General features: G+C 43.1%; 1 protein-coding gene across 1 annotated transcript; it reads left to right on the top strand.

Moving 5' to 3' along the window:
• The first annotated feature begins 16,269 nt into the window (after window positions 1–16,269).
• Il21 (interleukin 21) lies at window positions 16,270–23,695 on the top strand. The gene is made up of 4 exons (XM_055626222.1): window positions 16,270–16,416; window positions 16,523–16,558; window positions 20,962–21,117; window positions 23,408–23,695. The coding sequence occupies exons 1-4, from the start codon at window positions 16,270–16,272 to the stop codon at window positions 23,693–23,695; spliced, it is 627 nt and encodes a 208-aa protein (XP_055482197.1).
• The last annotated feature ends 48,394 nt before the right edge of the window (window positions 23,696–72,089 follow it).

Raw genomic sequence — 72,089 nt, 5'->3', positions numbered from 1 at the left:
CTTTGAGCCTCTGATTTTTTTCTTTCTTTCTCTCTTTTTCTCTTTCTCTCTTTCTTCTGTTTTTTTTCCTCTTCAAGGATTTTAAAATTATTATTATTACTTACATTTTTTTTTTACTTTGTATCCCAGTTGTAGTCCTCTCCCTCATCTCCTCCCACCCCCTCCCTTTTCCTCCCCTATTCCTCTTCCCTAGTCCCCTGATAGGAGAAGACCTCCTCCCCTACTGTCTGACCCTAGCCTATCAGGTCCCATCAGGACTGTCTGAATTCTCTTCCTCTGTGGGCTGGCATGGCTGCCCCACCAGGGAGAAGTGATCAAGGAGCAGGCAACAGAGTTCATGTCAGAGACAGCCTCTGCTCCCCTTACTAGGGAACTCCCATGGAGACTGAGCTGTCTATGGGCTACATCTGAGCAGGGGGTCTCGGTCCTCCCTATGCATGGTCTTTGGGTGATGCATCAGTTTCTGCAGTTGCCACTGAGCCTTTTTTTTTTTTTAGGCTCTGGTTTTTCATTGTATGAGGTGTGTGTGTGTGTGTAGGCTCAAGCTCACGAATAGAGGAATGTGCCTATAGAGTCCAGAGGTCAACATCTGGTGCTTTCCTTAGTTGTTATATATGTATGTATTTGACACAGTGTCTCTCACAGAAATTGTACTTCACCAATTAATTCAGCTTAACAGGCTGGCCAAAGGGTCCCAGACATCTACCTCTGTCTTCCTACCCAGCACTGAAGGTATATACCTCCGTGTCATTGGGCCTCACTCTTGTAGATGCTGGGGGTTGGAACTCAGGTCCTCTTGCTTGCCAGGCAAGGATTTTATCAACAGAGCCATCTCCCTAGCATCTTATTTTTAAAACAGATGTGCTTATGACTGTCATTCCCTCACCAATACCTGAACTGAATGGTTTATTGTATTTCATTGACCCAATAGGTACTGGGTACCAGAGGCAGCCTAGCTTCACAGAAATAGATAAATGTGGTTGGCGTCCAGAACTAGTGAAACACAGCAGTCGCCAAAACCTATTTGGGTACAAAGAACAACCTTTGCCATGCTGCATGTGACCGGTAAGTGTGAAAGTGTCTCTTCGTAACCCATGCTACGTGATGTAAAGGAGGCTTCGGGCCCTGGTGACACCACAGCTTGTCCTCGTGTGGTTAGTCAGAACAAGCAACTCTCCCGGTGGGCCTCTTGTAAGTGGGCAAAATGAGTCACTCTAAGACATTTTTTAAATAGCAAGGAAATCCTTCCTCCAAACTGAATCTCACACAGGCTTGGTGTTTTGCTGTGATCCAGGCTTGGGCGGGAGGCAGCAGGCAGCAGGCACAAGGCTCTGCTCACTGTCTCCTGAAGGGTGGCCTCCGGAGTCCACTCAGAACAGTGATTCACTGGCTGTTACGGTCAGATAAAGAGATTTGCAGACCCCTGCCAGTGCCAGTGAGGTAATGTCTCCAAACCTGAGGTGGAATTGCTTCTTGTCCGGTGTGTCTAGGACCCAGAACACACCGTGCACATTCTTCTCACCCCTCCCCCCCTTTTCTACGTCCAGCGTGAGACAGACCTTTCGAAGGTGACCATTCTTCCAACTCATCCGAGTGACCTCAGGATCTCCACGGTGCATGAAGGAAGTTCATGGTGTCCCCTCAGTGGGTTAGCAGCTCCAGGGCTTTTCAATCTAATGTCTTTTTGACCCTCTGTGAACTCTGGTGCTGGAAGTTACTATCCAGTAACAATTTCACCTGTGGTAACTATTTTTTATATTCCAACCATGATCTGGTGGGGGAGCATACACCTTTCACAAAGTGTCTCTATAGCAGATAAATCCACGGTTCTCAACCTTCCCAATGCTACGACCCTTTAATACAGTTCCTCATGTTGTTTGTGGTGACCTCAACCATAAAGTTATTTTCATTGTTACTTCATAACCATAATCTTGCTACTGTTATGAATCATAATGTAACAATTTTTGGAGATAGAGGTTTGCCAAAGGGGTCACAACCCACAAGTTGAGAAGCGTTGAAATAAATGAAAATAAAAACACCACCTTCTTTATCCTAAACAAAACTGGGAAAATATTTCCTCTCTGGTGGTCCCTGCTGGCTAGAGTGACAGACAGCTCTGTCTTGTGTCTGTGCAATGGTGACAGCATGTAGCCATACTCAAGCAGTCCTTGGGTATTGAGTTGCAGCGACTCAGGGGCTAAATTAGCAAAAGACAACAGAAGCTTTCTAAAGTGAAGGAGTGCTCCTTCACCCACTCAATAGCTGTGGTGCTCCCAAGCTGCTGTACTTCTAGAGGCTCAGCAGGTATCACTTTCTTAGAGTTCTCCCCAGACAAATGGTGTTTTCACCTTTCTGTTAGAAGATCATTAATTCAAGATGGGGAGAGGGCACCCCACACCTCAAATCAATACCTCTGTTCTCCGGAGAAGACAGCACTCAAGTGTTTTACTTTAAATAAACATTTAAGGTAGAGTTTAGGAAGAATTATCTAATCTAACAGCTGCAATTCAGTTGTGTCTTGGTTTCACACTGTGAGGGTCTGGAGAAACAAAGGAGTATGGAAAGACACAAGAGGGGGACAGTCATAGAGGAAGCCTGAGGCGAGGGCTGGGATGGGACACCAAAGCTGCCAGGATCAGGGTGTGTGTGTGTGTGTGTGTGTGTGTGAGAGAGAGAGAGAGAGAGAGAGAGACACAGAGACAGAGACAGACACAGAGAGACACAGAGAGACACAGAGAGACAGACAGACAGAGACAGACACAGAGACACAGAGAGATTGGAGTTGTTTGCTGCTGGCCATCACTTTCCTTGATTACAGCTGGCTTTCCTCAGCTGGTGGAATCATTATGTACTCATGCAGACAAATGCAGTTCGCATACAGGACCAATTCCTTCCATTCTTAGGAATGAGGATTCTTTTTTTTTTAAATCACTGTTTTTCAGCCATTAATTCACAAAGGCAAGATGTGCCACAAAGAGTTAATAGCCGTAGCTCCCTGTAAGACCCTGAGCTGACCTGGGGACTAGGCAGATGGCTTAGAAGGGCACTCCTCATGGCTAATTCTGAGTTGACATCACTTCTGAATTCACTGATGCTATAACCAGCTGTCACTCTAGGAAAGGAAATGAGCCATCCTTGAGGCCAGACAGAGCAGGACTGCTGCTAAGGAGGCAAGGAGAGGTCAAGACCCACCTTGGGGTGTGTGTGTGTGTGTGTGTGTGACCACGTCGATCTTTAAATTCCTTTTCTGCAGCGTCACTATGGAGTACAGACACCTGCCTCCCAGACACACTGACACTAGGCACATGTAACTAAGATTAATGAAAAAGATCCACATGGCAGCTGGGAACAGTCCTCTGCACCCAGATGTTCGGCATCAGGAAATGACCTCCAGAATACATGCCAATGAGGTGTCAGAGACGTGTCCCTCGAGAGCCCAGGCCTAGTGTACCACTGACTGCACTCCCGAGGCCACCTCCAGAAGAGAGGCTCCGCCCCAGGAATGCAACTGTGTTTCAACAGCTACCATGGGTGCCCTCTTCTGCCACACCAACCACCAGACCCTCAGCAATAAGAGCTAGAGAGTGTGGTGGCTAGAGAAGGCTTCTGCTCTCCACGGAGATAACAGTGAAGAGAACTGCTTCACTAGCCTGCTTGGGATGGTCCCAGGAGACCCTGGAATAGATAGGGATGTCCTGGGGTGACTATGTATGACAGTGTGCCAAACATTAGAGTTGAATTCAGGGTGAGCCGATCCCCTTAGATTCATGGCAATTGTAAGGGTGCAACACACTTTTCAGATGCTTTCTAAAAAAGTCATCAAATCCGCGATATGAGTAAATGCACAAAATTTGAGGTAAGGAGAGAAGACATTGTATAGGAAGGATAGGACATGAACAGAGTATATAGCTAGGACCTCAGCAAATCCTGGGAGACTCGTTCTAGACTTTTCTCCTTCCAGTCCAATAAGAATGTTTTAGGGGTTATTCAACTATGGTTGGGAAGTATAAAAATCATCTTGGATTATTCCAGTGAAAATGTTTCCAGGTGAACGTAGGCTTACAGACAACTTAGGCCACCCAGGAAAAAGTATCTGTGTGAATTTCTCGCTGTGCATAAGATCATCCAGGAAACGCTCAGGCACCTGTTTCTTGAGTCAGCAAAGCAGAATACATTATTCAACCCTGAGAGTCATCATGAATGAATGTGGAGTAATGAAGTCTTGGGCAGCTAACAGTCAGAGAAAGAGCTTGCAGACAGGGTGCGGGAGTGGGGGGCTAACGGCCCAGCAGAGTGCAGACCTGCCAGGCTTCCCTCATCAGCTCAGCTCACACTGTCCGTTTCTCTCACCTGGCCTGGACAGAAGCTAGCCTGGCACGTTCCCTTGGCTGTATTTCTGTCCTGTTCTATAAGCACAGGCTGTCACAGAAAGCTCTGGAAATATGGTCATGAATCTTTTTGTATAGATGACTAAAGTTTTCTTCTTTCTTTCAACCGTTCACAGTGACACCTGCAGAAGTTCATCACTTTACATCAAGGTACTGAACCGACACTGGCGAGAAGCCACCAGGCTGCCCCAGCTTCTTCTATGTAAAGTCTCTCGTATGTTCGAAGTTGGCACAGTAGGAAGTGCCATTGCTCTCATGGCCTTCACAGAAGGCTCTGGAGCCTGGGAGACAGAAACGTGCTTGCAGGATGTTTTCTCTGAGAAGCCAGTTGATGAAATTCAAGACCATTCTCTCCCCACAAATATGAACACCAAATTCTGCAAATGGGTTCAGGAGGCTTGTGAATGTTGGAGAATACCCCAGCCAAGCCTGCCAGTGAAGGTCTATAATTTCAGCTGCTTAGGAGTCTGAGGGAAAGGTAATGGCAAGTTCAAGGCCAGGTTGGGCTACCTGATGAGCTGGATATTAGCCTGGACAGTTCTGCAAGATTATATCTCAATTGAAAAAAACTTTAAAGGCCTGGATATGGCTCTATGGACTTCAAAGGGTTCATTCACAAGACCCTGAATTCAATATCTAGAACTGAAAAACAAAACAAAACCCTGCTTTTGACCTGGATTTAAATAGTTTCTGATAAGGTATAAGCATGATACTTACAAATAAAATACTGTCAATTCTATTATGCTATGACATGTAGGTATAAAAAAAAAATCACTGTACCATGCAAAAGTAAACAAGAAAAACCACAGGCTTAGAAAGAGAATGAGCTTACAGAGAACACTGAAAATTGAGACTGAAACAGCAGATAGGAACCTGATACATAAACATTGTAAGACAATAGAAAGGATTTAAGTGCATTAAACATTTATAAAACAGTAAATGCTACAACCACAATGTGTTTTTTTTTTCTTATTTAACTTGCTTTATTTTCATTGAAATAGGCCAAGACGTACAATATTTAAAGGGTGGCTAAATACAGAAAGCGATAACATTTCAAAAACACGAATGAATCAAATAACCTATGCACACAAATTAACATAAGGATTTTCATTATACTTAAAAATTACAGGTCCTCATGATAGTACACAAATCAGACTCAGTTCAGAAACAATCAGATGTAATTCATTATGAGACAGTTACTTCAATGTTCTGTTGATTTCTTCTTCTACATAAAGCACATTATGCTTCATCGGAGAGCATATGAGAGTCATCGTGAATGAATGTGGAATAATGAAGTCTTGGGCAGCTAACAGGCAGAGGAAGAGCTTGAAGACAGGGTGCAGGAGTGGGGGGTAATGGCCCAGCACAGTGCAGGCCTGCCAGGCTTCCCTCATCAGCTCAGCTCACACTGTCCATTTCTCTCACCCAGCCTGGATAGAAGCTAGCCTGACACGTTCTGACTTTCTGATGGAGCATAATGTGCTTTATGTAGAAGAAGAAGGACTTTTGCCTCCAGGTCAGGCATTGGAAAGGGAGACACTGTGGCTTCCTGTGGCTGTGTGGGAGTTTGTGAAATGGAAGCTCTTGGCAGCAAAGCCTCAGGCAAGGGTTCATAGTGCTGTTTTCTCTGCTGGGTTCCAGCAGAACACTCTGGCGTTTCTCCTCATAGACTGAAAAAAACAACAAAAAACAAAAAACAAAAAAACAAACCACAAACAAGACAACACAAAATTCTCACTGATATGTTCATCCCATTGAGATAAATTTTCACTTTTAAAGCAAGTGTTATATCAGGCCTGATGCCTCCACATTATGCAAATGACTATGAGTTAATGAGTGAAAGTCACTGAGATGTGAAGAGAAGCAATGGGCTTCATTTTAAGCAAAAAAATAATCTTTTTTGCCTCTGTACTTAGGATAAATCTGGTCTTATTACTCAACATGAAGGTAAATTCAAGTATAAGGCAAGATTAGCTTTGCGGCTCTGTAGCATACTGTTGGTTCTGACTGAAGGCTTCCCAGGGCTGAGAATGCTGCTCATCTTTCCTCTCTCATCATCACACTTCCTTGGTCCTCTCTGTACACTGCAAAAGCCCAATGCGGTCACAACCTATGGTGTTTCTCCTCCCTCCCACCTCACTAAGAGTGAAAATTCTAGGAATGGAACTATAACTCAGTTGTTAGAGTATGCAAAAAGCCCTGAATTTCATCCCTGGGGTGTCTTAAGCCAGGTGTGGTAGCTACACACCTGTTAATCCTACTAGTTGGCAGGTGGAATATAAAGGGTCAGAAGTTCAAGGTTATTTCTGAGGCCAATCTGAGATATGTGAGACCCTGCCTAAAATGAAACAAAATCTATGCCTGGGCATTTAACTTTCCTACTGTTTCTGTAACAAATTCGTACATAGACAATGATTTAAAACAATCTAGTAAAAAGACACAGACTAACAGAATGGATGTGAAAACAGGAACCATCCTTTTGTTGCATCCAAGAAACACACCTCAACATCAAAGATAGACATCACCTCAGGGCAAAGGGTTGGAAAAGGATATGCCAAGCAAATGGATCTAAGAAGCAAGCTGGTATAACCATTTTAATATCTGAAAAAAATAGACTTCAAACAGAAACTGATTAGAAGAGACAAGGAAGAATATTATGTACTCATCAAAGGCAATATCCACCAACAGGACATTGTAATTCTTAACATCTATGCCCCAAACACAAGCACTCAAATTCATTAAAAAAAAAAAAAAACAAACAGCTTAAATCACATTTAAGCTGGTAGTAGGAGACTTTAATAATCCCACCCTCACTAATAGGTCACCCAGACAAATGCTGAACAGAGATACTGGAGCTAACAGACATTATACACCAAATGGACCTAACAGATATTTACAGAACTTTCATCAAACACAGAAGAATATGTCTTCTCAGCATTCATGGAACTTTCTTCAAAACTGACCATGTACTAAGGTTAGGGTTAGGACACAAAGCAAGTCTCATCCGATACAAGGACATTGAAATAGCTTTCCTATCTAAACATCAATAAGAACACCAATTAGATTGACAAACCATTATCCAAATTAACTGAAAGCCAGAGAGAGAGAGAGAGTATCTGAATTGACAAAATTAAAAATGAAAAGGGGAAACATAACAACAGACACCAAGAAAATCCAGAGAATCGTAAGGACACACCATAAAAACCTGAGTGGGCATAAGATTAATGTATAATTCAAATGCTGGTTTCTGTACCCCCTCCCCATAATCTGGTTGTAATCCTTTTTCTGAGAATCTCCTGTCTCAATGTTGTATAAATTCTGTTCCCCAATTGTCCTCTGTTATGTCAATAAAGCAGCTTAAAGCCAGTTGCTGAGCAAGGAAGAACTGGAAGGGCTGAATATCCTGCCAGCAGGTGAAAGAGGAGTTAGAGGAGAAAGCAAATGATTCAGTTATGGGCAGAGGTACAGAAGACATGAGGAGTGAGGAATTGAAGCAGAAAAGCTACAAATCCAAGTATCTCTGGGAAGTATGCTACAAGGAAGCCAGATTAGCTTAGAGGGTTAAGAATAGAGTAATAACTGCTCAGGTATTATGCTGTGAAGCTTGTTAAAATAATATAATGGAGTTTCAATTATTTGAGAGGAACTGAGAAACAGACACAATTTTATAAAAACAATTTTAACAAACATGTACTCCATCAATTGGAAAATATAAAAGAAATGGATAATTTTCTTGATGAACCACTTAAACAAACCTACAATGCCTAAGGAAATAGAAGCCTCATTAAAAGTCTCTCAACCAAAAAATAAAAAGAAAAGAAAAGAAAAAAAGCTCAGGCTAGGCCAGATGGTGTTAGCATAAAATTCTACCATACTTTCAAAGAAGAGTTAATGCCAATAGTCCTCAAATTATCCCACAAAATAGAGAACAAACATTGCCCAATTCATTTTATGAGGCCACAGTTACAGTGATACTCAAACCACACATAAGGCCCAACAAAGAAAATATCAGACCAATTTCTTTTCTGAACATAGATGCAAAAATTCTCAATAAAATATTTACAAACTAAATCCAAGAACATTAAAAAAGATCATTCACAATGATTAAGTAGGCTTCCTTCCAGACATGCAGGGATAGTTCAACATATTTAAATCAATAAATGAAATTCACCATATAAACAAACTGAAAGACAAAAACCACATGATCATCTCATTAGATGAAGAAAAGGCCTTTGACAAAATCTAACACTCTTTCATGATAAAAGTCTTGGAGAGATTAGGATACAACTGACACACCTAAACATAATAAAGACAGTTTACAGCAAGTGCATAGCCGACATGAAATTCAATGGAGAGAAACTCAAAGCAATGTCCCTAAAACAAGGAAAAAGAAAAAGTTTTCTACTCTTTCCATACCAATTCAATGTAGTACTTGAAGTCTTAGCTAGAGCAATAAAACAACTGAGGGAGATCAGGGGGATATAAATTGGATGGAAGCAGTCAAAGTATTGTTTTTTGTAGTTGATATGATAGTGTTTGTGTGTGTGACTCTAAAAATCCCACTGGGAAACTCTTACAGCTGATAAACACTTTCAGCCAGTAGATGATACAAAACTAACTCATAAAAATTAGTAGCCTTCTTATATATAAATGACAAATGGATTGAGAAAGAAATCAGAAAAACATGCCTTTCAAAATAGCCTCAACTAACATAAAACATTTTAGGCTAATTCTAACCAAGCAAGTGAAAGGCTTATATGATTTAAAAACAAAAACAAAAAACCAAATCTTTAAGACTTTGAAGAAAATACCAGACAATAGAAAGACTGTCCATGTTTATTGAGCAGTAAGAATCAACATAGTGAAAGTGGCTGTCCTAACAAAAGCAATCTACAGATTCAATATAATCCCCATCAGATTTCCAACACAATTCTTTAAAGACTTTAACAAAACAACTCTCAACTTGCTTATGAAAAAAACAAAACAAAACAAACAAACAAACAAACAAAAAACAAAAAAACCTCCAAAAAACCCTCCTAAGATAATCCTGAAGAATAAAAGAACTGATGGAGGCATCGCCATCCTTGATTTCAAGCTGTACTACAGAGCTATAGTAATAATAATAATAAAAACATGGCAATGGCATAAAAAACAGACACATTGATCAATGGAATCAAATTGAAGATCCAAACATAACCTCAAACACTTATGGGCACCTGATTTTTTATAAAGAAGCCAAAAAGTACACATTAGAAAAAGGACAGCATTTTCAACAAATGGTGTTGGCCAAGCTGAATGTCTGCATGTAGAGCAATGCAAATAGATCCATATTTTTCACTTTGCACAAAACTCAAGGTCAAGTGGATCAAAGACCCCCAACATAAAACCGGATACACTGAACCTGATGGAAGAAAAATTGAAGAATATCCTTGAACTCATTGGCACAGGAAATGACTTTCTGAACAGAATACCATTAGCACAGGCACTAAGATCTACAATTAAAAATGGGACCTCATGAAACTGAAAAGCTTCTACATGGCAAAGGACACCATTATTCAAATAAAGTGGCAGACTAGAGAATCAGAAGCCATTTTTTTTTTTACCAACTCCACATCTGATAGAGGGATTATATCCAAAATGTGTAAAGAATTAAAAAAACTAGACATCAAGAAAACAAATAACCAAATAAAAGTAGGGTAAAAAATAAATATAATTCTCAAAAGAGGAAACTCAAATGGCCAATAAACATTTTTTAAAATGTTCAACACCCTTTGTTATCAGGGAAATGCAAATCAAACTACACTAGATTTCATGTTACACCCATCAGAATGACAAAGATCAGTAAGTCAAGTGACAGATCTTGCTGATGAGGATGTGGAGTAAGAAGAACACTCACCTATGGTTGGCAGAAGTGCAGACTTGTACAGCCAGTGTGAAAAACAGTGAAGCCATCCTCAGGAAGGTGGGACTCGCTCTACCTCGAGATCCAGCTATATCACTCTTGGTGTATACATAAAGGATGCTCCATCCTACCACAAGGAGACTTGCTCAACCATGTTCATCACTGCTTTATTCATAATGGCCAGAAACTGGAAACAATCCCTAAGCAGATGAATAGATAAAGAAAATGTGGTATGTTTACACAATGAAATATTACTCAGCCATTAAAATGAACAAAATCATGAACCTTACAAGTAAATGGATAGAACTAGAAAAAAAAAAACCATTCTGAATGAGGTAACCCACACCCAGCAAGACAAACATGATATGTATTTGCTTATATGTGGATATTAGCTATAAAGTCAGTGATAACGAAGTTACAATCTGCAGAGCCACAGAAGTTAGATATAGTGTAAGGACTGGTGGAGGACATACAGATTTCCCTAGGAAAATAAATAGAATAGATGGTTATGGGTGGATGGAGAGGTGATGGAATAGGAAGATCAAGTGGGGATGGAGAGGGAAGAGCAGGATGAGAGAGGGAAAACATGGAGAGACAGCTGAAATTAAGGGCCATTTGAGGGAGAGTATGTAAATCTAATACAGTGGAAGCTTCCCAAAATATATACATATATAAAGGCAATCTAGATAAAATTGCCAAATAATGGGGTAGATAAAGCCCCAACTGGACATCTCGTCACCAAATGAAGCTTTCAGTATGGGAATTGAGTTTTAGCTGAGTTGTTGTCCAAAAGGGTCCCATGAGAACTCCCAAACAACCCAGGCTGTTGCCAAGAGCGTAGTTTGCTCTCCACAAACTGAGATGAAGCCCTCATGGCTCAAGAAAACACCTACATACCTCACTGAACATGGGGAAGTCAAGCTGGTGCCTCTGTAGAGCCTTCACCCCTATGTGCTTGAGTCTTTGGTACAGGAAGGTACTCTACGTGCTAGCAAAGGAGAAACATAAACACCAACCCAGTCACAAATCCCTTCATCTACAATAGTGTTCTGCCTGCAAGATACACTAATGCGATGGTGGCACAAACCCTGTGGGAGTAAACAACCATTATCTGGTTTGACTTAAGGCTAATCAAGGAGATGGAACCAATATCCTATACTGCTTGGGTGACCAAGAACCAGAGTCTAGATATCCCAGGGACCTGTGGTAAGACCAAATACTACTGTTCAGGAAACAAACAAACAACACACACAACAATAAAGTGACTCCTAATGACACTCTGCTACACCTGTAGATAATACCTTGCTCATCCATCATCAGAGCCGCTTCCTCCTACAGCGGAACGAATGCAGACACCCACAGCTGGGCAGTATGCCTAGAGCAAGAAGCCCTAAATGAGATGTCTCCATCAAATATCTCCCCTCAGAGCTCAGGGAACCTTGCAGAAGAAGAGGGGGGAAGAACGTACAGAGAACACCAGGAGAACAAGGCCTTCCTAACACAACAGGACTAATGCGCCTATGAACTCACAGAGACTGAAGTGGCATGCTCAGGACCTGCACAAGTCTGCACCAGATGGGGTTCTTGAGGTGAAAGAAGTGGACACACGTCCCTACCCATAATCCTTATCTCCAATTGATAACCTCCTGCAAATGAAAATTAGTTTCCTCCCATAGAGTCTCAATGGGGAAACAAACTCCTCTTAAGGGTAGACTGCATGCCCAGCAGTAGATGGGCAACAGAAAATGACACAATGGCATCTTTACAGGGTCCTTGTTTCATAAGATTGTATCTGGCCTTTTCTTAAAAAAAAAAAAAAAAAAAAACAAACAAAAAAACAACAAAAAAAAAACAAACAAAAACCCCCCACAAACCCTTATTTTAAAATATTGTTTATATATATTTTTTCTCATTTTACCCTATAGGTCCTTTGCATATATATTATAGCTTCCAGTTTAGTGTTTTTATAGAATTCCTGGGTGTGCAAACAAGTACACACTTGTATGTGACTCTGTGACTATGTTTCTTGTGTCTTTTCTTGTGCTCCCCCCTCTGTTTGCTCATTTTGCCCTATTCTGATATGACAGCTTTTGTTTTATCTTATTATATTTTATTAATATCCCTTAGATGCCTGCTTGATTTTTAATAAAAGACAGGAAGGGAGTAGATCTGGATGGGAGGGGACATAGAGAGGAGCTGGGATGAGTAGAGAGGGGAAACCATAATCAGGATATATTACATGAGAAAAAAAATAATCTATTTTCAATAAAAGAAAAAAAATAAAACAAGATTATATTGCTAACCAAACAAAAACAAAATGACAGAAACAACAAACAGCCCAAACTAAGCATCTTGCAGTTCAAAAGGCCAGGCGTGCAAAATGAGCTCATGGAACAAGGTCAAGGCAAGCAGGGGCTACCTTCGTTCTGGATGGCCTAACCCATGCTTCTCAATCTCCCTAATACTGCGACCCGTTAATACAGCCCCTCAAGTTGTGCTGACCCTCAACTATAGAATTATTTCATTGCTACTTCCTAATTGTAATTTTGCTATTGTTAGGAATCACAATGTGAGTGTCTGAGTTTTCCGGTCGTTTTAGGCAACCCATATGAAAGGGTCATTTGACCACCGAAGGGGTTGCTACCCACAGATTGAGAACCACTGCTCTCATGTTCCTTTATGCTCTCAGCCTTTGGGGACATGCGTCTCTCATGTCTCTCATGAGTCTGGCCTGTGTACCACACCAGGCTTTGTTTCTGTCAGCACATCTATTTGGACTTTGACACTTTGCCTTCCTTCCTGTGGGTTCCATGATTCCAATATGCTCACTGCTACAGAACCTTCTCCAGGGATTCCCACTCCTGGAAGGTCTGGGTTGGGTTGTGGGGCAGGGCAATTGAGACTTGATCTTGACAGGTGGCTTGAAGCAGGGGCTAGGAGGTCTTGGGGCATGGTGGAGGGTTCTTCAAAGAGATCAAGAACAGTGGTTTCCTATGGGCAACATGACCCTCGATGTTTCTACCACCATTAAAGCCATACCCTCCCTCCGTATGGCTTAGCATTGATCTAACACTTCTTTCTGTGTGTCTGTACATCCTTCCCACTCTCATCCAAGATCAATGTCCTGGGACTTCAGCATGTGCTATACTTAGCCTTTTCCTTGGATCTGTAAACCTGTAAAGCCCCCATGTTCCCTTTGCCAGGGCCTGCCCATGTCACGTGGCAATTCACTGTTAGAGTCTAGGTTTGAACTCAGGAACTCTGCTTTTGAAAATTAACTCTTGTTTGTTTGTATTTTTGAAACAGGGTTTCTCTGTGTAGCCTTGGCTGTCCTGGACTCACTTTGTAGACCAGGCTGGCTTTGAACTCACAGCCATCCACCTGCCTCTGCCTCCCTGAGTGCTGAGATCAAAGGGAAGCGCCACCAGACTTGGCTTGAAAATGAACTCTTACTCACCACGGGCAGTGGATTCAGGAGATGAAAATCCATTTAGGCACATCAGGAAAACTGATGTGAAAAGACCACGTGTGCCAGGTGGTGAGCTCTAGTCCTTATTGGCGAAGAACTCCACACAACTTCCTTTACAGAACTGAATGATTACAGGAAGCACCTCTTCACCCAACTGCAAGAATTCTCGTCTTCTGCATAAGGCCATAACTGGAACAGATATTGGACCTTCACAGTCCAAGCTTCAGAGTAAATCGGGAACAAACTGTGTTAGCTGCATAGCATTTGGGAACACAGGATGGTTGTAAGTGTGTGACAAAATAGGTCAACAAACAGGTAAATCAAGAGGTTTATTTGTAAGACATGCTTGACTGTGGCCTAAACGTCTCCTGAGCTGGAGTATTACACTCAACTTTCTCCAGTGGGTGAAGGACCATAAGGACAAGAAATGCAGAAGAGAGGCAGCTGCTAAAACCACTTCTGGTCTCTGAGACTTTTATCGGCCTGTACCTGGTCACAAACACAGTTAGAAGCATGTGGCTAGGACCAGTGAGGAGACTGTGGTAGAAAGAACCAGCATAGCTCCAGGATGAAAAGAAACATTCCAGATACTTTTGGTTTTGGTGTTTGATGATACCTCTCTTTTAAAGACTACTTCAAAAACTTCATTGCATTTATTTACGTGTGTGTGGGGGGGCTACACGTGTATGACATGCATACACATACCTACACATGTATGACAGTCAGAGGACAAATTGTGGGGAGCCGGTTCCACCACGTGGGTATTGGGAATCGAACTCAAATTCTTAGCTTAGTGGCAAGCACCTTTATCTACAGAGCTATCTCACCAGCCTATCCTCTCTAATTTCTAGTAACTTCTAGTCCCTGTTCCCCCTTTTCTTTCTTTCCTTTCTTGAATTAGGGGAGGGAAGAGCAGGACCTCACTATATAGCCCAGGCTAGCCTAAAACTCCTGACCCAGTTTTCATGTGCTGGGAGTTCAGACACGTAACTCCCTCCACCCACACACAGAAATTCTGGATATTTTTATAAATTAATAACCCATCTCCTCATGAGCAACAAAAGACAATCTTCAAAAACTGATCAGGAGTCAAGGATGCTGGATCTTACCTAAGTCATTCTCCAGGACCGCCTTTTCTCCATCTAAGTTTGTTTTGACTTGGTGTACCTTCTTCTGTGTAAGGGTTATCCCCCTTGGCAAACACACTATCTGAGCCTACTGTAAGGAGAACCGCTCCACTGAGCAGCGCTGCTTCCTTTGCTGAATTCACAGAGGCACCCACATTCAGCTGGGAAGCAGCATCTGGCTGACTCTCGGCATCTGCTCTTTGCAGCACTATGACGCGAGGCTGAAAATCATGAATGGGGCGATGGACTGCTTCGGAGTCCAACAGGTTCACTTGTTCAAACTTTGGTCATGCTCTTCGAAAGCCAGAGTAGCATGCCGCCTACTCTGCTGAAATTCTTTGTAAACCTCTCTGCCAAGAAGCCCGGTGGTGCCTGTCCGCCGGCTAGGGATGCGTACTTCCTCCAGTGCCGTGTCTTTTGGCTTTTCAGGCATGGTTCCTGGGTCTGGCTTCTCTGGCCGGGCTCTTTGTTTGCTCCAAAGATACTTAAAACAAAACAAAACAAAAAAACTTGGACAGAAAGGAGCATTTGCTCTTTACATTGGTTTAACTGATGCATTAAATAAAAAAAAAATTACAGAACTTGTGGGTCCTTATTTTAGTGAAGATGGAGTAGGGTCTTGGTAGAGAGTGCACTGTCTACATAGTTTATCAAAACAGTTTATTACATTTACAAACCAGATTATTGCATGAAGTGTCAAGAATCACCATGAGGGCTATTGAAAGATGCATTGGTGAAAACTGGAAGCAATTCCTCCTTTAACACCCCTGCAACCTGATCATATTCTTGCTAGTTAGGAAACTACCTCACCATTGAATTTTTCCTAAAAGTTAACCTCTTCCATCTTTGCAATGGAATACAGGATGATTCAGTCAAATGGCAGTCATTAGCCTATGAAAAGTTCCTGCAATAAAGGACATGCTGCCACTTTACTCATCGTGGAAGTGCCTTTATGACTGTCAGACAAACCAGGTAAGGTGCCAGGGATGCAGAGAAGAAGATGAAAGTGTTTGTGTTTACTTCTCTGAAGTCTGACTGTGCCTCCTGCGTGCTACACATGCACACTTCCTGGTGAGTACTGAAGACTGGAATTCACCCGCGTTTCTCTTTTTCCTGTCTAAGATGCAGATGGGGCACATTTTGTGGACCCCGTCCATCCCTGCCCCCACACGCACACACGTATACCTAGCCAATGGAAAAGAAAAACGACTTACTCACACTCATCCACTGTACAAAGATTTCCAGGCTGCAATGGGAGGGCTTTGCCTCTCCTTGAGGGATGAATAAATAGGTAGCTGTAGAGACAACCTGTCCACAGTCAGGCTGCAGTGGAAGCCGGACCAAGGCCCTGCTCATCTGCTGCTGGAGACCTGGTCTGGGGGCATGGAGAGGACCCTTGTCTGTCTGATAGTCATCTTCCTGGGGACAGTGGCTCATAAATCAAGCCCCCAGGGGCCAGATCGCCTCCTGATTAGACTTCGTTACCTTATAGATGTTGTTGAACAGCTGAGAATCCGTGTGAATGACTTGGTAAGGCCATGTTTGTCACAATGCAACTTAAAGAACATTTTTTAACTACTGCAAAAGGGGCCTTTTGACTTACATCACTAACTCAGAGCTCATTCTCTTTGGCTAGGAGCCTGAACTTCTACCAGCTCCACAAGATGTGAAGGTAAGATCAGTTGGATTTATTTCTGAAAATGTATTTTATGTAAATTTAAAGTCTAACAAGGCATAGCATGATTATTTATGCTTATTTTTCAGTGCCTGTAGGGATTAATAATTAGTAAAACATTCATTTCCATTTTGACCATGTAGCCATAGATTTATCAGCAAACCGAACAATGACATATCATATGCTTATGGATATATGATATGTATATCCTTATATAATACATGTGTGCCCTCCAGAGCCCCTAAGAATACTTCTAGTAAGTATGCCTACGACAAACCAACAATGCAGCAATGATAAAAACCTGTGCTGGGATCCATTTCTGAACAATAATTCTATTTGCAGAGCCTTAGGTATGAAAGCTCTGCAACTCTCTTTGTAATCTTATTTAAGATAAGAGGTAACATTTGCCCTTTAATAACAACTCTTTAAAAAGAAAGAAAGAGCTAGATTGCAAGGAAGGCTCAGAAAAGGGAGTGTGAAAATCAAAGGTCTCTGGTGTAATTCCCATGTACCTTGGCCTCAGCGAGTCTTCTTGGGTTTAGCCTCAGTCCTTCAAAATGGTCAATTCTACAGCTCTCTCCAACTCTCCTTCTTATCCAAGTCCCATGGAAGAGTGGCTTGGCACACAATGTGGAGTGCCTTCTGCTGTTCTTTCCCCGGAGAACTTCTTTAATCTGCTCTTCAGTCTGGTACCTTAATGTCTTAAATGAAACTGGGGAAATGCTCACACTGCTAGACCTTTAATTGCACAAATTAGGAAAACCAGGAAAGTGTTGCCAGTAATTAGGGTACCACACAGATACGTTCAAAGAAGAGAATTATGGTAAATGACAGCGTAAAAGTTTAGAAAGTGGATGAGTCACAGCCACTGCTCTCTAGCTCTGAACATGACCACTGGTGTTCACTAGGTCCTTCCTAATAAACAGCCTCTAAAATGAAAGTAGCGCATTCAATCTATTGAAAGGACATTTCCAATAAGCGAGAGTATTTCTCAACATTGTCTAATTCTCAGCATCTCATGTACTGCATTTGACTGCTGTGGAGAGAGTTCTTTCCAGGGTTTCCTGCCTGCAGTCTACACATTGCAAAGTAAAAAGAAAAGAAAAATCCTTAATTTTTAGCTGAGTTTGACCCAGTGAGTACTTCTTACATATGCTTTCTTAGTGAAAAATGGCTTTTTAAGTCTGAATTTCCCGGCAGCCACTTTAATTTTCATCATCTTTACATTGCTAATACACATAACTTGTTAAAGTTGACGAGAATCCCTGTGATCGTATACACTCACACATTTTGCCCACCTACCCTCTGCCCTCTCCCTCTGGGGCCTTCCCACTCTCTCATAATCTATCTTCTCCAGGAAAAGCTCTAAAACTCTCACGTCTCCATGAGAAGATTTGTCTCAGTGAGCATGCATCTTTTTGATGATTTGACCAAGCAGAACCATCTATGAAGCAATGAATACAGCTCTAACATCCTCCAGCTATGCTGGCAGGCAAACTAAAGACAGAGGAAGGCAGTTAGGCTATGCAGGTTTCCATAGCTAGTGTCCAAAGCAGGGTCTGTAGCAAATTCTATAACGCTATTGAGATCTGTGATGGACCCTGCCCCATTTTGCTTCTTCCTTTCTTTCTCATCTATCCAGGAGTTTGCCGCCCCTCCCCTGGTAAACACTTGACATTAGGTGGGGAAACTTTGGTTGGCGCAGTTGGGGATAGGGGTGAGCATGCTACAGGTATTTGGTCCCTAGAGGCCAGGAATGCTAGTGAATGTTCTGGAATGCGTGATCTGACAGCAGTTATCCAGTCCAATGAGTAGTGGTGCCACTAGGAAACCTTGTCTGTGGGTAGAGCTGGTCTGTGAGGGAGAGAAAGGCAAGTCACTTAAGAGCTGGTAGGATACTCCATGCTGTCTGGCAATGACTTTCCTTGCAAAAGATAAAAACATAACCAGGTCAGAAATAGGCTTTAGGAAAGCAACCTTACTTTTTCAGATACTCAGCAGCAGAACTAGCAAGCCAGGTGTGTCTTTTGTGAGTATCTCTTTTCTGCTAAAGAGAGGAGTGGCTTTTTAAACTCTTTTCTTTGGCTTCCTTACTGTACCTTCCGGTCTGCAGGAGCCAGGCAGGCCTAGAAATTTCCTCACATTCTCTGCTGAGGCCCAGCCGAGGAAACCAGCCAGGAAACACCGGCATGAGGTTCTAGATTCCCTCCATCTCCCCACCGGCTCTACGTCCCTCATGCAGTCAGTGGGACCATTTCCCCACTGCTTTTCTGCCTTTGCCAGGCACTGACATCCAGCCTAAAGATTTTTGTCCCGGGTCACTCATTCTAGAGACAGGATGCTTCCTGTAGGACAAAGGAAGACCAAGGCCAGCGTCCATCAGCAGTGGACAGGGAAGGGTGGGGACAGAGGCACGTCCCCACCCTGATCTCTCAACTAGTCAGGGTATGAAGTTTTGATGGCTGGGCCTGACCATTGCTGGCAGAGCAATCTCAGGGAATTTGCTCTTATGACCCCCTCCCCAAGCTTCTTTGGAACCTAATTTTCTATCAGTGTACAAATGAAAATGTTAACTCAGCAAAATGAGCCTCTGTGAGAAATGCTGGTTTCTCAGATCATCACGGATGAAGCAGTTAGTGTTTTCAGTTTCAGCTGGAAAATTTACCTCTTTAAATATGAATATTATTTTTTTCCAGTAAGTTAAGCCGGTTGTGGTCAAAAAGAAAAAAACTTCAACAAACATGAACGTGTGGTTTTCAAGGAAAAAAAAAGTGCTATAATTAACACTTATAAATAGTTTCTATTAAATAAGCATTTTGGCAAACATGGGAAGGCCAGCACTTTGCTCGGGTGACAGGCTAGCGGCCTGATAGAAGGAACTAGATAAGCCCTGCTGGGCTCTCGGCTACCTATGCAAAGCAATGCCGAGGGGCTCATGCTACTCATGCTATTAATCAACATTCATGGCAGGCAAGTGTCTGGGTTGGAAAATGCAAAGCAGGCTCGCTGCTCTTTCAGCTGATTGTCCCTGAGAAGGTCCAGGCAGCATGGCTGGGAAGGAGGGAGGCTTCTGGTTGGAAGCTAGTGGCTTCCATCCACATTGATGACATGCTGATGTGGCAGCTTTGGGGGAGAACACACCCACCTACCCCACACCCCCACCCACCCTAAAGGAAATGACAACCCAGATAGGAGCTCTTGGCTGAGAGTTAAGATGGCTTTAGCTGTTGCTCTTCCAGAGCCAAGGCTTCAACTCGGTGAAGCATTTGCCCAGAGTGCTCTTCTGGTACATTCCATTGCTGAGATTGGGATTCTTCACTGACCACTAGGGATTTGACCAAACCAAAGAGAAGGCTTTGCTCCTCTTCTACTTCTCCACGCTCTGTGATACAGCTCCTCTAAAGGCTCTCCTTCTCATGGCCTGCACATACATGAGTTTTGACTTTTGCTTTTTGACACTTCATTCACGGGGAATCTGGCCCTACCCAGACAAGGCTATGACTGGGACGTTACAAAATGTGAGGTGGCCTGAGCAGGCGAAATGCCTCTTGGAGTGCACTCCCAGAGTAGTCTTAATTATTTATCCCACTGATCAGCTCTGCAAGTAGTTACTGAGCACTTGCTGAGGCCCAGGCCTGCACCAGGCTCCGCAGCCCAGAGCACTGCTCCAGGCACATCACCCATGGAGACACTGCTGTGCACAGTAGACAGACGTGACAAACAGATTCTTAGCCAGACTGTTGGGTCATTTCCACAGAGCTGTCCCTGGTCCCAATTTACAACCTCAGAGTTTAGCGACTGCGCTCTTAAACTAAAGTCTGTGTCACAGATAGAGAGGCTGGTCTGCTAGCTCAGTGGTAGACTGCTCACCTGTATAACTGTAACGTGCCCCCTGCCACACACCCACACCCACACCCACACATACAAAACAGTTGTACACATACATCAACATGCACACAAGCACACAAAGAGGCACACATTTGCTCCTGTGCTTGCTTGCACACACACACACACACACACACACACACACACACACACACACACACATCCAACCCCACAAAGCTTATGCCCGCCCCTTTAAACCTCAGAGTGGCATCAGCATGGCACCAGGCATAGAAAAGTGAGAAGGGGCTGAGGCCTGTGCTCATCTCTGCACAGCAGGAAATGGCTCCTTCTTCTCCCAGACAGAAAAGCTGTCTGACAGGAACTTCTGTAGTTTGCAAAGCTCAAGTAGAGATATGTCCAGACCTGATGCAGCTGCTCAAACAAACGTCCAAGACATGAGAGTACAAGCAGAAACTGAGGGCTGGAAAGTAATTTTTAACCTTTGGATGGATGTTCATTAATGTATGCTAATTATCTCTTGGGTCATTAACATATGCTAATTGTCTCTCTTTCAGGATCACTGTGAGCACACAGCATTTGCCTGTTTTCAGAAAGCCAAACTCAAGCCAACTAAAGAGGGAAATAACACGAAGATCATCAAAGACTTATCCGCACAGCTGAGGAGGAGGTTGCCTGCCTCGCGTACAGGGAGAAGACAGAAGCACTTAGATGTAAGAATGATCTTTGTCTCTTTTGATTGCAGTTATCATCTTAGGGTCCCTTATTAGCTATTATATGTCAACGCACTATGCGGCACACATCCCCGTGGCTAAAAGCCACCGTCTTGCAGAGTTCCTCCACACTGTACAAGGCACACTTTGAGAAGTGGCGACACCTCTGTCAAATCTTCACCCTCTGTCTAGAAACCCAGCTAGAGCTGGCTACCTCTCCTTGGCAGCACACTAACAGAAGCTTCCAGGGAGAAGAAGCCGTTAGGAAGAGAATCTAACTGTCAGAAGTTAAATATTGGCCTTTCATCCATGAGCTGGATGTCATCGTTATTGGGGACTAGATCCTAGCTTTCTGAAGAAAAAAGAGAACCTACAAGACATCAAGATCAGAATATTACTGTCCCGGGGAAAAGGAGAGTCAATATTGAATTTAAGAAGGAACATCCTAACAGGACTGCTCCTCCCTTGGGGGGTGGGGAGGTCAAAGAGCCAGTCATTGAGTTCCTGTTAGAAATAGTCCTTGTTTCCCTCACTATGGGAAACCAATAGAGGAGGGCTTTGCAGCCAGTCCTGAAGATACCTGATAAAACAGGATCTGATGAATGGGGAGGAGGTCCCCCCCATCAGTGGACTTGGAAAGGGGCACGGTGGAGATGAGGGAGGGAGGGTGGGATTGGGAGGGAATGAGGGAGCGGGATACGGCTGGGATACAGAGTTAATAAAATGTAACTGATGAGAAAAAAATAAAATTAAAAAAAAAGAAGGAATATCCTTTTATGGGGCTTGGAAATGTCCAGGTTCCTGTTTCTTTGGGACTTTGGGACTCTGAATTCTTTATATATATACATATATATATATTAAATATATATATATTTTTCGGCCAACTTATATGCAATTCAGAGACTCAAGAGCTGAGTAATTCAATCAATCAAAGCCAGCAGAGATGACATCTCTGCCTTGTTTACCTGTTGTCTGTCCTTCAAGAAATTCCACATGGACTAAGACGAAATCATAATACGTTATGAAAAGAAGTCTTGTTTCTTCTGATTGCTCGGCCAGGTTATTATGGGAAAATGACTGTAACTTCCTTCACAAAGAAAGGAGCTGCCTGAGAGGGCAGTGCATGCCTGTGAGCCCATCACCGAGGATGCTGGGGCTGGAGGACTTAGAGTTCCAGGACAGCCTGGGTTATGAGGGAGAAACCTGTTGAAGCTTCGAGGAAGGGAGGAAGGGGGCAGGCAGAGGGGGAGGGAGGGAGGACAAAAGGGAGTAAAGGAGAGAAGAAAATAAAGGAAGTAAGGAGAGAGGGAGGAAAGAGAGATGAAGGTGAGGAGGGAGAGAGAAAGGAGGGAAGAAAGTGAGGAACCAAGCATAGCTCTGAAACTCAGAACCAGAGACTTAGGAAATGGTGGTGTGTGATGCAGAGCTGGAACCCAGCCCTTCTAGGCTGAGCTTCTTCGCTTGTAGGTGAAGCAAGTGAGACCTGTTAAAGAGGGCAAAAAACAGGAATGAGCGTGAAACTGAAGGAGAAAAGAAGGATGAAAGAGAATGACGAGGAGGGAGGAAAGCAAGCGATAGTCCTAGCAATCAAATAAACTGCAAGTCAGAAGAGGAAACAGTGCCCAGTAGTGATTAGAATAGTCTAAGCAAAAAGAGGTAAAATGCTTTTCCAATATATATTCCTTAAGGAACTTGTCCCTTTAATCTACTCGATAAACTTCTAGAAATTTATCAGATCAGAGGTACATATGAAAATTATCTGCAGAAGTGTTCTTTGTAGAATTGTGCATAAAAGGAGAAAGCTAGACACCACTTCTGTATCCACAAATAGTAAGAGGACCATTCAGTCCTGGAAAATAAAGCAACCGCTGCATGTCCTGCACAGAAAGCATTTCTGATGCCTAGGAAATACTTGTAATTGGCTGAAAAGTAACAACAAGGAGCAGCATATACCAACCAGAGTCACTAGAACACAAAGGAAAACAGAATAAAAGCAGCAAAAAAGATACAATAGTTTAAACACCACAGTATGCAGAGCTGTCTCTGAGGATGAAATGTCAGGAGAGGCTTCCAGAACAACTTCACAAAATTTTCCTAATGTTTGTTATTAAACATGGCCTGTGATTTCAATATAAGAAATACATTTTACATAAGAATTTTATGAAGCAGTCTAACAAGTGAGTTCAGGGCAGCCAAGTCTACACGGAGAAACCCTGTGTCCAGAAAAAGGAAAGAAAAGAATGCTACCATTCATTCACTCATTCATTCATTCATTCATTTTGATTTCCAGGAATGTCCTCCCTGTGATTCTTATGAGAAAAAACCACCCAAAGAATTCCTGGAACGAATAAAATCACTCCTTCAAAAGGTATGCACCTTAGACACGTTTCTATCTCTCTCTTTTGTTGTCTCCTGGTCCCCTCCTGTGCCCAGTGGTTCACAGGCTACTGTTTTCACAGATGATTCATCAGCGTCTTTCCCAGAACACATAGGACCTGAAGATTCCAGAGGACTTGAGGGGACACCGGACACTATGGACACTCACGGACTCAGGAGTGACCTCTCCTCCTGGCATTGAGAGCAGAGAAGTAGGATAGTTATGGTAGGCACAACTCAGAAAAGCTGCGGGTTAAGAGCCCTTTGCCTAGTTACTGCGCAGACACTGCAGTCCACCGCGCAGACTCCATGCCGTCAGCATGGAAAATCTCTTCTCCACGAGAGCTCAGGGATTTCGTGACTTCTCAAGCCGTGGCTTCATGTTGCTGCCCGACTCTGACATTCGTTGATTGGAAGGGAAAAACTAAAGATTTTAACTAAAAATACAGCTAGGGAATTTGTTGGTCTGTAACAATAAGACCTATTGGGATCCCAACTGAATGATGTCAACTGAAAATATAAAAGCATAAGATGAAATAGAAAACTGAGGTCTTTATTCTGTAAAAGAAAAAAAAATCCTTCGTACTTGAAAGCGTGTCTTAAGGGTTTGCTTGTTACCACTGGACATCTAGCATACAGACACCTAATCTATTAATGCTCTTGGCGAGAGATTTCCCAGATGCGTATAAACAATTTCTTCTTCTTTATTAGGTCTATCAAAAACATGTAAGTATGGTAGAATTTAACCTACTTATGGAATTCACCCATGGCCTTCACAGCTTTTCTGAAGTAGTATGGGCGTATTAAGAAGCAGGCTTAACTTGCCTTCCTCCAATGTCAGGTCCCTTTATAAGCTAATATTTTAATCTTGTGCAGATGGCAACTAAAACATACGGTAGGGCAAACATCACCAGAGTCGTCTGGAGCCAAATAGAGTTTTAAAGTTTTGTAGCTCTCATCTCAGGTGGTTATGGGTGTGCTGTGGTGTATCTGCTAACTCCAGCCAGCCAGCCTCAATCTCCTCTCCCACACCCTTTCCATCCTTTCCTCCTTGTAAAATGAAACTTCTAAGACAAAGGCATTTCAAATCTGTTCAGCATTTAGGACACACTCCATGCACACTTTTGAAAAGTTAACTCCAACCAACTATTTAAAATCAAAATCAGGAGATAAATCAAGAAATCAGAGGTCAGATCTGAGAGCTCAAGAATGTATACCAGGGAAGGCTTTACTCAAGGAAAAAGTATCTGTAATTAAAAGTGCTTTTAAAACAAACACAGACTTAATGTGCAGCTAAGATAGAGCTGGTTATTCATTCCCAGAAATGAATAACCAATACATTGTCTCAAGCAGAAACAATGTATTCTCTTAAATTTAAAAAATACGTATTGCAAAGAAATTGTGTAACTGTAAATGTACAACTCTCGATGACTTTTTACACATATATATCTCGCCCAAGTGTCAAAGGGTGCTAGCACAGGTGGTTGAGTTTGCTGGTTGAAAGATGAAGCAAAATGCAATCTTTCAGAAAGGAGGGATGGAGAGAGATGGGGGTCTCCGTGCTTTGTTTTGTTTTTATTTCTGGCTCTATAACTGTTGACTTCTTGACACTGTGATTTTATATTTAAGATAATGTATTTATTTTGGTGGGTTTATTGTTAAAAATGTGTTCTTGCCTTTCTAATCATTGACAATTTCTACTGTGGAAGTGAAAAGAATTCAGTGAGGCACAGGCTGAGAGCTTGAATAGTTTGGAAACTCCAGTAAAGGGTCCGCCACTAGCCAAGGAAAAGCGATGCTTCAGAATAAACTATACAAAGCTAAGTCTTACACAGCAGTGTTTAAAATGTACCCAGCCCTTGAGAGGGATGTTAAGGAAAGACTGTGGGCACCATTGTTCACCTGTGGGTGAACGCAGTGGACCTGACACCCTGTTGGCCACGAATGTGGCCACTTGTGTAAGCTTTTCAGTTTTCATTTTCTTATCTGTAGAACAAGGATGAGGGGCTTTCCTAAGTCCATTCTGTACTTTTTGTTTTTTGAGCTTTGCATGTCTGAGTTTAATGTCATAAGTACTCATAAAGGGCCACATGACCATACTTCTGGGTAACTTTCATCCCAAGTGTGATATTTAGTTGCTCAGGAAGGAAGGGAGAAATGAAGGAAGAGAGACATTACTGTAAGTCACGAGTCTTCAGAGAAAATTAGCTACGATTGTCAATATTTTAGCTGCAAGTGTCTTCTTTGTCCATGTGAATAAATTCATAGCATTACTAGTCTACATTATTGCTCTGTTTCATTTACAGTCACACCTGAGAATTGAGTTTTAATATGAGTGATGTATTTTATAACTTAAAGATTATTTATTATGTATTTGGTTTTGAATGTTTGTGTTCACGGCTTCTTATTTAAGACCTGATCATATTAAATACTCCCCAGTCGGTACAACTGTCTGTTGTGATTCTCTGAAAATTCTGAATGCAGCCATCCTGGTGGGAAACGTGGGTGCCCAGTTTTTATATGGTAAAGTTGCTGATGCCATCGTTGTCTTCTTAGATTCTGCCTTCCTTCTTCTTCTTTGTGTTTGTTTGGTTTTTTTGTTGTTTGTTTGTTTAAGACAGGGTTTCTCTGTGTAGCCTTGGCTGTCCTGGACTCGCTTTGTAGACCAGGCTGGTCTCAAACTCACAGAGATCTGCCTGCCTCTGGATATTTTCTTCTTATCTACTGCCACTAAAATAGAACTGTCCCCTGTTGTAGCTAGAAGACCCACTTCCTTTGTAGAGCCCCCTCTGTGTGCCCAGAATGTTTGGAAGGGGTTAAGAATTGCCTGCGGCACACATATGCTCCTTGTAGATTACACTCTTGGGTTCATACTTGTCCCATCTGGATGTCTCTCTCTTATTCTCAACGTTTCTCGTCTGCATCTATGGATTACTATGCTGTACTAGTCATGGACTTAGCTCTGTCCCCCGATAATTTCTGTTACCTTCTCGGGTGACTTCAGTGGGGAGGATTCTCACTAGGAACCTCCCAGAACCTTGAATGTCTCAGTCTGAGCATCTGTATTTTGTTACCCCATTGTCACTATCATGGCTGTGGTCCAGACTCTCTTATCTGGAATCCTTCTCTCTCAGTACCTGCTAGTCACATAGCTCTAGAACCACCATGTCCCTGCATCCAAGGTGAGGCCTCTGCATTTCCTGGTCGCTCTGCATCAGCCACTATCCCTGCCACCCTGCCTGGCTCTGCCCCAAACAAAACAAAATAAAACAAAACTCTGTAGTTCTGGCCACTGACTGAGTCCCTGGAGCCGGGAGCAGGCCCGAGAAGTCTCCATTTATCTGATGTTCTACTTCAGCTTCCCAGGTCACCTGGGGCTACTTGCATCTTTCCACCTCATCTCACTTTCCGATGGACTCCAGGCACATTAGTGTTCTTTCCCCAACATTCCAGGGAACTCTATCTAAGGCATTTGCACTTTAAAAAATTTTGTTTATCTTTCTAGAGACAGGCTATTACTCTGTAACCCAGGGCTGGTACTCAGTAGCCTATGCTGGTTTCAAACTCATGGCAATCCTCCTGATTCAAACCTCCCAAGTGCTGGGATTATGAAAAATTTTTTTTTCTAAAGAAAAGTTTTGGGGCAGGCATGGCCGGACTTACACCTTTGATCTCAGCATTCAGGGAGGCAGAGGCAGGCGGATCGTTGTGAGTCTGAGGCCGTCCTGGTCTGCAAAGCAAGTCCAGGACAGCCAAGGCTACGCAAAGAAACCCCGTCTTGAAAAGCACAAAAGAAAAGTTTTGGGTTTCTAGTATGCAGAGTTCTTTCACTGACAGATAAAACAACTTAATGTTTTCTAATCATTCAATTAAAACTCCTTGATAGGCCAGCAAATTTGACTTTATTTTGAGAATTGAAACTTTCATAAATCAGAGAGAGGGAGAAAGAGAGAGATGGGTAAGTGAGTGTGCGTGTGTGTGTGTGTGTGTGTGTGTGTGTGTGTGTGTGCGCGCGCGTGTGTGTGTGTTCTCTCTGAAGAACTGGGAGTTAGTGATTTCCTAAGGGAAGAGCATGAGACCAGCTGACTAGCCAGTACCTGTCACAGCAGGAGTGGGTAAAAAGGTCTGGTGTCTGGGCTGGAGAGATGGCTCAGCGGTTAAGAACACTGTCTGCTCTTCCAGAGGTCCTGAGCTGCATGGTGGCTCACAACCATCTGTGCCCTCTACTGCCCCCTTCTGGCATGCAGGTGCACGTGCATATAGAGCACTAATATGCATAAAATAAATAAAATCTTAAAAAAAAAAAAGGTCTGGTGTCAGCTTCCAACATCCAGTCACACTCACTGAACCTCAGGTGTTGTGAGAGCACTCCAGGCCTAAGTATGGTCCTCAGCATTCCTTAAGTCTAAGATGGCCTCAAAGCACACAGAGGATGAGACAACAGGGCTCACAGAACTGTTGGAGCAGACCTGCAGGGACCAGACGTCAACCCTTGCTGCTAATGCCACAGTGACTTTTTTCTTCTAAGTTTACTTTCCAAAGCATAGAGGCAGGGAAGAGATTAATTTTATAACCATCACGGGAGGGCTTTCAGTGATGTTAGGGTATGTCTGAGCCTGCGAAGCGATGCATAATTCTACAGCTATTATATTTTATCTAGATAATTGCCATCTTGGTCACAATTTGATCCTCTTTAAGGTTACATAACCTAAAGGAACCCGATTTCGAGAGAAGTATTTGCACACTAAAGTGAGAACGCTCAGTAATAGAATTTGACACCACGAATGTGCACCCCACATCCTTTACACCCAGTGGTCCTCCCCTCTCTTTTCCAACACACCTGCCAGCCACAGACAACTCCCAGGCTACATACAGATTCGCCCCCACACGAACAGTCATGTTCTTGGAAGTCGGTGGTCTCTAGGCTTCCAGTCATCCCCTCTCTCCTGATTGACTCACGTGAGGCCAATCACTGCTTAGCGGAGGCCTGGAGGAAAGAACAGGAATAGAGTTGACACATTAATGTCTGCTCACTGATAAAGCCATCCTGAAAAGAGAGAGGATATCAGACTGATGCCGCAGAGAGGAGAAAGACAGAGGGTGGGGAGGATGGAAAGAGTACAAGAAAGAGGAGGGGGGAGGGTGCTCATCACCTGCCCACAGATTCTCTAGCACACTGTGCCCCTAATGGTAAGGACACTAACTACCCTTCTAGCTTGAAGCAGAAGTTTCGAGACGTGGCTTTGTTCTAACATTACTGATGATGGATAAAAGCCAGTTAGGTGACTGGAGCTCTGACCACGGCACTACATTCATAGCGTCTCAGGGATGGATGGCAGCTTTCACCTTTGCTACTGACTGCCACTGCCGATTTCCTCACAGGACCGTGGCCCTCTACACTGAGACTATGCTGCCACCTCTTGGGAGAATGCAAACACTTCAAGTAGCCAGGTTCCAAAGGGGTAAAGCTTGTCACCACACACCTGCAAAACAATTGATTTCTATTCTTTGGGATACTTTCAAAAGCTGTTACTTGTATTTGATTAAAAGTAACTCAAAAGTAGCCAGGCACACCTGTAATCCCAGCGCTTGGGGAGACAGAGGCAGATGGATATTTGTGAGTTCGAGGCCGGCCTTGTCTACAAAGTGAGTCCAGGACAGCCAAGGCTACACAGAGAAACCCTATCTGAAACCCCTCCCCCCAAAAAAAAGTAACCCAAAGTGTGAGTAGATAGCTCAGTAGGCAAAGTGCTTTGTCTGCAAACTCTACCTGAGTTCAATTTCCAGAATCCACATTTGAAAAGTCAAGTTTTGTTGCTCATGCTCATACTCCCAACACTGGGAAAGAAACTCTCTGGCCTTGCTGGCCAGCCAGCCTAGCTAAATCAGCAGGCCCCAGGCCAGTGAGAGACCCTGACTCAAAAACTACAAGGTAGATGATTCCTGGAGAATGACAGCCTGGTTGTCCTCAGACTCTCCATGCCCCCTCACATGTGTACCTACACAAATGAACACACCTACACACACCACACACACATACACACACATGCCACACATGGCAGGGGAATCAAAAGTAGGCAAAAATAAGAGGACTCACTTTTGAAAGGCAACTGTAGTGAGAATTATGTATTCATGGCTTCACCATGGAGGGATCTGTCCAAAACATGAAGTGTGGGGTGCTCTGACCGTAAGTAGAAAGCTTAAGTCTACAGTTAGGAAATATCAGAGTATATACTTAGTAAGGCAGAGTAGCTGGGGATTGAGAAAATGTGGGAAGAAGCTTCTAAAACGGCACACACCCTGCCTAAGATCTTGAGACAGTTTCTGAGCTCAGAGAACCTGTGAACACTAAGATCTGAAAAGGCAGACCAAGATGCCAGCTGCCACTTGCTTCTGTGGAGAGAGCTGGCATCCAATTCTCTCAAGTTGAAAGGACTTGGTGAGTTCTCCAGGCATTTATTTGTTTATATTTTGACTTATGTGTTCACTTTACATCCTGATTATAGCCTCCTCCCTCCTCTCCTTCTGGTCCCATCCTCCGTCCCTCCTCTCCAGACATCATAAGTGGGTGAAAAGAGGGAACTGGGTAGGAGAGGCTGTGGGGAGAGAAACGAGGGGTGTTGCTCACAGGGCTTGCACTCAGGCTTTTCACTGAAACCCTAAGGAGGCCAGACCTCAGTAGAAAGACTTACAGTCCACTCAAGACACAGAGCCAGACAAAAGCAAACCTGTCTAGTAAGATAGAAAATCAAGTCTCTACAAGTTCAAGCAATGAGTCAAAACTTAAAACATTCAATTAAAAAAAAAAAAACACCATTCCCTAGGGGAAGATGATAAAGTACATAACTTCTATAAAGTGCTGTAGATCATAACAGAATGCACCCTCTTCTACCAGGAGGAAAAAAAGAGGTGGGGGATGGGAGGAGGGGCAGAGGAGGGTGAGGAGGGAGAGGGGAGGAAGATATTTACCAACTCTTCATCAGAAAGAGGGCTAATATCTAGATTATATAAAGAACTCAAGAATTAGACAACAAACCAAACAATCCAATTTAAAAAATGGGGTACAGAGCTAAACAGAGAATTCTCAACAGAGGAATATGGAAACACTTAAAGAAATGTTCAGTGTCCTTAGTCATCAGGGAAATGCAAATCAAAATGACCCTGAGATTCCACCTTACACCCATTAGAATGGCTAAGAGTAAAAACTCAAGGAATGACATATACTGGAGAGGCTGTGGAAAGGGGGAACCTTCCTCCATTGCTGGTGGAAATGTAAACTTGCACAACCACTTTGAAAATCAATCTGGTACTTTCTCAGACAATTAGGAATAGTGCTACCTCAAGATCCAGCTATACCACTCCTGGGCATATATATCCGAAAGATGTTCAACCATACCACAAGGACATTTGCTCAACTATGTTTATAGCAGATTTATTCGTAATAGCCAAAATCTGGAAACAACCTAGATGTCCCTCAACCAAAGAATGGATGCAGAAATTGTGGTACATCGACACAATGGAATACCATTCAGCAATTAAAAACAAGGAAATCATGAAATTTGCAGGCAAATGCATGGAACTAGAAAAGATCATCCTAAAGGAGATAACCCAAAGCCAGAAGCAGAAAGACACAAATGGTATATGCTCACTTATAAGTGAATATTAGACATATAATATAGGATAAACATACTAAAATCTATAGTCCTAAAGAAACTAAACAACAAGGAGGACCCTACAGAAGAGGCTTAATCCTCATCCAGAAGGGCAAACAGGATAGACATCAGAAGTAGGAGAAGACAGGGAAAGGGCAGGAGCCTTCCACATGGGGGCCTTTGAAAGACTCTACCCATCAGGGTATCAAAGCAGATGCTGAGACTCATAGCCAGACTTGGGGCAGAGTACAGGGAATCTTATGGAAGAAGGGAGAGATAGAAAGACCTGGAGAAGACAGGAGATCCACATGGAGAACAACAGAGCCAAAAAACTCTGGGCTCAGGGGGTCTTGCAGAGACTGATGAATCAACCAAAGACCATGCATGGAAAGGACCTAAACCCCATGCTCAGATGTAGCCCATGGGCAGCCCAGTCTCCACGTGGGTTCCCTAGTAAGAGGAGCAGGGGCAATCATTGGCATTAACTTGGTTGCCTGCTCTTTGATCACCTCCTTCTGATGAGGTGGCCTTACTAGGCCACAGAGGAAGAGGATACAGACAGTCCTGATGATGAGACCTGGTAGGCTAGGGTCAGATAGTAGAGGAGGAGGACCTCCCCTATTAGTCCTATTAGTGGGCTAGGGGAAGGACATGGGGGAAGAGGTAGGGAGGGTGGGACTGGGAGGAGATGAAGGAGAGGGATACAAAATGAATAAATTGTAATAAATAATAATAATAATAAAGAAAAAATTAACAAACTTCACCTAGTAAAACACATACTGCTTATTATATTTCCAATAAACTATGGGTTGTATGATTTTTTTGAGGATTTGAATAGTTAATTTATCTTTTTTAATCTTTTATTAATTTTTATTATTAGTTACATTTTATTAACTCTGTATCCCAGCTGTGTCTCGCTCCCTCATTCCCTCCCAATCCCACCCTCACTCCCTCATCTCCTCCCTGCCCCTTTTCAAGTCCACTGATTGGGGAGGACCTCCTCCCCTTTCATCTGACCCTGTTTTATCAGGTATCTTCAGGACTGCTGCCAAGTCCTCCTCTGTGGCCTAGCAGGACTGCTCCACCCTTGGGGGGTGGGGAGGTCAAAGAGCCCACCATTGAGTTCATGTCAGAAATAGTCCCTGTTCCCCTTACTAGGATTGTATGATTAATACAATATTTAATATTTAAAATTAGCTGATTGAATCTACTGTATCAACAGTTTAAAGAAAAAATTATTTTGATAGATGCAAAACAAGCATTTGAAAAATTGAAAACCTCATTCTTTCACAATGTTAACCAAATTTCTGCATTCTGATAATGGACAAATGTGAGAGCCTGCTGTGGAAACTAAGCCGATGTTGGCTCCAGTGGGATCAGGAGCAATGTGACAACATGTACTTGGAAACTTTCACCCACAACTTATTTGAAAACCCAATCAAATGTAATAAGGCAATGAAACAAGCACAAAGAGTAAACATTCTAGGCATATATCCAAAAGATGCTCAAGTATACAACAAGGACATTTGCTTAACCATGTTTGTAGCAGCTTTATTTATAGTAGCCGGAATGTGGAAACAACCCAGTTGTCCCTCAATTGAGCAATGGATATAGAAATTGTGGTACATTCACACAATGGAATACTACTCAGCAATTAAAAACAAGGGAATCATGAAATTTGCAGGCAAATGGTGGGAACTAGAAAAGACCATCCCGAGTGAGGTAACCCAGAAGCAGAAAGACACACATGGTATATACTCAATTAAAAGTGGGTATTAGACGTATAATATAGGATAATCGTACTAAAATCTATACACCTAAAGAAGCTAACCAAGAAGGAGTACCCTGGGTAAGATGCTCAGTCTTCATTCAGAAAGGCAAATGGTATAGACATCAGAAGAAGGTGAAAATAAGGAACAAGACAGGAGCCTACCACAGATGGCTTCTGAAAGACTCTACCCAGCAAGGTATTAAAGCAGATGCTGAGACTCCCACTTTGGGCACACTTTCTTATGAAAGAAAGGGGAGATAGAAAGACCTGGAAGGGTCTGAAGTCCCACAAGGAGAACAACAGAACCAAAAAATCTGGGCCTAGGGGTCTTTTCTGAGACTGATACTCCAAACAAGGATCATTCGTGGAGATAACCTGGACCCCCTGCACAGAGGTAGCCCATGGAAGCTCAGTCTTCAAAAGGGCTTCCTAATAAGGGGAGCAGGGGCTGTCTCTGACATGAACTCAGTGGCTGGCTCTTTGATCACCTCCCCCTGGGGGGAGGGGCAGCCTGACTAGGTCGCAGAGGAAGACTATGAAAGAAGTCCTGATGAGGCCTGATAGGCTGGGGTCAGAGGGAAGGGGAGGAGGTCCTCCACTATCAGTGGACTGGGGAAGGGGCATGGGAGGAGATGAGGGAGGGAGGAAGGGAGGAAGGGAGGGCGGAATTGGGAGGGAACAAGGGTAGGGCTACAGCTGGGATACAAAGTGAATAAGCTGTAATAAATAAAGACTTACATTAAAAAATAAAAATAGCAATCAAAAATAAAAATATTGATAACTGGGAAAGATAAAGATTAAAAAAAGAGGAAAAAAAAAAGGAAAAGAAAAGGAGGCAGTGTTAACTGACCATGTAGAAAACCTTATGGAATCTAAAAGTCTTACTAGCACATTTATCAAGGTCACAATATACAACATTATCATAAAAATTAATTCTATTTATGCTAACTGAAAAACTAGGAAATAAAAATGCCAAGTCTTATAAATGCTTAGTAACACATTTAATAAACCTCATGCAAAACCTCCAAACTGAAAACTGAACAGTTGTGCTGATAGTCTTAAGGAAATGTAAGTAAGTGGAAAACAAAACTATGTTCGTGGATTAAAAGATTGAATGCTGCTGGGAGAATTCTCTTCAAATTGTTCTAGACATTTAATGCAAATCTATCCATATTCAGAGTGTTCATGTGAACTTCTAATATCTTCATTTGTTCTGTGTGTGTGTGCGTGCCACAGCATGCTCGTGGAATGTAGACAACTTGAAGGCGGCAAGTTTTCCCTTCCCACCACTTGTTCTCCAAAGGCTGAACTCAGGCTGTCAGGCTTAGCAGCAAGCCATCTCACTGCCTTCTCTCTTAGGCATTTTTTTTTTTTGGTAGAGATAGTCAAATGAAGGCAAAATTTTATAGAAATACAAAGCAGCAGTGATAGCCAAAATACTTTAGAAGAGCAAGGCTGCAGGTCTGTTGTAGCCCAAATTCAGCACTTAGTGTAAATATGCATAGTCAGTATGCCTTGGCTCCTGCGTGTAGTTTGAGAATTTGAAGCCTAAGGGGCATTGTATGCTTCAGGCCAGCCCAGGTGAAATCCTGCATCAAAGCAACAAAGCACAAGCAGCAGGAGGTACGGTCATGGCAGCCTTCTCCATGATGGCCAAAGCACATAAGGAATTCAAGTACCTATCAGTAGGTCATCACATGCTTAAACAAATTGCAGTGTGTCCACAAGACAAACTCCCCAGCAAATGAAAAAGAGAACAAGCTACTGAAACACAACATGGGCATAGTCCCTTTCTCAAGGTTTTCGTCTTTAAGCATAACCACCAATAGATACACTAGCAGGAGAAGAAGTATAACATCTTATTAACAGGCACATAGAATCTGCAAATTCAGATGAAAGCGTGGCCAGATGGCTAACACTTATGTAATCTCTTCATGAGGCTGGGGAAAGGGCTCTGTTGGCAATAGTACATGACATTTAGGGGAATGAATGGGCCCCGTAGCAAACACCGGCATGAGACAGGCTCCAGGATCCAGCTGCGTTTGTTGCCAGTCTCGCCGTGCAATGGTTAGTTCCTCCTGGCTAATGAGACTTTGTGACTGCTTTCTTTGTGTGAAGGGAATATCTTTATCATACATAGAAAGTTCAGAGAAAGATTCGTCCTGTATGTCAACAGAGAAAGAATTAAAGAGGAGGAAGGGTGGTGGTGGGGGAGGTGATCTGATAGATGTATTCTGACTGTTACTCAGTTCCAATATTATGCTCCATGCTTTGGAGAATCATCTTTTGAGTCTCCACACATAAATTGCAATGCTGCCATGTTAAACCAGACACATAAAAGTATATTCCAAAAGATCCCATTTATATACAGTTTTAAGAACAGGCAAAAACCATTCCAAAACATGGCATAATAGGTAACTCATTCCTTTAACTCCAGCACTCAGGAAGCAGAGGCAGGAGCATTTCAGTCTGAGCTACATGTAATTGGCCTTTTGGGCTACTTTATTGGGTTCCTATATCTGTCCCTTCTCCACCCCTATACCTTCTAACCCCACAACAGTGGGTAGTCGAGAAAGAAGGTTGCAGCAGAGAGGGGACATAGACCTCATTAGACTACTTTCAATTGCTTAAGGAAGTGAGTTCCTTGAGACAAGTCCAATTTTCATTGTCAAAATACCAGCAACAAACAGTCCAATAAACAGAAATCCAACAATCTAGCGGTCCAGCAATAGCAAAACAGCAGCAGGGGCAACAGCAGGAGGAGCTACAGATACTACAGACACATTGGGCTCTTTCATTTATACTCTCTCAAAAGTCCCCAGAATTCCAAATGTTAACTATCTGCAGCTGGCAAAATCACGTCCCTCCTAGAGCATGAGACAAATCATAGTTAGCTGCTGTAAACAATCTGAAGCAGCCCCATGCCATACACTTGGGATTAAAACAAAAACAGGTTCACAAAACATAACTAAATTTTTAAAAAGCCAAAATTATCACTACATTTCTTCTTTTAGTCCAATAAATAGCTTTTTTTCCCCCCTCTAACGTCACTAAACTATATGCAGTAAGAAAAACTATGCATGCAGAGGGTGGAGGAAGGGAGGGATTGGGACGGGAGGAGGGAGGGAACCACGGGGGGGGGGATACAAAGTGAATAAAGTGTAATTAATAAAGAATAAATTAAACAAAAGAAAAACTTATATAGGGAAAAGACAAGAAAGGGGGAAGGTTAATCTACTGCTGCAGGAAATAGGAAGAGTGTTTTCATGGGTTAAATATTGTACCTACAAGATACCATAAGGATGGTTTCTAAAGATATCTTATGGATGCTCTAATAAACGGATGTCCTCACAATCTATCACCCATGATTTAGGGTCTTAGATAACTCTTTCACTAAATAGCTTTAGGTCTCCACTAAATGACCTTTGCTCTCTACGTGGCTTTGGCTTTAGTAACTACCTTTGTCTCCACTAGATAGCTTTGGCTCACTAATTGACTTTGGCTTCTGTAGATACCTTTGTCTTCACTAGATAGCTTTGGCTTTGGCCTCCATAAATAGTTTTGGCTCCCGGCAAGTGCAGAGCAAGCAGCTTCCAAAATTATAGAAATGACAGAAACCGATGGCTTCCTAAACAGTCATCCAAGGCTCCTCTGTATCAGTGAGGCATCCAATCTTCAGTCATCAGGCCGAGAATATCTGACAGTTTTCTGTAAAGCAGAAATTATGAAGGACTGACTAGCTTGTCTTGGCAAAGTTCACCAGTCAACTTCCTATGTGTCCTGCTTGTCCACAGGTTGGACAGCCTGCTCTCAGCACTCTTGGTGAGGGCAGGTTTTTTGGTTTGTCTTGTTGTTTTGTTTGTTGTTTTGCCCAGTGGCTAGCTTTGCCACATATGAAACAATCTCCCTCCGGAGGTTCTTCGGTGTCTATCTTTGAAGTAGAATGGGGGTGCTGCCCAAACCAGGTGTCTCACTGTCATGAAAGCCTTTTGTTATTACAAAAACATCTTAAATGCCATATTCTGCAGATCTCTGAAGTGTTTGAGGACCATCTATCTCCATATTTAAATGGACAAACATTGCTTGTTTCTAGCTATTTACTTTCTGCTTAACTTTGAAAAAACATATACAGGAGGCTAAATAAAGCTTATGTCTATGATTATCTAAACTAGTACCTAACGAGACCAAAAGTTTGATTATTTATAGGTGACTAATTCTTAATTATCCTAAACAGTTTGCAATAGTAGCTTTCAAGGACTAGAACTTTATTATATATTTTTAAACAAGAGTTGAAAACATATATAAAGTATATTGTAGCAAAATATACCCTTAAATTTCTATCAGTATACCATACAAATAATCCATACCAACGTAAAATATTTGAAATCTGTCGTTGCTTTCTTAGTCAAAATGGAGATATAATAATGTACCTTTCTTTTTTTTCAAGGAGATGCAATAATCTTTTTGTTCTTAAATCCCTATATTCCCCCCTTATTTCTTTCATACCTTTTCATTCCCTAACACTAAATAGGAGAAAAGAAGCATATAGAGGGGACAAAGAGACACCTGAATCTAACCTCCTTTACTTTGTTTCCTCCCTGACCAAAACCATAACCAACTTGTAACTAATCCCCTTAAACAATGACAAATATCCATAACCCACTAAACAACCAAACCCCATCTATTCTACCTCTCTGGAATGAGGGTATTGTGTTTTTAAAATAGCTTCCTGTTGTCTGGCTGGGGGGCGGTAGCATCTTTTGGGAACCCTATGAAAACTGAGATATTGGCCAAGTTCTGGGAGAGCTAGATGTTTTATTTGTTGTCCAGTCTGTGTGTAATAGGAAAGTGGAGGGCTTAACCGAGGTCCTGGTTGAAGTAGTGTGTGAGTCTGGGCCATCCGAGGCCAGCCACTTTGAAGCTGTCCTGGATGCAGTCCTTTAGAAAACAGCACCTGAGACTGTCTGTGAGGCTAGATCATCTGGGATACTTGCTTTGTCTTCACTGGTGTCTGGTTCTCTTGCTTTATAAACACACAGGCTTTTAAAGGAATTATGGTAAGGACATTTCCGAATTAACACATTTGGAATGTGCTGTGTGCACCAATTAGTTAATGAGGATTCTCTGTTCAATATTTGAGCAGGTGAAAGGAATTTATCAATATTGTAAGTCTGTTTGGACTACAAAACCAAACTGTAATATTAATCTCCATCCATGCCATGTAAAAAGATAGCATGCAATAATAAGACACAAGGACCATGGAGCTGAAAGATTCATTGGCTATGCAGAGACATTCATGTCGCAGCTAGTCTCGTGAGCTATTTCCATGTAAGGGCATTAGCATTTCTGTTGACTGTTTTGATGCTCCACTGGGTCTCTTCTTCCAAGTCTACAGCCAAGATTTTTAGGAGGTCTTCCCTGGTCAAATCTAATCTTTCTAAGCTTTGATGGAATTCATATCTCTTCATTCCCTGTAGAAACATGAACAAAACCACATCCCCAGTGGAAAACAATTGTAGGTTTCCATTCTGATGTTAGCACCTTCTTAGAGTGTATTGGTTGATTTAATTCCACAGATTTTTTTTTCTATAACTCAGTGTCTCTAAGCTGCTGTTGTTCCCATTTCACTAACATTAGGAAATTTAAAGTTAACAAGGCACTACTTAGTCTGTCCCTGTGGGTCTTTACTCTTCCTCTTTGTTTTACAAGAATTTCTTTTAAAGTGTGTTTAGATCTTTCTACAACTGCTTGTTCTGTAAGATTGTGTGGTATACCTATAATGTGCTTTATATTATAATATGCAAAGAATTGCTTCATCTTGCTGGAGACATATGTCAGGGCATTATCAGTCTTAATTTGTGCAGGTATCCCCATAATTGCTATTATTTAAAAAAAAAAGTGTAATCATAGAATCAGCTTTTTCAGAACTCAAAGCAGTTGCCCATTGAAACCCAGAATATAGATCAATGGTATGGTATACAAACTTTAGTTTTCCAAATTCTACAAAATGAAACACATCCATTTGCCATATTTCCTTTCTCTTGGTACCCATGGGGTTCCTTTTAGCAGGCAATGGGGTTTGCTTATACAGAGAACAAGTAGGACATTATCTTATAATTTCCTTGGCTTGTTGACAAGTGATATAAAAAGTTTTCCTTAAATTTTTACTGTTAATATAGTGTTTTTAGATAAAAATTTGAGGCTTCTAACATATTTCCTTTTAATAAATGAGGTCAGTTTCCTCATTTCCTTGTGCTGATGGACCTGCCTATATGAGACTGAATATGAGTAATTTATAGTGGATAGTTTTTATTTCTGATTGCCTGTTGTATAAATAACAAGTTAATTCTGAATTATCAAGAATAAATTCAGTAGTTTCTATATGTAAAATAACTCTGCATATTGAAGGTCAGTAATTATATTAAGAGATTCAAGAAAATTTAATAATACTAAAAGAATTGCATACAAATCTAATTTTTGAACTAAAGTATATGGGCTTTGGATCACTTTGCTTATTTTGTCTGCCATTTATAGCCTGCCATTCCCAACTTATTTGCATCAATATAGAATGTAGGTGCTTCAGGACTTGGCATTCCTTTTACAATATGTGGGAGAATCCAATTAGTTCTTTTTGTAAACTGCAAACTCTTGCTTTTAGGATATTTGTTATTAATTTCTCCCAGATAGTTACTACAAGCTCTTTGTCAGGCTTCATGGATTACTATAATGACATAATCTCAGCATTAGTAAGAGGTACTACAATTTTGGCTAAGTCTGGTCCTGACAATTGCTGTAGTCTTAGTATAACTTTCAAAAATTATTAAAATTATTAATTTATTCATTTTACATCCCAATCACAGCCCATCTCTCCTCTCTTCCTGGTCCTACCCTTCTATCCTTTCATCCTCCTTCCCCCCTGCTCTTTTCCTTAGAAGAAGGAAGCTCCCCCCACTTACAAGCCCACCCCAGCATATCAAGTCACATCAGGGCTAAGCAAATCCTCTTCCACTGAGGCCAGACAAGGCAGCCCAGTTAGGGTAAAGTGATCCAAAAGCAAGTAACTAAGTCCATGTCAGAGATAGCCCCAACTCACATTGCTAGGGGACCTACATGAAGACTAAGCTGCCCATCAGTTACATACGTGTCATGGGCCTAGATCTAGTTCATGCACTCTCTTTGATTGGTGTTTCAGTCTCTGTAAGCCCCCGATGGGCCCCGGTTAGTTGACACTTTTAGTCTACTTGAGGAGTTCTTATCCACTGCAGGACCTTCTACACTTCTCCCAATTCTTCCACAAGATTCCCCAAGCTCTGCCTAATGTTTGGCTGTGGGTCTCAGGATCTGTTTTGATCCATTGCTGGTTGAAACCTCTCAGAAGACAGTTTTACTAGGCTCCTGTCTGCAAGCATTGCAAAGCATCTTAATATAGTAGTGTCAGGGGCTGGCTTTCTCCTATGGGGTGGGTCTTAGGTTGGGCCAGTCATTGGCTGGACATTCCCTTGATCTCTGCTTCATCTTTATCCCTGCACATTTTGTAGGCAAAGTAAATTTGGGTCAAAGGTTTTGTGGGTGAATTGGTGTCACACTTCCTCCATTGGAAATCCTGCCAAACTAGAAGGTGGCCACTTCAGTCTCCATGTTCCCCACAGCTAGGAGTCTCAGCTAGAGTCACCCCATATCCTCCCAGGAGCCTACTCTGTCATAAGTCTCCAGCTTGTCTCAGAGATGTTCTCCTCACCTAGCACTTCTCTCTCCCTTCTCTCTCCCTTCTCTGTCCCTGCCATCTCACCTCCACACACTTTCCCCACATCTGATCTCCATCCTCTTTCCCTTCCCCACACCCCCTCTCACCCAGATCCTTCTCTTCAACCACTTTCATCATCTATTCTATTTCCCCTTCTGAGTGGAATTCAAGCATCTTCCCTTGGACCCTCCCTGTTACTTAGTTTCCTTGGGTTTATGGATTGTACCATGGTTTTCCATACAATATGGCTAATATCAACTTATAAATAAGTACATACCATGCATGTCTTTCTGGATCTGGGTTACCTCACTCATGATGATCTTTTTTAGTTCCATCCATTTGCCTGCAAATTGCATAATATCCTTGTTTCTAATAGCTGAATTATATTCCATTATGTGAATGTACCACAATTTCTTTATATATTCTTCAGTTCGGGAACATCTGGGTTGTTTCCAGTTTTTGGCTACTAAGAATAAAGCTGCTATGAACATAGCTGAGCAAATGTCCATGTGGTATGATGGAGCATATTTTGGGTATATGCCCAGGAGTAGTATAACTGGGTCTTGAGGTAGAATTATTCCCAATTTTAAGAGAAAGTGCCAGATTGGTTGTACAAATTTGCATTCCCAACAACAAAGGAGAAGGGTTCCTCTTGCTACACATCCTCACTAGCATGTGTTGTCACTTGATTTTTTTGATCTTAGCCATTCTGATGAGTATAAGGTGAAATCTCAGAGTCCTTTTGATTTGCGATTTCCCCGGGGACTAAGGACATTGAACATTCTTTTTTAAAATTAATTACAATTTATTCACTTTGTATCCTAGCTGCAGCCCCCTTCATTTCTTTAAGTGCTTTTCAGTCATTACAGTTTCTCTATTGAGAATTCTCTGTTATGCTCTGTACCCCATTCTTTAATTGGATTTTTAGTTTGTTAGTGTTTAATTTCTTGAGTTCTTTTCATATTTTGGATGTTAGCATTTTTTTTTCCCATTCAGTAAACTGACATTTTGTTCTATTGATAGTGCCCTTTGCTTTACAGAAGTGTTTCGGTTTCATGAAGTTTCATTTATTAATTGTTGATCTTGGTGCCTAAGCTGTTAGTGTTCTGTTTAGGAAGTTGTCTCCTGTGCTAATGAATTCAAGGCTAGTCCCCACTTTCTTTTCTAATAGATTTGGTGTATCCAGTTTTGTGTTGAGGTCTTTGATCCACTTGGACTTGCATTTTGTGCAAGGTGATAAATATGGATCTAATTGCATTCTTCTACATGCAGACATACAATTAGACCAGCACCATTTGTTGAAAATGCTTTGGTTTTTTTCTGTTGTATAACAGTTTCAGCTTCTTTGTACATAATCAGGTGTCCATAGGTATGTGAGTTTATTTCTGAGTCTTCTATTCTATTCCATTGACCATCCTGTCTGTTTTTATGCCAATACCATGCAGTTTTTATTGCTATTGTTTGGTAGTATAGCTTAAAATCAGAGATGGTGGTACCTCCAGAAGTTCTTTTATTGTACAGAATTGTTTTAGCTATCCTGGGTCTTTTATTTTTCCATATGAAGTTGAAAATTGCTCTTTCAAATCTGTAAAGAATTGTTCTGGGATTTGTACTCCAAGATGGCAGCACCCAGTACACATGGTGTCTGAGTAGCGGGAACCCATTTTGGTGGTGGCAAGACTGGCTTTGGTATGATCTATTATTCTTTAGATTATACAAAGAAGAATGAGCCTAAGCACAGACTTGGCCTGTATGAAAAGAAAAACACCTCCCCAAAACAGCGAAATGAATGCAAGAACAGAATGAAGAAGGTCAGGGGAACTTCAAAGGCCAATGTTGGTGGTATAGGCAAAAATCAAAGGAGATCTGTGGTGACTTGATCTGCTGTGATGTGCACATTTCTAAGAAGAGAAATAAACTGAAATGCTTTCAAAAACTATATAATATCTATACACAAACCCAGACCTACAGAAGATACTAGAAGAAAAACTCCAACCCAAGTTGATTGGCTATCCCCAAGAAAACACAGGATATAAATAAGTTTACTACGGCAAAATCAAAAGAAAACAAGCACACAAACACACTATTACTACCATCATCAAAATAAAAGGAACTAAAAATCATTGGTCATGAATATCTCTCAACATCAATGGACTCAACTTCCCAATAAAAAGATACAGGCTAATAGAATGGATGGGTAAATGGGATCCAACATTCTGTTGCATACAAGATAGACAGCAACAAAGATGGACTTTGCTTCAAAGCAAAGGGCTGGAAAAAAGTTTTCTCAGCTAATGACCCAAGAAGCTATTTAGAGTAGTCAATCTGTTATCTAATAAAATAGACTGTCTACCATAATTAATCAAAAGAGATGTGGAAGGACACTTCATTCTCATAAAATGAAACATCCATCAAGAGGACCCCTCAATTTTGAATATCTATGCCCCAAATACAAGGGCACCCATATTTGCAAAAGAAACACAGTTAAAGCTTAAATCAGACATCGATCCTCACACATTAATAGTGGGAGGTTTCAAGACTCCACTCTCACCAATACAGAAACTAAACAGAAAAAATAATAAAACTAACAGATGTCATGAATCAAATAAACCAAACAAATATCTATGAAACATTTCACCCAAACACAAAAAAATATACCTTCTTCTCAGCACTTGACAAAACTTTCTCTAAAATTGACCATATAGTTGGTCACAAAGCAAGTTTCAACTGATACAAGAAATTGAAATAACCTCTTGTATCTTATCAGATCACCATGGATTAAAGCTGGACTTCAACAACAGAAATAACACAAAGCCTACAAATACATGGAAACTGAATAACTCCCAACTCAGTGACTACTAGGTCAGGGAAGAAATGAAGGCACAATATACCCAAACTTATGAGACACAATGAAAGCAGTGCTAAGAATAAAGTTCATAACACTAAGTACCTTCATAAAGAAATTGGAGAGATCTCATACTAACAACCTAACATATGAAAGGTCTAGAAGAAGAAGAAGAAAAGAAAAAAAAAAGAAAGAAAGCAAATACACCCAAGAGGAGTAGAGAGCAGAAATAACCAAATTCAGGGCTGAAATCAATAAATTAGAAACAAAGATAACGATTCAAAAAATCAACAAAACCAAGAGCTGGTTCTTTGAGAAAATCAACAAGATAAGCAAACCTTTAGCCAAATTAACTAAAACACATAGAAAGAGTAACCAAATTAACAAAATCAGAAATGAAAAGGTAGATATTACTACAGACACTGACAAAACCCAAAGAATCATTAGGTCTTACTTCAAAATTAGAAAATCTAAATGAAATAGTCATTGTTTTGATAGATTCCACTTAACACAATTAACTTAAGATCAGACAAACAAGTTAAATAGTCCTACAAGCCCTAAGGAAACAGAATCAGTCATTAAAAGTCTCCCAACCAAGATCTAGAAAAGGTCATTCTGAGTGAGGTATCCCAGAAGGAGAAAGACACACATGGTATATACTTACTTATATAGACCCATAAGATATGATAAACATAATGAAAGCTATACACCTAAAGAATATAAACAAGAAAGAAGACCCGGGGTAAGATGATCAATCCTCACTTAGAAAGACAAATGGGATGGGCATTGGATGTAAGAGAAAACAAGTAACAGGACAGAGCCTACCACCGTAGGCCCCTGAAAGACTCTACCTAGCAGTGTATCAAAGCAGATACTAAGACTCATAACCAAACCTTCAGCAGAGTTCAGGGAATCATATGAAAGAAGGGGGAGTTAGTATGACATGGAAAGAATAGGAGCTCCACAAGGACCAAATATATCTGGGCACAGGGGTCTTTTCTGAGACTGATACTCCACCAAGGACCATGTACGAATATAACCCAGAACCTCTGCTTGGATATAGTCCGTGGTAGCTCAGTAACCAATTGGTTTTCCCTAGTAAGGGGAACAGGGACTATCTCTGACATGAACTCAATGGCAGGCTCTTTGACCTCCCCACCCCCCAAGGGAGGAGCAGTCCTGCTAGGCCACAGAGGAGGACTTTGCAGCCAGTCCTGAAGATACCTGATAAAACAGGGCCAGATGAAAGGGGAGGAGGTTCTCCCCAATCAGTAGACTTGGAAAGGGGCAGGATGGAGATGAGGGAGTGAGGGTGGGATTGGGAGGGAATGAGGGAGCGAGACACAGCTGGGATACAGAGTTAACAAAATGTAACTAATAATAAAAAGTAAAAAAGTCTCCCAACCAAAAACAAAAAACAAACAAACAAAACCCCAGGGCGAGATGGTTTTAGAGCAGAATTCTACCAGACTTTCAAAGGAGAGCTAATACCAATACTCCTCACAATATTCCACAAAATAGTAACAGAAGGAATATTACCAAACTAATTCTATGAAGCCATAGTCACCCTGATACCTAAACTACACAAATATCCAACAAAGAAAGAGAATTTCAGACCAATCTCCATTATGAAAAATTGATGCAAAAATACTCATTAAAATACTCACAAACTGAATCCAAGAACATATCAAAAATATCATCTACCATGTTTAAGTAGGTTTCATGCTGGGTTTACAGGGGTGATATATAAAAATCCAGCAATGTAATCCACCATATAAGCAAATTGAAAGAAAAAAACCCACATGATCATCTCATTAAATGCTGAAAAGGCTTTTGACAAAAATCTAACATCCCTTCATGTTAAAAGTCTTGGAAAGATCAAGGATACAAGGCACATACGTAAACACTATAAAGGCAATATCCAGCAAGCCTAGAGCCATCATCAAATTAAATGGAAAGAACATGAAAGCAATTCCACTGAAGTCAGGGACAATAAGGCTGTCCACTTTCTCTGTATCTACTCAATATTGTACTTTAAGTCCTAGCCAGAGCAATAAGACAACTGAAGGAGATCAAGGGAACACAAATTGGAGAAGTAGAAGTCAAAGTATCACTATTCTCAGATGATATGATAGTATACATAAGTGACCCCAAAAATTCTACCAGAGAACTAGGCAGCCCGCAGAGAAAGAGGATCCAGGCAGTCCTGATGGGACCTGATAGGTTGGGGTCAGACAGTATGGGAGAAGGACTTTCCCTATCAGTGGACTAGGGCAGAGAGATAGGGAAAAAAGAGGGAGGGAGGGGACTACAACCAGGATACAAAGTGAATAAATTGTAATTAATAATAACAAAATCATGTTAAACTCAAGAAAGAAAGGAAGGAAGGAAGGAAGGAAGGAAGGAAAGAAAGAAAGAAAGAAAGAAAGAAAGAAAGAAAGAAAGAAAGAAAGAAAGAGGGATTTGTTTAGTCACAAAGTCACAAATCTGGGTGCCATTTGTAACTGGGGTTTTTTTTTTTTTGGCTCCTTTATTGGGTTCCTGTATCTACCACCCTTCTCCACCCCAATCCCTTCCAATCCTCAAACACTAGGTAGGTTAGAAAGAAGGTTAGAGGGGAAAGGTAACATAGTCCTCTTTAGACTACTTCCTGCTAATTAGGGTGACAAATTCCTTGGGGACAAGTCTAATCTTCATTGTCAGAATATCAGCAACCGGTAATCCAGTAACCAGCAATCCAGCAACAGCAAACCAGCGGCAGGGACAGAAGCAGGGAGAGCAGCCACCATTACAGGCCCTCTCGGGGCTCTCACGTTTATACCCTCTCAAGGGTCCCCAGAATTCCAAACATAAACTATCTGTAGCTGGCAAAAATCACACCCCTTCTAGAGCACAAGACAAATCAGAGCAGCTGTGGACAATGTGAAGCAACCCCATATCCCCATATCCTGGGGTTAAAACAAAAACATGATCACATAACATAACTGGGTTTTAAAAAAGAAACCAAAATTCTCACTACAGCTACATAGTAAGATCTTATTTCAAAACTATTACAAAACAAAATCAACATGAGGTGACAGAAATTAGGAAAGTAGCTGTATATGATGAATAGACTTGGGATTGACTTAGAGGGGACATGGGGATTTTTTCCATATATTAATTGGTATAGTGGTTACATGAGTATATAAAAATTTATTAAAATTATTTGGGCAATAAGCTTGTTGCTTATCAGATTGGTGTACTTTCCTAAATGCAAATTTCTTCAATGTTAGGAATATATGAAAGCTGCTGTTGGAGGCTGGGCAGTTCCTGGCAGACAGGTATTGGCATAGCTGGGGAGGTGAAGGATAGGAAGTAAGGATCCGATTATGGAACATCATGATGCCTTTCCCAGGAAGGAGCTCAAGAGAGAAGGCAGAGGTGTAAGTAGGGGCCAAATTGGAAAATGCTTCATGGGTTAAGGGTTTGAAGTTCATCTTAGGAGCTGGGGGAGGCCACCAAGGCACTAACTAGGAACAATGCCAAACTGAGTTTGGAGTGGAGAAAGGTGTAAAGGGACATTACCAGGTCAGAGAAGCCAGTTTCAGTGGTTTCAGCAAAGGCCAAGGTTATCAGCCAAGGGAGAGAGTGTTTGTGGAGAAAGAATAGCATCAGAGGGGGGCGGGGGAACGGGGACTCTACAAGTTCAGTGCAAGAGTGGGTGATGGAGATGGTAAGATTCGTAGAGGGAAAGGACCCCATTGCTCCCCTTTAGCCTGTTACTCTATTTTGAGACCTTGTAGTTCACAGGACATCAGGGTAGGGAGTAAAGACTGAATAACAATCGGTTCTCTTGGGTTCTTTGTAATAGCAACCAAAAGGAAAGACTTAAAAATGAAAAACATATTTTGTCTTGCAAAGTTCTCACTATGAGAAAGAAAAAGAAACTTAATTCTGACATTAAAAAATCCAACTTACTAAGAAGACAAAAACCCAAAACATCAAGAGCCAAAACTCCAACCTGCATTGAATAATTACTATGCACTGAGCTCTCTGCTAAGAACATGTCATGCTTAGAGGAGGTCTTGGGGCAGAGATGTTTAAACTTAAATTTCAGGGCAACAGACTGCTAAGCACAGCCACAAGGGTGCTCCCTCACTTTGGCACCACTGGCAGTTTAGACCAGAGGAATGTCAGCGTCCCTGGCTTCTGCTTCTTGGATTCCACCTGCATCACCTCATCCTAAACTATGTCAATCAACTGTCTCTAGCTGTTTCCCCATATCCTCCAAGAGGCACAGTGATTGCCCAGCTGATCCAGTGGATGGGAAGACCCTGTGCTTAAGGGGACATTCAGGAGAATCTGGCCAGAGACGGTACAGCCCTTCAGAAGCCCACAGGCTTCCCTGGCCATAAAGAAACTACAGCTGAAGGAGAAACGGCTCGGTGAGTTGTGGAGGAAGTAAGCAGATCACGGGCACTAAAGCAAACCGCATGGTGTGTGTGTGTGTGTGTGTGTGTGTGTGTGTGTGAAGAAAAATACCAAGTCTTTCCCAGTCAGGCGCTTGGACCTGGGGGGTCTGCTATACATTTAGGCTTTATTTCCAGTGCTGGGACTAGCAACATATCTAAAGTCTAATCCAAATCTGAAGCCGTGGGGACTAGTCTCAAGGAACACCGTCACGGAACATGCTACCAGTTATACCATAAGACTACTATGAGCTAATAACCCCAGGACTATGTGTTTAGAGGAGTATGTGCCCACGTGTGGGCGGAAATGTTTCAGGTCGCCTTCCCTGGTCACTGGTATGTTGGTTAACATGGTTTGAGGAAGGGGCTGCATCTCTACACCTTACTTATACGAGGTGCTCTGAGCCACACCAACCAGGGGACACAGGACTTTGTGTTCTCCCCTCCCTCGCTGGACAGAAATGGCGTGAGGCCACAAATAATAGGCAATTTTGACAGACAGAACACTTAGAGGAATGAGTAAAATCGGTGGGGTCCCATTGCTATTGGCTCTGATGGCACAATACACTTTGCACAAGAATCTGTAGGTTCAAGTCGTAAGCGCTGGCTAGGGCACCACACTTTGCCGATGAGTCGCAAGCTAGATTCTCCCAGAGGCTGCTCTTCACACACGACACACTGGTGTGTTGTTGATAGGGCCAAGGAGCACTTGCCAGGCAGGCGAACACCATGAAGGGGCCAGAGCGTGCCACTCTAAACCATGCTACTTTGGCACAAGAACCTCCTCTGCTCAGGGTCTTCCCACCCAATAGCTCCAGGTTCCTTACTTGCATTTTGAAAACTGACCCACAACAATTTGCCATTCTGACGTATTTATTTATTTATTTATTCATTTATTTTTGAGACAGGGTTTCTCTGTGTAGACCAGGCTGGCCTGAAACTCACATATCCACCTGCCTCTGCCTCCTGAGTGCTGGTTAATTCCACCACGCCCAGCTATGCTGACAATTTTGAAGAAGCCCTTTGCTAACTCCTGTTTGAATGAGCCTGACTAGTTAGGCTCAGATTAAATGTTTTGGGCGGGAATACAAGGTGGGTGATACTCTGCTCTTCTCAGCATGAAATATTAGGAGCACATGACTTTAAGCGGCCAGTGCCTGTCTTTCTCTGAGCATCCAACCCAAGCAGAGATGGTGTCAAAGAAAGGCCGGGGGTTTCCCCTACAAATCATAAACAATGAGGAGGGCATTGGGAAGCTGATGTCTCTCAGGTAAGTCTCTCTATCCCTAACTCAGGCCCCAGTGACATAAAGCTGTCCCAGCCATGCCTGTACAAGTGGCACCAGACTAAAGGTGAGTCACTGATTTGTCTCAGAAATGAAAAGAAGACTGAATCAGACAAACTTTGTTGTCAAAAATAGCCCCACAGAGGATGTGACAACCAAAACCAGAAAGCGAAGCCTGCGGAGAAATACCAGGGTGTTATGAGAAATCTACAAAAGTTGTTTGGAAGATAAATATGGTAACAGCACTCAAATCACTTCTGGAAAATGTCAACAGTTCAGTATACAACCTTAACTCAGCTTCAAAGGCAATCTCAGAATAGAATGAGGCTCTTTAGGTCTAAAAGACGTGTATTGAACAGAGCAGGTCCATGGAAAAGGCTGGTTGGAGATCAAAATTAACATTATTATTGTGATGAACGAGGCACTAAAATAGAATAATCAGAAAACACTGTTCTGCTTGACATGTTAAAGGAAGAGAGGAAGAGAGAGAGAGAAAGAGAGAAAGAGAGAGAGATCTGTAGTTAAACTGAGCTGTAAAACTCAGAGCTGGTGAGAGGGAACAGGAAACACACAATGTTTAGGTGCCCTAGCCATTTCCCCATAAGCAGTCATCAGCAAAGCCACAGTCTTGGCCAAGCCAGCTTTCTACTAATCACATAGTGTTATTTTTTGGATATCTTTCCTCCCAAAAATATTTATTTATTTTGGCTGGAGGGCAGGCCTGCGCCATAGCACACACGTGAAGGCCAGGAGATAACTTGTGTAAGTCAGTTCTCTCCATTCACTCTTGTGTGGGTTCTGGGATCGGAACTTGGGTCATTAGGATATTGGAAGGCACATTTACCTGTGGATATTTCATGTAGATCAGGCCTGCCTTGAACTTGCCAAGTAGCCAAAGCTGGTCTTTAATTTCTGATCCTCTTGCCTTCATTTCCTGAGTGCTGAGATTACAGGCAAGCTTTATACATTTTTATTTTGATACATTTTGCCAAACTCCTCTGTCAATGTGTTATTTTACCAATGGTCTGGGAAAGTGACACTATGTCTCTCACGCTGAATATTGACATTGTTTTGAACCTTTGTTGAAGGAAAAAAATTCTCATTTTAGCATTAATTGCTAGTGAGTTGTACATATTTAGATGTTTATTGACTATCAGAAGCTTTTTTTTAAAGCTTTTTTCTACCTCATATCTTGGTATATTTTCTCATCACTGTGTAAAGCAAAGCATGTTCCCGTCTTTGCCCACCTGATGTCTGGTGCATGACCTAGCACACAGAGGTCACAGTGTTGAGCCTCCCTCCTGGTTGCATAGGCGTTTGTTTCCATAGAACATGAGGCCAGGGTCAGACATTTGAATCCCAACTCTAACAAGCACTTGAAATGAATTTGGTAGACTCTAGAAGTGCAGGGCCTCGTCAGACCACACATACACACACACACACACACACACACACACACACACACACACACACCTCTGTTTATTTGGTCCAGTAACAAGAAGAGCTGCTCTGAACACTTTGCTGAAGAACTGACAGGGAAGGGCCCAGGTGCCATCTCGCCAGTATGCCCAGGAGGAGCTCCACTGAGCTGGGAGAGCAGGGTGGGGAGTGAGGTCAGGAAGGCCTTCCACAAAGGCTGTAAAGTTAGCACACGAGGAAAGCCTGTTGACAAAGGGGAAGACGGGAAAGGAATTCCAGCTAGGGCTAACCATTGGCACAGGAACACAGGAACTCCAGGGCATCTGTGGCTGCTGACACTACTAAAACACACCTGAGTGGGACGTAGACGACAAGGGCTTGCTTGAAGTTGTGACTAGAACTCCACGAGACAGGCCGAGAATGGATGAGGGTCTTACAGCTATGCAAATGAGCTCCAAAGCCCAGAAAGGATACAAAAGCCCCATTCTTTGGACAGCAGCGTGCTTGAGCTTCTAGACCCTTCTCTACTCTGACCTGCCTTCTCCCTTGGATTATATCTTTTCTTAATAAATTCTCTAGTTTGGCTTGCTCTTGTCCTCAACGTCTCTGACCAATTCCTTGTTCTGGGATATGAGAACACAGAACCCCTCTGAAACTTCTCACTGGCCCCAATATCTACCAACATCAAGAGGTCGGCCAGGTCCTCCAAAATCCTCTGTTGCTCTATCTTTCAGAAACCCACCATCCATCATGTATCAAGCATGCCCAGCCTGTAGACCACGGGTCAAGGCGATCGAAGAATGTGGCCCAACACAAATTTGTAAGCTTCGTTGAAACATAATGAAGCATGTTTACATTTTTTTTTCATAATTCAGTTATGTGGTCCTCAAGCATGAGCTTTGTGAGCAGCACTGCTTTGCTGAGGTATCAAGAGGCTGCAAGGCCTGTCAGGGGATCCCAGAGCATTAGGAACGCTTTTATTCTTTGTGCAATCGTTTATACAAACTGAAAGTTGTTTTCTATCAAAATCTCACTGGAGTCATCTTTTAAGAAGGCTTTTTGGCTAGTCCATGCCACGCAGAGAAATTTGTAAAGGAAAAATTTGTAAGTGCCTTCTTAAAGTGTGTGACTGATTTTTAGGGAGGGTAGTTAGAGACTTTCAGGGTAGAAAGTCACGGAGGAGGAAGTCCCCTCACTCATAATCATCTTTGGGCCCCACCTCCTGTGTCCCTGATAAAAACACTATAAGGAGGAAGAAAGCTTCACAATTAAAACTATATGACAGGGATGGAGGTCCAGCTGGCAGCGCTTCCTGGAGTCTATGTCCCTCGGGGTAAATATGGCTGATTTTACAGATTATTTTCTTGCTTTAATTCTTATGATTTTGCTCTATTGCTTGAGTTTTGGTCAACAGAATGGGATCTCAGTCTTATCTCTGAACTTGGAAGGAATCAGGAATTTCTGGTAAAGAACAAGGACATACCATTGTCCCTCCCCTTAAAGAGTTAATCCAAATAGGCATGTCCATTACCTGGACAGTAAAATGTCCCTCCGGAAATAGTGAAGGCTGTGAAAATAGTGTAAGGCTGTCATATGTATGCCTACCCACTGTCCCCTTTCACACTCTGAGCTTTTTCCCTCACAGTGGTCTCTCTGGCCACCCCTGCCCCTTGTCCCTCAGTAATAAACTGCTTGCCATCTGTTCTGTACCCCACCCTATGTCTCATCTGAACTCACTGAACAGAAAAAAAAAAAACAAAACAAGGCCAGCGAGCTGAGAGGAGATCCCAGTCAGGCCACATAGCCATGCACTCTATCACACACGTTTCGTGTTTACTGTTTGATTTTCATGTTCACAGTAATGCTTGATGCCAAGGTTTGCCAGCTGTGGAACTCACCCTCACAGAAGTGCTGAATGTCACAGGAGCGGGGTGGTGGGTAGAGGGGTGAGGGGGCGGGTGGCAGGGTCCCAAGACTCGTTTCAGCCCCTGAGCAACACACACTGGGTCCCACAGTCACTCAACATGATCCTGTGAGGAAGAACAAAAAAAAATGCTTTATTTTTTATTTCCGTGAGCCCATTAATTGAAAGACAAACAGTTATACAGGAAGGGATAAAAAAAAGACATGACTGTGTTAAATGCACAGATTTAAAAAATGATTAAAGCTTTCAGGATTGTTGAAATGCAAGATTTTGTTTTGTTTTGTTTTGTTTTGATGTGGCATCGGCTCCATTTCACACAAAAGGCAGAAAGGCATAAACTGTTCAACCCCAACAATCAAGCTATGAAGACCCCCCCCTTTTTTTAGCTCAGTGGCCATATGACAGGCTTGCTTAAGAAAAGGGGCTAAAAAAGAATTTGAAGTCTGAGGTTAAGTCACCCAGAGGGGAGGAGGGGCTGAGGAAGAGGAGGGGAAACTGAGGCCACAGATGCTGTACAACTTTGCACTTTGCCTTTGTTCATGAAATCCCTCTTGGCCCTTTACTCTCTGTCATTCTGTGCTTTCAGCATCGCCTCCCACAATGTCATGTTACTGCCATTTTACCCATTTCTCTCTGGACAGACCCACCCATGTATTCTGAGAAAGACTCCACTCAGACACAGATGATCTTCCAGTTGTGTGTTTTAGGAACCGTGATAATGGCAGTGATATTTGGGGCTGTCAAGCTGATTTCTGTGCATCCATGTGAACAAGCGGAGGTGCCTATAAACCAGAGGTGACCTCAGCATTTAAATACAAACGCGGTCTTCAGGATGGTGACTGGGTCACTGAGTGCCAGCCTCACTGCCTACTGCACCAAGGGAGGCAGGCAGACAGACACCACCCGACTTCTCTCCTAATGAGGCTTTGACACACACAGCAGTTTCCAAACCTCGTCCTCTAAGAACCAGGTTGATCCTGGTCCTAAGAACCAGGTTCTCCAGGATGGAGAGCCTGATGGCTATCACCCAAGCCTTGACTGAGGAGCCCGGCTGACTTCCCCTGCCTGGGCCTCATGGCAGTTGGAAGCCAGCCAGCAGGTGATGGAGGCTATCTGTGAGGCATCTCTAGTTGCTCAGAGGCCCCCTTGCAGTAACAGAGAACTTGCCCAAGGGCGATTTCGCTGTTGTAGATTCTACCCCGACTGTAACCCGACTTCCTCCCTCTCACACAGCACTTCAGAAGCATAGAGGCGTCCTGTCTGATAAAGTCTCTCTTCGCCCACATGAAAGGACTGTGCTCGTCTCTGCGGAACAATCTCAAGCTTGTTGAAGAGCAGTTGTGTGTGGAGACGACCACAGCTTGTGTGTTTGGACTACTGGTCGCATAGCCACCTTTCTTCTTCCCGCCGTTTGAGCAGGAAGGAGCAGTGCTTTGTGCCAGCTCCAGAACCCCGAGCTATCACGTCTTAAATCACAACAGGACCCTCTGCTTCCTGAGCAAAGTGTGGGGTGGAGAGCTCCGAGGTTCTGTTGGGCCCCCAGAAACCACAAGCTGGTGACAGAGCAGAGCCCCAGGGTCTCTGAGCGTCTGGGAGTGGTGGGGCCTGCTACCTCTGCTCTCTGACACCCTCTGGTCTGCACCACCTACCTTTCACAACCTTCAAACAAGGGTGTACTTGCAGTATCTGATTTTTTTTTTAAGGACTGTCTTTTTAGTAAAATTTTAGTAAGAATTAATACAATATCCAAAAGCTACTTCGCATTCAATAGTCAGCTTCCTAGTTCTGTCGCCTTCCTAAATTTTTGAAGAATATTATGTTAGTACATTTGCACAAAACATTATTTTTCAGTCCTAAACAAAATCACTGATGCTTTGCAGTATTTGTGCCCTCCGCGAGAGGTCTCCCTGGTAACTTGAACTACTAATCCAGGAAGCTTGCTCCCAGGGTGAACCACAGGGAGGAAGCTTTTCAACCTTGTATTTATGAGTCCAGAGTTACTGCGATAAACTGTTCTTGGAATACAATGTGAAAACTAGACTTTCCAAATCAATTGACGTTTTTTGCTCTCAGTGATGCAAACAACGCCATTCCCAGTCTTTGTGGATTTTCCTCAGCAGAGGAGGAAATCTGAGAAGTGTTGCAAAGTGCCCTCCCAGCTTCCCTTTCTTCTTCGGAACTGTTTCTGGTCTTCTTTTCTTTGTTGTTTCAAATGTCCCTTTGGGTGTGACATTCACTGAAGCTTTCTGTGTCTCACTGGAGACTGGTGTACACCACAATGACGGGGCCTCCTTTGGGAGTGTCCAGGGCAGCTGGCCAAGGCAAAGCTCTCCAAGCGGTAGCTTCCTTCAAGACCCTGACCCTACTGCTAACATTTTTGTTCTCACCCACCCTGGGTTGCTTTGCTCAGAACTGATGGGGAGTGCAAAGGTCAGGGTGTGGTAGCAACAGCTGCCGCTCTCACAGGGTCCCAGAACAAAGAAGAGGAAGCTCCTTCAGGGCTGGGCTCCCCACAAGCTCTGAGGAGGATGGCAGCTCCTCCTGGGAGCCTCCACCCTCCTTTAGCGCCAGAGCTGTTTTTGTTTCCAGTTCTCTTGCCTGTGTCCTTTACACCCATCTCTTGCCACCAAAGCACTAATGGCATTTTAACACAAGATGGCAGTGCAGGGGAAGAAACCAGGCTTGGAACCTGCTAGGAAAATAATCCTGTGCTTCACTAGCTTTCTGCTTTTTGCATTCCCTCTCTCCCTCCCTCCCTTGTTCCCTGCCTCCTTGTCTCTCTTCTTCCCTCCCTTCCCTCGTTTCCTCCCTTCCCTTCTTACCTGTAAATCCATATCCAAACCAGTGTTTCCACGAAGAGTATTTTCATGTTGTCTTCGGTCCTGCCACTTACCACATGGTCCGGCAGCGTGCATTCTGAAATAGTCTTGCATTTGATTAAGGCCTCTTTTGGGTACAAGGCACAAAGCAGTTATGACAATGAGGTATTTCTTACAATTAACTCTTCAGGCAGTGTTATCAAGGGGCTGCAGAGTTAGGAGATCTCCTACAGCGAAAAGCAGCTGTTCTCTGTGTCAATATACAGCTATTGAGTGAGTGTCCCACCTGCTGCCAGCGTGGTTAGTGGGAGTTAGACCGCCTAAGTCGGCACACCTCGGCATTCTCTGAGGACTTGGCTGTTTATGGAGGTGACGTTCTGACCCTAAGTGGCTGCTCTTCTAACAAGGGCAAAGTGTTTGCGTTGGTTTTAAGTGTTTATCATTGTTCCTAATGGTGCTGGCAAAGAGACTATGTTATGACCGCTGTTCAGTCATGAAAGCAAAACTGTAGCTATTATTCAGACCTCAATGAGCACTCCAGGGATACCTGGCATTTTATGGAAGGCAGATTTTTTTTTTTAAAAAAAAAGGTTTACAAGCTCATTTTTAGATAAAAACAAACTGCCAGTAGCAACTGAAGTGAAGAGCCCAGTTTTTGTTCTTTAAATAGGAGCCTGGCAGAGTGGCCAAAGATCTCACCAGGAAGGGATTCCCAGAAAAGCATCAGGAAATACTTGAAAGACACAGCAAGGATGCTTGGATGCCCTGGTAGAGCAGGATTCCCCTAGCATCTAATCCAAGATCAAAGATTCACACCAACCCTGAAAGGAAAGGAGGTTCTAAGAATAGCAAAGAGGAGCGAGGGAAGGCTGTTTAAGGCACAGTTTACAGAGGGCATGTGCTTCCGTGGGCACTGAGGTTAGTCCTGAGCTCACGTGCAGAACCATCCTGTAAGAACAAACCCAAGGAAAGGAGGACGCCGAGTACAGAGGTCCGTCGTCTCCCCAGAACTCTGTGGAAGAGGTGGATTTTGAATGTGGCTGTGTGATTGGTGGCCACTGGCCAGTCTCTGGGTCTGGACTCTTTACTTGATTGGGGTGTGCTTCTAGAATAGAGTAAAGGAGAGCAGGATGGGTTCCACTGGGGCCATTTGGCTCTGCTACTGGGTAGTGACACAGTTTGTCTTTTTCCTCCCTGCTAATATGTCTCTTGCTCTGGGGTTGTGTCCTAGATCTCCTCAGCCCAGTTCTACCATGAGCTCTCAGGAGACCTTGACCTCAGTGGAGCAAAGCTGTTAGGCAGTTACGCCAGCAAGAACTTGGGAAAAAGGACATCCATATACTGCTTTCTGGAAGGTTCATCTCTGGGAACTGAGTAAGCGACATAATAAAAGGAAGTGACTATTTGATGAGACTGAAATGATCAGAATTTGTGGGTAAAAATAATTGCAGTGATTCAGGATAGATATGAGAAGTCACCAAGGTACACCCAGCAGAAGAAAGAAAGCCTACTAGCAAATGGCATTCACACAGAGAGATCAAGGAACGCACTACGGGAAGCTGAGTGGTTTTAGGTACCACACATCCATTCAGGAGTGGCCATGTGTGGTTTCCAAGAATGACACTAGCTAGCCACCATCAGGTCATCAGGAGCACCTGCCACAAATGTGGGCCATGGAGGTACGCGAGTCCTTCTGTCCCAGTGTGTCACCACATGGTCACAGTCCTGCGTGTTTTACAACTTCCTCCTTCCCGCTCTGCTCACGGGTCTCAGCACTGTGCTCTCTCCTGAAGTCCCTCTTGTGCAGGAACCGGGCGTGTCAGCTGCGCATGTCACTGTGAATCTCTGACACCAAGAGCAGAACGCCAGAGCCAAACGTGTTTATAAGGACCAAGTCCCCGGAACAGCTGTTTGCCTGAAGTGCGGAGCCCACTCGGTGACTATGGAGTTGTTCTGGGTCCTGGGAGGTCTGGAATCAGTGAGAGTTAGGATCCTTTGTATCTGTCTTTGCAGCGTGTGGACTGGCAGCTACCAGAAGCCCTTGCCAGCACATGGCCTTGGCATTTTCTCTTTACGAAGACAAGCAGAGGCCTAAGAAGAAATAAACAGCGAGTCCATATGTGTGCCAAGACCACCTGTGGAGCGCCCACTGCTAGTTCTGCTCCATCCTGAGTCGGAGCAGCCCTAACTCATCGCTGAGTCCAGATAATGCATTTGTGTGTTTCCCCATTCGTTTACATCCCTCCTAGCATTATCTCTCCAAGCATGTGTTTTGGGTAAAACCTCAAGCCTAGGTTCTGGAGACAGGCAGAAGCTCTTCTGAGAGCCTACTGTAGAAGCAGCCACATTAGCTCGCTGTTGGCTAATCTTGCTGAGAAAACTCTTTTGAGGATGATGTTTCCTTTTTCATTCTTAAGTGACACCAAATTAAAAAAAAAAAAAAAAAGAAAGAAATCGGATTTTTGGTGCAAACCTTTTCTTAGAGCCATGTAAGGTTATGTTTCTTATAACCTTATGTTTTAAAGGTTAATGCAAATGAGACTTCTAGTCGCTTACGATTAAGTGTCCGAGTTCGTAAGCCGTTTTACAGTGATTTCTGTCATCTTTTTCAAGAAAAGAGCTCTCATGGTTGGTAGCATTCACTGACTTAGTTCTGCTGTGAGCAGGGAGACAGCCAGGCGACTGCTGGGTAAAGCTTGAGAGATGTGCTGTGCTGTGCCAGTGTATGCACTTGTGTGTGAATCCTCCTGCTGTGAGGTCACGGAGGAGTGACTCCCTCATCCCTGGTTTGCTACGATTGCCAGGGTGCTACCTAAAGGTGCATCTGGCTAAGTCTCTCAGGATTTTAGTAACAAGAGTAGACCTTGGGAAGAAGATACAGCAGGTATTTCAGAAACAGCAGGCTCCTTGGGTCCCCTGGCTACAGTCCAACCAATTCCATTAAAAAAAAAAAAATGTAGTACTGAAAATGTGTAGTGCGTTCCCTTGTCTCTGTGTAACTGAGAGTGGCCTTGGATTTCTGATCTACCTGTGTCTATCCTGCAGTTGCTAGTTTTATGGGTGGATGCTGCAGCAGTGTCTGGTGCCTGCAGTTCTGGGGATCAGACCCAGGGCTTTGGGAAGGGTGTTTGCTAAGCAAGCAATCTACCCTCTGGGCTACACCCCCAACCCTGCGCTTGAGTTTTAAGAGGAAATTCACCAGGCTTCCAGGGCCTTTGGTGCCCATGTGAAAAAGAAACCAGAATATTTGGGGACATCAGGGCCAGGAGAGCGGTCAGAATAAGACCAGAAAAAGACAGGAGGATGAACCTTGGTGAAGTGCTTCTGCGTTGAGAATGGTAGAGTAACCACAAGAGAGTTATTCCCAAAGGGCTCCATGGCAGTTTGCTTTAACTGCCAACTTGGCACAGCCTAGAGCCGTCTGAGCGGAAAGCCTCGATGGGGGAGTTGTTGAGGTCAGACTGGCTGTGGTATGTGTAAGGGGTACTGCTTGGTTAATTAATTATTGCAGGAGGACCTAGCCCACTGTGAACAGCAGCATCCCTGGCAGATGATCCCGGGCTGTATGAAACAGTGTTCTTCTATGGCTTCCTCCTCCAATTTCCTGTTGTGTCCCTTCCCAGACTTCTCACAGTGACGGACCTTACCTAGCAGTTTAAGGTGTGTAAATCCATTCCTCTCCTGAGTTGCCTTTGGTCAGAGTGTTTTTATCACAGCAACAGAAAGGAAATGTTGAGGCCTGGTCCTTTTTGGCACAAGTGCGGCCATTGTTGTTTCAGGCACAGCAGCCACATCATCTCAACTTGTTGCTGATATAAAAGAATCTCTGCACAGGGTCAGGTTGACCAAAAACCATGTTATGTTCAGCATATTCTGTGGCCTTGTTGCTTCTAGAATTTCCCCAACCATAAGCACAGCTGGCCCTAACCATAAACTTCACTTGGGACCAATCAAATTAAAGGTCAGCTTACCTAGCTAGCAAAAATAACTTGAGTCAGAACTGACCACTCTGCCCCACCACCTGCCCTCCTGTAGGAGCTAATTTCGGTTTTTGCCTTTATGAACTGACTCTGGGAAACATTCATCGTCACAGGCTCCAGAGTCCTTCTATGGCCCTGATTGCAATCAGCTTGGAAAAGGCGTTCAATAAACCATTCGCATCTAACTGAGACCAGAGTCTGTCTGAGTGGTTTGGGTGGCACTTCTTGGGCTACAACAGAAACTAGGAGGGACTCCAACCCAAAGGCTGCTGAGGGTGGATGAGGGTGGAGGCAGGTTGCACGGGACAGGGGCTAAGCAGCTTTCTGAGAGAACATCTGGAGGCCAACAACAAAAATGTGCAGAGAGGTGAGGTCTCTGGGGGGTTTTCTAGTGAGAGTCACATGGGACATAGGCGCCCCACCCTCACCTCTGACTTTCAATGGGAAAAGGGTGACAGAGGCTTGCAACCTTAACATAAAGCTGACAGAGTGGGCTCCCTCTCCACACCAGTTTTGTCAGGTCTAAATGAAATTCTACACCCCCAAATTCCGGGGCTCGTTCCCCTCTACCAAAGGAGCTATTTCTTCTTCTATGTTAGAAAGGGCAAATGCCTGTCTGTGGTGACTATTAGCATACCAAGGGGCATATGAGCTGTGGTGGTTTAAATGAGAATGTGGGAATGGCCTCCACAGGCTCATAGATTTGAATATTTGGCCACCTGGCAGTTACACTATTTGAAAGGATTAGAAGGTGTGGCCTTGTTGGGGGTGTGCTTTAAGGTTTCAATGAGCCCATTGCAAGCCCAGTGTCTCTTTTTTCCTGCTGCCTGTGGATCCAGAAGTAGAACTCTCAGCTACTGCTCCAATGCCATGTCTGCCTGTTTGCCACCATGCTCCCTGGCATATTGATAATGGACTAAACCTCTGAACCGTAAGCTAGATCCTATTAAAAGCTTTCCTTTGATGTCCATCCTCTTTGCCTTTATGGATAGGGACTGAGCATTTTAGCCAAGTCCTCCCTCTTGATAAGTTTCTTTAGGTGTACAGATTTTAGTAGGTTTATCCTATATTATATGTCTATATGAGTGAGTATATACTGTGTGTGTCTTTCTCCTTCTGGGATAGCTCACTCAGGATGATCTTTTCCAGGTCCCACCATTTACCTGCAAATTTCATGATTTCCTTGTTTGTTATTGCTGAGTAATATTCCATTGTGTAGATTTACCACAATTTCTGTATCCACTCCTCAGTTGAGGGGCATCTGGGTTGTTTCCAGCTTCTGGCTATTACAAATAAAGCTGCTACAAACATGGTTGAGCAAAACAGGGAATAAGTTAGGAGCCTGCCACAGAGGGCCTCTGAAAGGCTCTGCCCTGCAGACTATCAAAGCAGATGCTGAGACTTATGGCCAACCTTTGGGCAGAGTGCATGGAAGCTTATGAAAGAAGTGGGAAATAGTAAGATCTGGAGAGGACAGGAGTTCCACAAGAAGAGCAACAGAACCAAAAAATCTGAGCACAGGGGTCTGTGCTGAGACTGATACTCCAACCAAGGACAATGCATGGAGATAACCTAGAACCCCTGCACAGATGTAGCCCATGGCAGTTCAGTGTCCAAGTGGGTTCCATAGTAATGAGAACAGGGACTGTCTCTGACATGAACTGATTGTCCTGCTCTTTGGTCACCTCCCCCTGAGGGGGAAGGAGCCTTACCAGGCCACACAGGAAGACAATGTAGCCGCTCCTGATGTGATCTAATAGACTAGGATCAGAAGGAAGGAAAAGAAGACCTCCCCTATCAGCGGACTTTGGGAGGGGCATGCGTGGAGAAGGGGGAGAAAGGGAAGATTTGGGGGGAGGCACTACAGGGGAGATATAAAGTGAATAAAGTATAATTGAAAAAAAATTTAAAAGAGAAAAAAAGAAAAAAGAAAAGGAAAAAAAAGCTTTCCTTTGTAAGAGTTGTCATGGTATCTCTGCACAGCAACAGAACACTGACTGAGACACTGATGTTACAAGGTTTGTATCCACCAGGAAAAGAGCATAAACTCTATTCAAATTATAATTAAATGAACTCACTAATTATTGCTATCAGGACAACAGCCATAAAGCCAAACTGAAGGCTTGCCCAGAAGGGGTTGGGGATAGGGGTTTTAAGGATGGAGACCATGATTTTCCTTTCTGTGCAATGTGTGGCTGAGTGAGAAATTGCCTTCACTCCCCTCAACTATTAAGGAGCTGTCCTTCTCTCCTGCTCACTCTCTGATACACAGTGATAAGCAGGTTTGCAAAAGCCAGGGCAAGCTGCTAATTATCTCACAGCAGGCAGTTTTTCAATTCTGGATAGGGGGCAAGGAGTCAGAGTTGCCAGGGAGCTTATCTTTTGGGAGTTTAGAATGGGTATCTAGCACAAAATAGTTTTCCTTAGCCATCACCCATGCTCTCTCGGCATCAAAACTTCCAGTAGTTCTTCTCAGCTCTTCTCACTCCACCCCTACCCAAAACTTCACCAACTCTAATACCAAGTGGTCAGCCCTGAGGTCACATACATACCAGTAACATTGTGTGGACTGTGCAGGCTATATTTACGTATTTACAAATAAATTTATATCTGTAACAGCAATTAAAGAAAAAGGCCATGGACTTGAGAAAGAGCAAAAAGGGGGAAACATGGGAGAAGCTGGAGAGAAAAGAAGAGGAAATGATATAATTATAATTTCAAAAGATTACAAATAAAAATAATTAAATGAATATTATAAAATTTAATAATAATACTAAAGACAAGTCAGAGTTTGGCTTTCCAATCTCTTTCCTATCTATCTAGAAAGTTTTTTGGGACTTTGAAATGCTCTAAGTTACAATGTCGAATTCTATACTTATGACTTATTACTGCATATTGGTTAAATTATATAAAGTAGGATAGATGTCTACCTTTAGTTTTGTTTATTGTACCATGGATTAACCTGGATCTTGCACATGCTGGGCAAGGGCCTACCTGAGTCATACCTCAGTTCTTGACTCTTGTCTGTATGGGTCAGGAGAGGAAAGGTCATTAAAACTATGTTTGAAAATCTAATTTCTATGTTTGGAATTTTATTCTAAACTCCCTTATTTGAGGTCTTACATCGTAAAAGATGACAGTAGGTATACTTAGGCAAAATATACTTTATTGTGAATCTATGTGGCCCTGTACGCATGTCAGTAACTCTTTTAATTCTCAGAGCTTTGTGTCTCACCTGCAATGCCCAATGTTGTATCCAGGGGTCTGATCCACTTTTTGCTGTTGTTGTTCTGTAGCTACACACAAGCTATTGCTAAACCACTACAAATTAAGGATCAAAAGATGCACTTACAGGAGATATGGCGGGATCTTGTGATTCCCAGGCCAGCAGGAGCTACATAGTAAGATTTTTATCTCAAAAGAAAGAAAATGAAACAAGGCACAGGCACAGATACAGTGTGTCCTGTATATTCAAAGCTTGGGAATACAAACATTTTACAAAGCCTTTCAATGATAATGATTAAAACCAAAGGCTGCTGTTTAATCTTATAATGTGCAGAAAGCTCAGTTAAAACTAGAATATTTTACGGTTTGTTATACTTCTAGAAGCTGGCAATATTAGGGGAATAAATTTTTAATATAGGAACGCCATTTGAATACAGAGAGGAAGGGAAGGCTGGGGAGGTGGCTCATTCAGTGACATCCTTGCTCTCTAAGCATGTGGACCTGAGTTCAGGACCTAAAGCCCTAAAGCCCACTTAAAAAGCTGGGCATGGTGGCACAAGCTCCCGAGGGCAGTTCTGGGGTGGCAAAGGCAAGCAGATCTCTGGGATTCACTGGCCAGAGAGTCTGGTTTCATTAGTGAACTCCAAGCCAATGAATCTGACTTTCTCTTTCTCTCTCTCTCTCCTCCCTCCTCTCTCTGTCTTTCTCTCTCTCCCCCCTTCAGGCTTCTCCTCTTGATCCTCTTTCTGTGTCTGTCTCCCCACTCCCAACGGTGCCTAAAGAATAGCAGTAGAGGTTGGAGTCTGGTTTCCACAGGCATATATATGTGCCCCTGCACACACATGGGGGGTAATGCTTTTGTGGGCAGTTCTTGCTGTCTAAACACCGTTGCTGTGCTCTGTGTCTTTTTTTTTTTTTTTTTTTTTTTTTTTTTTTTGTGCAGTTTTGGAGTTTAAGTGACCAGAAACATTTCTGCAATTAAGCTTACTCTGGTCAGTGTCCTCAATTTAATAGATGATATGAGTCTTTGAACAAAAACCTGAGCATAAGAGTATATACAAATCTAGTGTGTTCCTATTGTTTGGAATCCACGCAAACCAGCACCTCCAGCTCTGCTGGAGCTTTAGGAATTCAATGTTTTTTGCATAGGATTTCTGTGCTGTAACCTATGATTATTGTCAGACATCGGCCTGAAACAATTCATGGTGTTTTGTGGCTCAGATTGGTCTCAGTTGAAAAAGACTCTTTCAGAATAGTAGAAAAAATTTCAGCCCCAGATTTTTTGAAATAGTAAGTAAAGGTTTGTTTTCCATGTTATGAGAGTGTCATGCTAAGGGAGAAACATCACCACCTCATGGCTGCTGCTGTGTGGGGCCCCTTCCAGCTTCCCATCCATAGCTCCCCGATGTTGACTTCACCTCCCTCTTATCTCTCAGGTTCTGCCTTCTTGAATTTGTATTATTTAGATTAATTCATTCAGATAAAGGTAACACCCAACTACAGTACCGTATATACACAAAGATTTACTCTTTCCAGTGACAGAAATCTGAACGCACCAGCTGACCTATGTCCATCCCACACAGTCATTCACATCCTCTACTATTTGCTTCACCTCATATGGCTTCTGTATGGCCAACACTACAGCTGGGCTGCCCATCACCCGCTCAATACAGGCAGAGGATGGGACAATGGAGAACAGCTCCTCCTTTCCCCGCTGTTCTGTACAGCATTTGCAGGATAAATAAACTGGCCAGACTTTGTCTGACAGATAACACTGAACAAGTTTATGCCTGGCTAACCGTTTACAGTTGATACTAAGTAGGAAGAAGGATGGGTGTTGGGTAGACAGCCAGCAGCCCCTGCAGACCCTCATGTCCCTGTGGATTGTGCGGTGATGATATCATATAAAGGGATCAAGAATCGTGGCTGAGCTCGCAGATCTCCCGTTCAGTGTCTCACTGTAATAAGTGGCCGTAAGTAAGGGAGATTCCTCAGTCACATGTTCCTGCAGGAATTTTCCATACAGTTCCCACTGCAAGTTAGAATCTCAGCTTCAACATGCTGTCACCAAACGCCCAAGATGAGTTCTACCCTGTCCTCCAAAGCTTGAGGCCTGAAGCACCTCCCAATCCTTGCCCGTATTTCTGCTTTCAGTTTCAACAGCAGCGGCCAGAACCTGCCCCAGGCTTTCTATTTAAACTGGTTTCTAAGCTGGGACTCCTACAGCCATTTTCCAAAAAGATTTTTTTTCCTGCATTTCTTGGTAGTGCTTCTACGTTTTCCCAACAGGCAGGATTTGGCTCATCATGTGCCTTTGTAAGTTAGGTCTCTCCAAAGAGACACAAATCAAGTCGCTGGACACAGCTTTGTAACTATTCCTCGTTTTCTGTCTGTTTGTCTGTTTGTTTAATCAATTTGCCTTTTCTACATTTTTTTTTTTTTTTTGAGAAATAGGATCAACCATCACGTGTTTTGTGGCCTTGTGGGTGGAGTAAGGATTCAATGGGGGTGGGGTTTACAAAGCTCATTTGTAGACCGTAGAAGTTACTCTGTCCCAGAGGCAGGGTGACAGCAGAGCTCCTTTACTGCAGCCACGAAAGTTCTGGATCTCTTGGATGGCGAACAGGAGCTTGGAGATGAGAGCCAGTGATTTTATAGAAGAGGGAGATAAATCTTGCTGTGTTCGGGGCAGAGAATGAAGAAAAGGAAATAGACTTCTGCTTGTCAGAAAAAGCAGGGAGAGGTAACGTAATGTCTCCACACACTGTCTGCTTTTCCACCAAAACTGCCAACTGTGAAGTCATTTGTGTTGAAGACTGAGAATTCTCCACCCCCTCCCCCAGCCCTCTTGGTAGCAATCCTATCCATAAAGCCTGCTCCCCCTGCCTCTGAGACTAAAAAATGCTCCCCTGGTTCCCTGTTATGAGACCCACAGTTTCTTCTTGCTTCTTCCCCATTTTTTAGCCTGTTCTCTGGGGTCTATCTTCCACTTGGTTTTTCTGCCCCCCGTTTATTTGCTGTTTAAATGTGACATCTCCAGCCTCACTCTCGCCTAAAGCTGTGACTTTAGGTATCAATGACTTTGAAACCTGCAATCCAGCCCAGCCTTCCCTGCTTGTGTGGAGAGTCATGTTGCTGTCTGTTTGATAACTCCACTTGGCAAGCTCACAGCTGGCATCAGCTCAGCCTGTGACTCTCCTCTCCCTGTTACCGGTGCGGGCATGCTTCTTTCTGCACGGCTGGCCTAGTGGGGAAGTTTGCTGTCTTCTGCTATCCACATTTCCGCTGCTCTCATTCCTCATCGCACACACTGCTGAGATCTGTGGATCTTTGTAGACCCGCAGACCATTCTTTACTCTGCTCCTTTTCCCCCTTTTCTCCCATGAACCACATAATAAAAACAACAACTATAACAAAACCCCTGTGTTTACCCCTTTGCTTCATTCCTTATGAAACCCGCATCTCAATCGCTTCTGTGCTAGGCTCGTCTCCTTCACACGTGTACCTCTCAACAATCAATTAATACCCAAGGGTTCTGCTGGGAGGATACTAGAGTGGACTCCACGTCTCTGTTAGACCTGTTTTACCTAACAGAAAAATACCTGCACTGTGGGTTAGAGTTCACATGTCCGCTGTCTTAGCTGGGGTTCTATGGCTGTGAAGAGACACCAGGACTCTTATAGAAGATTTATATGGATCTGGCTTACAGTTCAGAAGTTTAGTCCACGCAGGCAAACATGGTGCCGGAGAGGAGCCAAGAGTGCTACATTTCGATCTGCCAGCAACAGGAAGGGACAATGACTCACTGGCCAGGCTTGAGTTTCTGAGACCTCAAAGCCCATGCCCTCCTGACACACCACTCCAACAAAGCCACACCTCCTCCAACAAGGCCACAGCTCCTAACAGTGCCACTCCCTATGGGCCTATGGGGACCATTTTATTCAAACTACTAAAGGCAGCTCTAAGTTTTGTAAAGACATCAAACCCACTTTTCCCTTGAACAAGAGTGTAAAGACGAAGGTTTACACTTCGCAAATGCCACAGTGTAACCCTTGCCAAGGAATTCTAGTGAAGAGTGCGCTTCTTCTCCCCCAGACAGAACCCCAGACAAGGAAGTGAGTTCTACACATCTGTGTGGGGATCCCAGGAAGCAGGAGTGAGGGAGAAGGTTAGAGTGCAGAAGGGAAAACCAGAAAGAAGAACTTATCAGGCTATCTCAGTGTTGCTCCGCAAAAGCATAAAAGAACACCTTCTAGACTCTTCCTCTAAGAGAAGACTATCCGGGCACTGTCTGCTGACTCCTCCCTGTCCCAAGGAGCGCCATCTCTGAAAACATGGACCTTCTGGGAAGCTGTTCTCCAACGTGCTCTTTGGGTTGGATTAAAACACAGCACAGGGGTTGGGAATGCGGCTCCTCTGGCGAAAGGCTTGCCTCGAATGCAGGAAGGCCCAGGTTAGAGTCCAGCATCATATAAAATGGTTGTAGAAGTGCACTCTTAGAATCCCAGTGCTTGGGAGGTGGGAAACGGAAAGAGCAGCTGCACAGTGAGCTCAAGACTCCCACCCCCCAGATTTCACGAGCTATTGTCTCTTAGTTAGGGCTCCTTTTGCAGTGGTAAACAATGACCAAAGCAAGTTGGGAAGGAAAGGCTTTATTTGCCTTATGTTTCCACATCACTGTTTATCACTGAAGGAAGTCAGGACAGAAACTCAAACAGGGCAGGAACCTGAAGGCAGGAGCAGATGCAGGGACCATGGAGGGGTGCTGCTCATTGGCTTGCTCCTCATGGTTTGCTCAGCCTGCTTTCTTATAGAACCCAGCCCAGGGATGGCCCCACCCACAATGTGTTGGCCCCTCCCCCATCAATCACTCAGTAAGAAAATGCCCTACAGGCTTGTACGCAGCTGAATCTTGTGCAGGCATTTTCTCAGTTGAGGTTCCCTCATCTCCAATGACCCTAGCTTGCATCCAGTTGATATAAAGTCAGCCAGCACATTGTCCTAAAAACAAAAAAGAGCATTATGACGGGGTGCGGGGTAGAAGCCTGCCACACACACTGTGGTTGCAGTGGAAATACAAGGTGGGGTGAGAGGGGACAGATCTGTTAGGTACCAAACAAAACAAGAGAAACAGCTTCCCAGATGTCTGAGCAGATGGGGAGGGTACAGGATTATAAGCTAGATGAACTTGGTGACCACTAGAATCTCCATAGTGGCCTCTGATTTTTAGAAAATGGTGATGAGAGGTAGCATGGGCATAGACAAGCAGTGAAACCTGAGAGGAAGACATAAACTCCATTTTAGGACCAGGCCTGACTTTAAAAGAAAAGTCATCAGTCCCAGGAACTAAGCCATAGGTCACCAATTCCAGGAACAAGATCATAAAATCCCCTACCCAAGGAAGAGCCTGAAAATAACCACAAGAATGGGAAGATATCACAGGATGGGGTGTCTGTCTGTGCTCTAGTTAAACATTCATGGCACAGGAATGCAACCCACCATCTGGACCATCTGGATGCAGGCCAATTAGGAATCGACCCAAGTAACTTCCCCGGCACCCACCAATAAGGTTTTAGATTACCTAACCCTTGCAAGAATTCCCCTAGCGTCTATAAAAAGGCCTGCATGCCTTTGTCTAGGGTCACCATTTTGAAAAATGGTTTGACCCCTGCATACAGGTTTTCACAAAATAAAACACTCTTGCCAATTGCATATGTGATATGTGAGTGGTGGTCTCCGTGCAGTGATTTCAGACTTAACAAACCCCACATCAGAGCCTGTGACAGACACGTCCTTTCACCCCTGCCCCCATTTCAACTCTGTCCTGACTATTGAGACAGTGCAGAAGCTGGGCACCTGTCCCCCAAGTTCCTCATTAGGCATGGCCAGGCCATGTCATTCTGGTGACAAAAATTAGAGAAAATTGGTTGAGAATGTTTTTGTTGCCCTTCCTGTCTCCTGTTTCTTGGAGAAACTAGGAAAGTGATGTTCAGAGTTGGCAGCAGCGGGGGCTGCCCAGTTATGCTGGATCATTCCTGCTGTGAGAAGGTGGCCAGCTAGGAGAGAATGCCCAAGCCATGGCACTCCACCCACTGCCAGAGTGCTGTCAACCAGGAGCACCTTGATCATCAGCCTTGGGGCTGAATTTCTCTTTGTACTCTCTTCACTCTGGTCAGTTCACTGCCTGGCGGAGTTCCCATTCAGCCACTCTGTCTGCCCCAGCCTGGCCTCCCTGGCCACACTGACAGTGAGAATGGAAAGGGGGACGGAGAGGCCCAGAGAGATGAGTGTCCAAGTCCAGCATCCCTTCTCAAGTTGTGATCAAAATGGACCTTTCTTCGGTTTCCTAGAGGCGGTATGTGTTAGTGACACACACGCTGTCCACAGTGGAGAAGGTGTGTAGGACCAGAGCTAAAATGTATGTAACCGCATGGAAAACACATGGAAAAGCAAGTCTCTACAAAGCCAGGCCTAAGTTTCCTAGGCTCTTTTTTTTTTTTAAATGACCCCTCCATTTTATATTCAATTCATACAATAAAATTTAAATTTAAATTATTAAATTCTAGGACTATTTTTTTTTTAAAGCATTAGTTGATTTTCCTCCTAGGAGTAGCCCCAGAACTCACAATCCCATGGGCTACTTCATAATCAATCCTCCCTTTCCTGATATGGGCTTTTCCCTTCATATGGGAGCAAGTTCTTGGAGGGCCCAGGAAAGAAATTCCTCTTGTTTGTCACTCACAAGGGTTCTAGAACAAAGGTGGGCCCCATTTAGGAGCTAAGCAAGACCTTACTGGATGGGTTTGTGGACCGTCATTGTTTTGTGCTTTTTTGAGCATCTTCCAAGGTGATGGATGGGGCCTGCTGAATGCTAATCTTTAGACAGAAATGGAAAATTCCTGTTCTTTCTCACTTTGTGGACCAACACGACATCATACGGTAGGTGGTTTCTGTTTAGTTACTGTAGGCAGACAACTACTCTTTTGAAGGCATTGTCTTTTACAGTAATTAACACTCCTGGTGTTTTTGGTTGGGAGGCTGCATGAGTCATGGGAGCCTCAGGTCACAGCTGAAGGTTCCAAAACCACATGGGGAAAACATTCTACCAAGGAAACTGAGCACAGAACAGCTATCCATCATGACATCACTGTCCAGCTACTCACTGAGCTCACAACTAAGCACCTACCGGGTGCCAGGTCACATGTGCTGGACACTGGGACAAGATGGATATGATGGACAGCTGTCTTTTTCAGCTTACAAGTCATGTAGTGGCTGTCGACACAGATTGTAGTCTAGTGTGATTATAACAAATTAATGAATGTGTGACTATAATGAAACTAATAAAATGCCATGTCTATAGCACATTAAAATATTGTCCAGGGATTTCTGAGTCTGAGAGAACGTGGTGGAGACAGGCAAGCAGACACCACACAGTACCCGGGGGACAGGGAGAATGTCAGTGTTTTCCCAGGTGCTCTCATTCACGACAATCACAATGGCAGCAGGTGTTTGTGTTTAGGACTCAGAGGAAAAGCTCAAAACTACTAGAGCAAGTGCCGTCTCATTTATTCCAGATAATGACCTTTCTGGACAGCACGTTGGCAAGAATTTCAGAACAGATGTGGATAATCACTGATATTTCTAAATTAACTGTTGTGTTCATAAATACTACAGCTAAGTATAAACAGGAACACAAAGGCAAAAGTATCTTATGAGAAATGACTTGGGGACTGAGTAAGAGCCAGGCAGAGCTACTTAGAAATTTCAGGTCTCACTTTCTTTTATCTTGGAATTCTTTTTAAGTTTCCAATTTTAAAATGTTCCACTCTCCCCTTCATGGGAAAAACAAAACAAAACAAAACCTGTCTTTCTATTTTTAAGTCTGCAAAAACATGTTCAATGATTTTTTATATCTCAGGAAACAGTCCCAGGCTCATGAGTTGCAACATGGGAGATCAACACAGTTCCATGAGACCCTGTTGATCCTCGATATGTCTGTTATTGCAGTACCAACATAGCCATCAAATTCAATTTTTCTTTAAGCTAGAGATAAATGAAAACCCATCAATTCTATAGTGTCAAATGGTCACATCAAATGGGCACTATTTCCCCCACTGGGGTCAGCTTAAATGTTCTTTTATTTCTTGTCAAGATGCTTATAAAATGAATCGAAGGTTATTTTCCAGAATAAACAGTTAGGGTTATAAAGGAATGACTTACTGAGGGTATTTTTAATTATTTTAAATGTTTTCAGACATTATTGTAAGGCAACTAACACTTCACAAAAACTTCTTTTTTAAAAGATATAAATTTATTTAAAAATTGATTACCGCATGTGAGAAGAGCACACTCTTGAAGGACCAGGAAAGATGGGTGTGTCTGCAGGCTTCTCAGTCTTTCCTAGAGTCTTTCATTGTTCTGTCCTTTGGGCCTGCCATGAGAGGGAAGGATGACTTTGAGTCTGCCTGGTGCAAGTTAGAGATCTTTCTGTCTCTTCCCTGTGATTTCTCATCTTCTATCATGTTAGCACCAGTCCTTCCAAGGTACTGAGAGCTCTGTCCCTGTGTCCACACCCTGTCCTCTTTTCTCAGTTCATCCTGTCACATTTCTACACGGAGATAGTGACAGTGGAATGGAGATAACATAGGGGACTTGTCTGAGGCGTGCTTTCTCAAAGGGGTGACACTGAAACAGGGCAAAAATGCTCCTTTTAGATGTAAAGCACAGATATGCATATCAAATAAACAGATGCACAGTTGGTAACATTTCACAGTGGGTGGCTAGGGAAAGGAGCCAGGATGTTCTTTGGAGTGGGTTGAGATGCAGTGGACATTAAGCTGGAAATATACTTTGTATAGGATGAGTGATCCATGCCAATGCTGTTTGACATCTTTTTTTATCTATGGTTAAGTGATATACTCCAGCACTCCAGAAATGCTCCCATCGCGCTATGTTGTTCTGTACCCCAACTATTTGTTCTATTTGCCCACTTCCTTCACCATGACAAGCATCCAAGATAATCAACCTGTGATAAGTAAGGTACGTTTTGGCTCATGACTTCAGAGTGTCTAGTCCAGGGGAAGAAACTGAGGGCATGCCCAAGACCTAAGACCTTCCATAGGCTCTATTTTTTAAAGACACCCTCTTCTCAATAGCACAACACTGGGACCAAGCCTTTCACATGTGGGTCTTTGAGAGACAATTAAGGTCACATGATAGAATCTGTTATGCGCTAAAGAGACAGGGCTTGAGGCTGTGCTACAATTTTGTATCTGTTGAAATACACTCTGTCCCAGAAGATACAGTAGCAGAGAAGTGTCTGAAATGTACAAAGTTAGCTGCTCTGTGGAAAATACTTCCTAGCATCAGTACATAGAGGAAAGACTCAGTTCTTATACAGTAGGCAGAGAAAAGAAGCTTTCTCTGTCACCATCATGCCACCTGTACAGTTATGACAGTATCACGCCTTCCACACGCAAGTGAA

The sequence above is a fragment of the Psammomys obesus genome, unplaced genomic scaffold (assembly GCF_907164565.1).
Source record: "Psammomys obesus unplaced genomic scaffold, mPsaObe1.curated_primary_1811, whole genome shotgun sequence".
In the NCBI taxonomy this organism is placed as follows: domain Eukaryota; kingdom Metazoa; phylum Chordata; class Mammalia; order Rodentia; family Muridae; genus Psammomys; species Psammomys obesus.
This window is presented reverse-complemented; position numbering and strand designations above follow the sequence as displayed.

Coding starts and splice junctions, on each gene's coding strand:
- Il21 (XM_055626222.1), top strand. CDS start 16,270: ATGGAGAGGACCCTTGTCTGTCTGATAGTCATCTTCCTGGGGACAGTG. Junction 16,417..16,522: donor GAATCCGTGTGAATGACTTG/GTAAGGCCATGT, acceptor CTCTTTGGCTAG/GAGCCTGAACTTCTACCAGC. Junction 16,559..20,961: donor CAGCTCCACAAGATGTGAAG/GTAAGATCAGTT, acceptor TCTCTCTTTCAG/GATCACTGTGAGCACACAGC.